This window comes from Rhinolophus sinicus, linkage group LG01 (assembly GCF_036562045.2).
Source record: "Rhinolophus sinicus isolate RSC01 linkage group LG01, ASM3656204v1, whole genome shotgun sequence".
Classification (NCBI taxonomy): Eukaryota; Metazoa; Chordata; class Mammalia; order Chiroptera; family Rhinolophidae; genus Rhinolophus; species Rhinolophus sinicus.
Window position 1 is genome coordinate 80,616,585 of NC_133751.1, and position 60,948 is coordinate 80,677,532.

General features: G+C 38.9%; 2 protein-coding genes across 2 annotated transcripts; one reads left to right on the forward strand and one right to left on the reverse strand.

Annotated features, from left to right (window-relative positions):
* Positions 1–10,203: 10,203 nt before the first annotated feature.
* On the reverse strand, positions 10,204–26,096 carry LOC109460795 (ferritin light chain, oocyte isoform). Its single transcript, XM_074324494.1, has 7 exons — positions 26,012–26,096; positions 24,559–24,782; positions 18,960–19,050; positions 13,500–13,606; positions 12,690–12,833; positions 11,588–11,713; positions 10,204–10,505 (listed from the first exon to the last, which is right to left on the reverse strand). The coding sequence occupies exons 1-7, from the start codon at positions 26,094–26,096 to the stop codon at positions 10,353–10,355; spliced, it is 930 nt and encodes a 309-aa protein (XP_074180595.1). The 3' UTR covers positions 10,204–10,352.
* Positions 26,097–30,567: 4,471 nt separating this feature from the next.
* Positions 30,568–45,040, forward strand: CPOX (coproporphyrinogen oxidase). The gene is made up of 7 exons (XM_019756536.2): positions 30,568–31,254; positions 33,043–33,186; positions 33,451–33,561; positions 34,742–34,883; positions 36,849–37,067; positions 40,573–40,677; positions 42,500–45,040. The coding sequence occupies exons 1-7, from the start codon at positions 30,735–30,737 to the stop codon at positions 42,585–42,587; spliced, it is 1,329 nt and encodes a 442-aa protein (XP_019612095.1). The 5' UTR covers positions 30,568–30,734; the 3' UTR covers positions 42,588–45,040.
* The last annotated feature ends 15,908 nt before the right edge of the window (positions 45,041–60,948 follow it).

Sequence of the window (60,948 nt, forward strand, 5' to 3'; positions counted from 1 at the left end):
TTAAACTGTCATCAGGAAAACGCAAATTAAAACTATACACCCACTAGAATAGCTAAAAGTAAAATGTCCATTTACAGTTTACAACTGTTCCATATCAAAGTATTTCTTTTTTTTTCTTCTTTTTTTTTTTTTTTTTTTTAAGATTTTTTATTGGGGAAGGGAAACAGGACTTTTTGTTGGGGAACAGTGTGTACTTCCAGGACTTTTTTCCAAGTCAAATTTCAATCTTAATTGTGGAGGGTGCCATTCAGCTCCAGGTCCAGTTGCCTTTGCTAGTTGCAGGGGGTGCAGCCCACCATCCCTTGCAGGAGTCAAACCGGCAACCTTGTGGTTGAGAGGACATGCCCCAACCATCTGAGCCATCTGGGAGCTCAGCGGCAGCTCAGCTCAAGGTGCTGTGTTCAATCTTAGTTGCAGGGGGCGCTGCCCACCATCCCTTGTGGGACTTGAGGAATTGAACTGGCAACCTTGTGGTTGAGAGCCCACTGGCCCATGTGGGAATCGAACCGGCAGCCTTCGGAGTTAGGAGCATGGAGCTCTAACCGCCTGAGCCACCGGGCCGGCCCCAAAGTATTTTTTATATGTTAATAAATTGTGCTTTACTCCCCCTCCTTTTTCACCAATAGCAATCTATATAAATGCTATGACAGTTCTTCTCTCCCTCCACCCTCTTTCTTCTTTTGTGTTTCTCATTGTTGTTTGAATAGGGGATTTCTGTGTCATCTATTTGCAAAAGTTTCCTGTAGGTGAGAAGGGGCCAGGATAGCAATCCAGGCTAAGTGATTTTGATTTTTTCTAATGCAATATCTCTCTTTTCTGTAGTCAGGAAATCAACTTGCTTCCTCCAATTTAGTTTGTCTTTATGATTCTTTATGAAGCCTTGTCTTTTTGTATTTATGTACTTAATGGTTCCAGGAGCCCAGTCCTTTTTCTGAACCCTCTTTAGCAGACAAGGGATATAGGTTTTGCACTAAAAAGGTATTGCTCCATTTAGGAAGTAAACATTGTAGTGTAAGTGCTTTATGATATCTATTAGTACTTGGTTCTGTCCTCTCCTCTATTTGTGTACCCCAGATGACAACTGTTTTTGGCATCAGTTTTAGTTCAGGAAGTCACAACAGCGCTGCAGGTGTTTCTGAGGACAGGATGTGCAAACGTTCTAAAAGTGGCAGATACCAGAAGCAAAAAGTAAATATTCACTTGTAAATGATGGAGCCCCTTTAGCAGTGAGACCTGCTGTGATCAAAGAGGGCAGGTGCAAATGGAGAATTGGGAGACAATTTTAGAATATATTTGCATGAGAAGTCACACAGAGGTAGCAGATTCAAGAAAATAGTACTTGTAAGAGAGAGAGGAATTAGAAAGTGGAATTAGGAGCAGGATCTCTTGGTGAAGGTGACTTTTTCACCAGAAGTGGTGAAGATATCATAGAAGTTTGGAATTGATGATAGGAGCCCTTGTGAACCACGTTAAGATCTGAAATTTAGGTGAGGTTTGGTACCAGAAGTGGCATTTATTATAGCAATAGAGGAAGGAACTCTTGAGCTAAGAAACTGGGAAACTTACTCCTTCCTTCACTTTAAAAGATCTTCCTAACTGAGAAAAATCCACCTCATTCAAATATGATTGGCCAAATAATTGTGCAACTACAACAGCTATAAAAAGCTACTCTAGGAAAACAACCGGGCAATAAAAGAACTGAAAATAGATACAAAACTTCCCTGTAGTCTAAGAACACTCACAAGAAAAATATTGCTCCAAAGTAGAGGGAAATTGCAACACAACATTCCAGCATGAATAAAAGGGGATGAAATAATGATGTAATTGCAGCCAGGAAGGAAGACAATAAAAAAATAAACACAAGAGCTCAGGGAAGACATGCCCAACAAAGGGAAGTTGATGATCAGTCAATAGGAGGATGTGAAATGGTGACTAGTAAATAAGGGAAGAAATAGAAGGAACAGTTACTTTGTAATAAAAACTAAATTGTAAATAAATTCATTTTGTGAATAAAGATTAAGTTACAAGAAGCATAAAGGGAAATAGATACTTTGGAAAGCACAGCAGAGCATAGAGAGTATACACAAGAAAAGTGAAGAAAATAAAAGAGGAATAAGCAAAAATTCGAAAAAGAATGTGAAAGATAAAAAATATAGGCAAAAATGATTCAAAATATGAATAATTGGAGTTCTTATAATTGGAGGAAAACTAGAAGAATGGCGTAAAGGAAACATTTAAAAAGTGCTCTGAAATAATACTTGAATTTTATATTAAATGGCATCCAAGATATAAGAAAACTGTCCTAGAGTGATCAATACCAAGACGTAGCCTACTAATACATATCCTACACACACCAAACATATTCTACTAAGACTAGTAGCAAATGTTGAGCAACTGGGCAAAAATATTGTATCATATTTAAGGGAGAGAAAACCAACTTGGCACAGCTACAGTCAATGCTAACAGAAATAACAATACCTATCAGATATTTAAGGAAAGACAGTTTGAGTCAAGTATTTTAAATTTATTCAAGCTGTCCTTCAAATGTGAAAGGTACAGGTAAGAATTTCTGCAAATTCAAGGACTCAGAATACTATCTACATCAGACCTTACTGAAGCATCTCCCAGAGAACAAAATTCACGCAATCGAAAAATGATAAAGGCAACTTCAGTAAAAGAACTGGGGTGAACACTGAATGTATTTAACAACAGAACTAGGACTAAAACAAGGACTAACATAAGAATTACAAAATAAAATGTAAAATGAACATTATATTTATATAAACTTTTGCTATGGAGGCTACTTTAAAAATTATAGTCATTGGATCCAATATGGTGGAGTAAACACTGTTCCATAATAAACACTGTTCTATGAACACCTTAAAATTACAACTAAATTATAGAATAATCAACCTGGAGAACCATCTAAAGTCTAACTGAACAGAAGTTTCGTAACTAAGGACATAAAGAAAAAGTCATATTAAGACTGGAAGAGTGGAAAACTAAGAACAGGCCCCAAACCTCTGTGTGGTGGTTGAGAATCAGGAGGGGTATCTTGGCTGTGGAGGTTCTCCATGGAGGAGCAAGGGATTCCAGCCTCACACAAGGCTCCTCAGCCCAGAGTACTGTTCCTAGGAAGAGGAGCCCCCACAAAATCTGGGTGTGAAAAACAGTGAGGTTCTGACCAACTGGGTGGAACAGAAGGCTGTGGGAAACCCAGACATCCTCTTAAGGGGCCCACTCGCAGGCACTCACCCTGGGCTCCGTTGAAGGGACACTGATGAAGGGGTGGGGGGTGTCAGAGTCATATAGGGAAGTGAGTCATATGTGTGAAGTGAGGGCTGGAGGAAATCACCATTTTCCCTATGAAGGGTCCTTCTCCCTTGCAGCCGGTAGGCAGGCACCATTCTTTCCTGTGTTGAGCCCTCCCCCACAGGGCCAAATCTGAATCTGATTGGTCTGGTGAACTTCTCTTGGACCCTGCCCCACCCAACTCCCTCAATACTACCAGAGGCACTTTCTCCATGAGCAGTCAGCACCACTCACAATGCACTCTTTCTTAGAAAACTATCGAAGTAAGGCAGGTCACAGGCAGATGGTGACTGGCCTTGGTGTGCTTCAAGACTTTTGCTGAGTAGCTCCAGGCTCAGGATTGGTACCAAACCAAAATTTACATTAACCTGGTGACCATAACTCTTCCCACTCTAGTGATTCCCTGAGACCCTACCTCACCCAACTTCCATACTGCACGAGGCTCTAAAAGTGGTTGAATCTTACAGGAGCCGGCAGGTGGCAACAGGCCTCAGGATGTCCTGGATTTTTGTGGAGCTTTCCCAGGCTCAGTACTGGTCGCAGATGTCCTTGGTTCATAGCCTGGCCTCTCCCACGCGCCTCCAGGTTTAGCACAGGCAGTGAACAACTGCGGATTGCTTTGTAGCTCCAACCAGGTAGCCCCCGGCTGGTCACAGGAAGTGGGTGACCGGGCCTGCACCAGAGCCCCTCCCAAGAAGCCCCAGCATCAACATAGTTGGAGGATGGCTTCAGAACACAGCAGAGTACTGCCCAATTAGCCCCACAAGAAACATATACGCAAAGGGTAGTCTCAACAGACATCTGATCCCACTGGGGCAAATCCCACTTAGTGGAGGAGGCCTCACACACAGTAGCCCATAAGCTGTGGACATGGCCAAACCCCACAACCAATCAGCCTAAGGGTCAATCCCACACACTGATGTGCCAATAGCAATCAAGGCTCAACTATAACAGGAGGGTACACACAACCCACACAAAAAACACTCCTGGAGCACCTGACACAGGTGACCAGAGAGACTGTGTCAAACCCCTCCCCCCCCAGGGCACTTACTACATAAGGCCACCCAGCCAAGACTGGGAAACATAAGAAGATCTACCTAATACATAGAAACAAACACAGGAAGCAGGAAAAATGAGGAAACAAAGAAACATGTCCCAAATAAAAGAGCATGAGACAACTCCAGAAGAAGAACTAAATGAAATGGAAGAAAGCAACCTATCAGAGACAGAGTTCAAAACAATGGTCATAAGGATGCTCAAGGAACTTAGTGAGAACTTCAACAAAGAGATAGCAAGCATAAAAAAGGACATAGAAACCACAGAAAGGAACCAGTCAGGAGTCAAGAATACAATAACTAAAATGAAGAATGTACTTGAAGGAATCACCAGCAGACTAGATGAAGCAGAGGATCAAATCAGCAATTTGCAAGACAAGATAGCAGAAAACACCCAGTCAGCACAGCAAAAAGACAAAATAATCCAAAAAAGTGAGGATAGCTTAAGAGACCTCTGGGACAACATCAAATGTAACAACATTTGCATCATAGAAGTACCAGAAGGAGAAGAGAGAAAGCAAGATATTAAGAAGCTCTTTGAAGAAGTAATGACTGAACATTTTCCTAACCTGGCGAAGGAAATAACATTCAAGTCCAGGAAGTACAGAGAGTCCCAAACAAGATGAACCCAAACAGGCCCACACCAAGACACATTATAATTAAAATGACAAAAGTTAAAGAATCTTAAAAACAGCAAAAGAAAGGCAACTAGTAACTTATAAGGGAGCTCCCATAAAACTGTCAGCTGATTTCTCAACAGAAACTTTGCAGGCCAGGAGGGATTGGCACATAATATTCAACATGATGAAAAGCAAGGACCTACAACCAAGACTACTCTACACAGCAAGGGTATCATGTAAAATCAAAGGACAGATAAAGACCTTCCCAGACAAGAAAATGCTTATGGAGTTCATCACCACCAAACCTGTATTACAAGAAATTGTACAGGGACTTCTTTAAGATGAAAAAAAACAAAAATCAAAATTATGAATAATAAAATGGCAATAGCTATATATCTATCAATAATTACTTTCAATGTAAATAGATTAAATGCTCCAATCAAAAGACATAGGAGGGCTGAATGGATAAGAAAACAAAACCTTTACATACGCTGCCTAAAGGAGACTCACTTCAGACTGAAAAGCACACAGATACAGAAAGGGATGGAAAACAATATTTCATGAAAATGGAAACAAAAAACAAAAAGCAAAAAAATCTGCAGTAGCAATACTTATATCAGACAAAATAGACTTTAAAATAAAGGCTAGAACAAGAGGCAAAGAAGGACCCAGTAATCCCATTTCTGGGTATTTATCCAAAGAAACCCAAAACACTACTTAAAGGGGACATGTGCATCATATGTTCATGGCAGCATTGTTTAAAATGGTCAAGTTGTGGAGGCAGCCTGGGTGTCCGTCAATGGAAAAATGGATAAAGAGGAGATGGTACATATATACAAGGAAGGGAATGGGTTCTTGCTATCTACAGTGGCATGAATAGACCTGAAGGGTATCCTGCTGAGTGGAGTAAGTCAGACAGAGAAAGAGAGATGCAAGTGAAATAAAAAATTCACTTATATGTGGAATATAAAGAACAAAATTAACAAACTCATATACAGAAAACATTTTGATGGTTGCCAGATGGGAGGGAGTTTGGGGGTGAGGGTGAAAAGCAGGAAGGGATTAAGAAGTACAAATTGGCTGTTACAAAGTAGTTATCAGGATGTAAGGTATAGCATAAAGAATATAGTCAACAATATTTTAATAACTATGTATGGTGTCAGATGGATACTGATTTGTTGGCGTGATAGATGGGAGGGGGTTGAGGGGCAGGGTGAAAAAGACAAAGGGATTAAGAATTACAAATTGGTAGTTACAAAATAGTCATGAGGATGTAAAACAAAGCATAGAAAATATAGTGAATGATATGCTAATAGCTATATATAGTGCAAGGTGGGTACTAGACTAGTCAGGGGGATCACTTCTTAAATTATATAAATGTCTAATCACTACGCTGTACACTGAAATTAATATAAAATAATATTGAATGTCAACTGCAATTGAAAAATTTAAAAAGGGTGGAAAAGGTGAAGGGGAATAGAGGTCCAAATTTTCAGGTACAAAATGAATTAAGTAACAGGGATATAATGTACAGCATAGGGAATACAGTCAATAATATTGTGATAGCATTGTACAGTGCCAGATGGTTACTGGGCTTATCGTGGTGGTCAGTTCTTTAGGTATATAAATGTTGGAATAACTATGATGTTCTCCTGAAACTGATATTGTATTCTATGTTAACCATATTTTTAATAAAACTCTTTAAAAAAATAAAAATAAATAAAAAATTATGGTCATAACTTCATTCTAGTGACTTCCTATATAATTAGTTTTTTACACAATACCCTGAGGACCCTCTTTCTTCATAGAGTATCTATTGATTCCTAATATGAGTATCAAGTGAACTAGCTTATAAATTCTTCCTTCTCTTTTCTCCACCCAATTTTAGTCAACAATTGTTTACAGGCTGAATTGTGTCCTCCCAAAGTTCTTGAGGTAAGTATATGCTTAGTTTTACAAGAAAACGTCATACATTTTTCCAAAGTTATACCACCTTACATTCTCACCCATGAGTGAGAGTTTCAGTTGTTTTACAACCTTGCCAGCATATGACGTTGACAGTTATTTTAATTTTTGGCCATTCTGATGAATGTGTAGTAAAGTGTCTCATTGTGGTTTGGGTTTGTATTTCCCAATGACTAATGGTGTTATGTAAGTTTTATGTATGTTCCCACATTTTACCCAATGATTAAAACTCATTCTTTAGTACTAAATTGTCCAAGCACCCAAGATCCTGTTGGGATTATATCCAAAATTGCTTTAGTCCTATACATTGATTTGGGAGGTGTCACAATTTTTATATTTAGTTGTTCCCTCTTTTTTCATTATTCAAAGCTTTTATCTTTTTCAGGAAGCATTTTAATTTTATTTCATATAGGTTGCAAGCTAATTTTGTTAGAATTATTCCTAAATATTTTATATATTTATGGATATTATAAACAAGATATCTTTTTAAAATGTCTTCATTTAATTTGTGTTCATAGGGAAGGTTCATTTGTTGCTATCTATCCTATATTCAGCAACATTATTGAACTTTCTTTAAGTTTTTCAGTTATAATAGTCATAATCATATCATATTAAATAAACCTTTTCCAAACAAATATATCTTCTTTTCCTTTAGCTTTTCTATTGCATTGTCTAGAATGGTGGTTCTCAAGCAGGATGATTTTGCCTCTCAAGAGACATTTGGCAATATCTGGAAATAGTTTTGATTGCCACAATTGGAGGAGGTACTACGTAGTAGGAAGGGGCGAGGGATGCTGCTAGATATCTTACAACGCATAGGACAACTCCCCCCAACAAAGAGTCATCTGGCCCAAAAATATCAATAGTGCTGAGTTTGAGAAACCCTGTTTGAGAATTAAAAAAACAACTTTAAGTAGTGTTGATAAAGCAATCTTGTCGTACTCCTGATTTTAGTGTGAATGTTTATCATATTCATTAATAAGTATAAAATTAAACTAGTAATAATTATAAAAGTGGAAATTTTTTCAAGAACAGAAAATTTCACTACAGGCTGAAACTGCCTTAGGCCTAGAGAAACTGCCTAGAACGTGCTTAACAGAAACCATCTTATCTTAGAAGCCATCTTGTCCTGCTCCCTGCTTGTTTGTGATGATTTGAAAAGGAACAGCCTGTTTACTTCCCCCTATAAAACTCCATACCCCTCTTACTCAGAGAAGTTATGGTCTTTTCTAACCTGACCTCCCGCAGCTCAAACATGCCAAATAAATTCTAACAGACCAATTTTGGTCTCCCGCGACTCATTCCTCCAGCTGTACTTAATACTGCCACCAGTACTGGGCCTGGGATAGCTCCACAAAAAGCCAGGACACCCCAAAGCCTGCTGCCACCTGCTGGCTCCCTTAAGATTCAGCCACTGATAAAGTCTCATATGGTACGGAAGTTGGGTGAGGCAGGGTCTCAGGGATTCACTAAAGTGGAAAGAGTTGTGGTCACCAGGTTAATGTTGAATTTGGTTTGGTTCCATTGCTGAGCCTGGAGCTAGTCAGGAAACATCTCAGAGCACATTGCTACCCACCTGGGGCCCACGGACTCTGATAGTTTTCCAAGAAAGAGTGCAATTTGGGTGGGACTGGTTACTCCTAAGAAAGTGCCTCCAACATTGGGGGAGTTGGGTGGGGTGGTGTCCCAGCAGAGCTCACCAGACCAATTCAGATTCAGATTAGGCCATAGGCGTTGAGGGGATGGTTCAACACAGGAAAGATGGCACCCACCTGCCAGCTGCACAGAAGGACCCCACACAGGGAAAATGGTGACTGTCCTCCAACTCTTGCTTCAAAGCCACACACCTCAGTCTGCCCTTCATATGCCCACCCTGAGTCACCATCCCTTTGCTGGATCCCAGTGTGAGTGCCTGTGAGCGAGTGAGTCTTTGTGCAGGCCCTTTAAGAGGATGTCTGGGTTTCCCACAGCTTTTCATGCCACCCAAAAGGTCCAAATCCCCACTTTTTTCACAGCCAGATGTTGTGGGGGCACCTCTTCCCAGCACCAGTACTCTCAGCTAGGTAGGCTGGTGTGTGGCTGGGGTCCCTCACTCTTCCTGGGAGTACCTCCATGGCCAAAATACCCCTTCTGATTCTTAACTGCCACATGGAGGTCTGGGTCCAGCCAGTTTCATGCACCTCCTCCCCGCCCCCCCAGTCTTGATGTGGCTTCTTTTTAATATTCTTAGTTATAAAACTTCTGTTCAGCTATACTTGAGAAGGTTCTCTATGTTGATTGTTCTATAACTTAGTTATAATTTTAATGTGTTCATGGAAGGACGTAGACACAGTGTTTATTTACTTCACCATCTTGGATCCAGTTATCTGTTTTCTTCTTTAAATTATGTTATGTATTGGTGTTCAAGTTTACGAAGTTACATTATATAAACTAATAATACATTATATAAACTAATAATACATAATCTGAGCAGGTGCTGTTCTAGATATTTTACATATTAATTTACTTAAAATTCTTGTTAACTTTATGAACTAAGTACCATTAACCCCACTTTATAGATGATTAAACTGAGTTAACGAGTAAGATAAAAAACTTATTCAAGTCTGTGGAGCTAGTAAGTTTTAGAGACAGGACACAATCCTATAGCGCCCCCTTTCTTTCCAGGTGGTACTAGCCACCTAAGCTTGCATGTTCATTGCTTTCTCCTGAAAGCAGTTACCCCAGTAACTGCTCCTAGTTTGCACACAGTAGAGCGGGTAGGGGCATCCGCTGGTCTGCAGTGTCTTAATTGCCTGTGTACCTTCTCTTCCCTATGCCTATGTGAGGCTATGAAAGGGCGCTTGGGTTAGCCTGCCTGCTCATTTTACATCTTTCAGGTGAGAGTCACCATTTTTAGACCAATAGCTCTTGTTTTCAAGTTTAGTTTTACATTAATTAGAAGAAATGCCTACTGTCTTGTAAACTTAAAATATATAGTATACAAGTTGTGGGGGAGGAAAGCATTAGTAAGACCTAAGGCTTTACTCCTTAGTTTCTACTATATCCACTTGGACTGCTTGAAATTCCCAAATCCTGACTCTGCATCTGGGTGTTGGGACCATGCGGGAAGGTTTATTTAAAAAAAAAAAAAAAAAAAGATTCCCCCAAGTCTAATGCACCCACTGTCCTTCAGGAAGCTTCCATCAAACTCACATTGACAGAATTAACCCTTTTTTGTGCTCCAACAGCAATATATATAGACATAATTATAATGCAAACAAAGATTTATTTGTATGAACAATGAGAATTAGGACACTAGAAAAGAAGCAAAGCAATCTTCTGTCAAATGGAGATCAAATTTTTAAGTAACTGACTTTGGGACATACAACAATGGGAAGACTTGCTGTGTTGCCTTCAGATGTTAAGTCTGTTTACCTGACACTTCAGCAGGCTTTTTAAAAGTGTCTTCCTCCTGCTCCTGCTTTTCTACTTTCCTATGATATAAAAGCTGGTGTTCCAGATAGCCTATGTTCCTCTTCTGTTTATCTAGGTACTTTCCCATGAAACGTAAGAGCTACAGAAACAAAACAGGGAAGGATTCATTAAGAACTTTGCAACAGGAGGCAAATTATAGCCCATGTACCAGCAGTCCTGGGAGCTTATCAGAAATGAAGAATCTCAAGCCCCACTCCAGAGTTACTAAATCAGAATCCGCATTTTAAAAAAGGACTAGGCAGTTCATATGCATATTGAAGTTCAAAGAGCACTGATCTAAGACATTCAAGACCTCCAGGTGACTACAAATATCCACCTTCAATGAGTATAAGTGTTAGGGCATCTCATCAAAACTACAGATTAATTTAAATAAGCAACTACTGCAGTGGTTTTCCACCCTGTTTTCTGAATCACATGGACATTTCAAGTAATCAGTCACCCAGACCCCATTCCCAAAGATTTAAATTTAATTGGTCTGGCATAAGGCTTAGGCATTTGTACCTCTTCAGAGCTCCTAAGTGAGTCAAATATGCAACTAGGGTTAGTAATTTGTACAAGGGCATTTTCCTCACTTTGTTTTCCTGAGATGCTAGCGGATTGTTGAGAAAGAAGTTCCCACTGCAAGGTAGAGTGTTAATCATTAACCAGGAAGACTTCAGAGAAGTCTATAAGATAATAGGTCACCATTAACATTCACTTTTGGGGGGACAGTCTAGGACAGTGGTTCTCAAGGTGTGGCCCCTGTCTAGGAGCATAACCTGAAAACTTATTAGATGCAAATTCTCAGATACCACATAAAACCATATGAATCAAACTCTTGGGGGTGGGGCCCAGTAAATTGTTTTACTAAGACCTCCAGGTGATTCTGGTACCCATTAAAATTTAGGTACTTCAGGCCTATGAGATTTACAGGCCAGCGAGAAGTTATTTTGTTTAATTATCCAGAGTGCATTATTCCTGGGAAGTCTTCCTCATCTTGGGTTGAGTTGCATTCCTCCTTACCAGGACACCTACTCCTACCTTGAACCTACCCCCAGAAATAAGCTCATATGCTTCCTTGGGGGAAAATAAGCACATGTTGGATGATCCACTGCCTTGGACCCATTCCCCAGGCTCAAGTCATAATCCAGGTTCTGCTGTCAGAACCAGTTAAATACTTACATCAGTTTCACTGTTCGCAGAAGCCAAGGTCTTCAGGTCTTGCAGGAGCTTGGTTAACTTGTTCTCCAACTCCAGAGCAGACTCTAGAGCTTGTATGCCAGTTCCCCAGTTATCTAGATCCGGCCTCTATTGGAGAGAACAGGAGAGTCACTTTCCTACCTCAGGCACAGCTTTGTTACATCCTACTTCCTGGGTAGGATTATGACTAGTTTTGTGTAGCCCAATAGTTTCCAAACTTGGTGGCATAATGGAGTCAGCTGAGCATCTTAAATATTGATGTCTGGATTTTAACTGTAGACATTCTGACTTTATTGGTATGGAGTGCAACCTCCGCATCAGGATTTTCAAAAGTTGCCCACATAATTTTCTCGTGCTACAAAGCATGAGTGCCACCGGCAAAGTTTCATGCACTATTCCATTAGCTTTGGAATGCCGTGAGGGTGGTTTAATTCTGTTACTACCAGACGTTTACTAGTTCTCTTTATAAAGCTGGAATTAAAAGAACCCTCAGATAAGCAGGGATATTTCTAGATGTAATGCTCCCAACTAAGGTTTAGATTATTTCTTTCAAGTGGCTGTCCCAGTGAAAAAAAAGTTTGTTTCACTACATTGAAGAGAGTCATTTTAAATAGCTTAATGTGCATCTGAATTAGACTAAAGATATGCTACAGGATGCTAACTGCTTTAGGAAGAGGCCATTAGAGTAGTACTTCTCAAATTGTAGAGCAGTAATTAGAGTCATCTGGAGAGCTTCTTAAAATACAGCTCCTTGGACCCCAGCCCTAGAGAATCTGATTCAGTTTGTCTGGGTGTGGGGTCCATGAAATTTGCATTTCTAAGTTCCCAGGTGAGGTTGATGCTGCTGGTCCAGCGACCACACTGAGTGGCTCATTGAGAAAAGCTAAATCCGCACTTAGTGGCTATAATGTATTCAAAATGATACGAAGAGGCCACAAAAAAGACGTACGTTTGCTCTCAAAGTCAGTCTCTATAATCCCATATAGGAACATAAGGAACCAAAATTAGGTAGCAACTAATAATTTAGTTCTCTAGACACAGCAGAGGCCCCATGGAGGTCATCATGACAAAGTCACATAGTCACCTGAATGACTGGAAGGCAGATTTTACCCTCATGTCTTCTTAGGAATCTTAAGAACTGCTTTGCGTGTTCCCTCTTCACCTCGGCTTGGTCTTCGAAGAATGCAGCAAAAAGAGGTGCGCCCGTGTCTACATTGTAATAACAGGCCTGGGAGAAGGGAGAGAAACTGGAGGTGAGAGAAGCTGATTTTTAAGAGTGGAATTCTCACACAAACTCATTTTATCTCTGTGATTGTCTGAAAGAGGCCTTCTTTGTTCAATCTGGGGCCCTCGGTTTGCCCTTTAACTTCCAGAAGGCCCCAGCTGTTTCCCCGAACCCAGCTACCTCAGAGAAGCCACTCAGACTATAATATCTGGTGCCTAATCATTGGTTATCATGGCCTCTTTAGGGTCAGATTTGTGAACCCTACGTACTAGTAATTTGTAGATACCTGGCAGAGAAGTCCAGCATAAATTAAGTGACATTTTAAAGTCAATCTATTGCATCAATCCTAACACATCTATATAAACTCTAAAATAGAATATGGGTAAAAAACTGTTTATTCAGTCTACCACCAGTGTCTGATGCCCAGATAATTTTGGGAACCCACTGGGAAAAACTGTGACTGTCTCTACCACAGTCCATAGTTTGCAATCACAGCTCTAAACCATTGGTCCACAGAACAAGCAAAATCCTAGCCACTAAGTTGTTGTTTCATCTAGTATCAAACCACAAACATGGCCATTACCACCATTACTCAGGACACAGAAAATGCAGCATCACCCAGATCAAAGCTGAAACCTCCCTCATAGTGGCTCAAGAACCCATACTAACCATAGATAAGTAAGCATCACTGACGTGAAGCTGAAAAGATGCCACTTGATTAATAGCAACCCTACAGTCTTCAGAGATGACACTCTGGAGCTGGGCTGCCATCTCAGCTTTCCAGAAAACCAGGCATAAGAAGTGCTACCCATCAATCTAAGGGGCTTCTTAAATACTAACAGGCAGAGAGCCAGCCCACTTCCATTCAGCTGAAAACTAGATGAAATTCCATCCAGCTGAGATTAACAGCTACTAAACTACTAATGAGGACATTGTTTCTGCATGAAAGAACCAATCTGACCAGAGGAAAAGGTGAAAAACAAAAGTAAATCCTCCTAATTATCCCAACCAGTGTTGAGTACTCTTCCTCATGTGCCCACTACGATTTGAGAAGGCTGATCTACTTCCTGAGTAGGGAAGTAGTAACAGAGTAGATGCATTAACTTCATTCCTTCAAAAACTATTTATGGTACATCACGCTAAGTCCTATGGGGAATCTAAGAAGACTGACTAAAATACATTCTTTGCCTATAAGGAACATATCCTGCACTTCCTAAGGCTGCAACACACATAATTGATATGATGGGAGTTCTTAAGTGTCAAAGCATATTTAGCTGAGGAGATTAGGGCAGATTTCATCAATAATTTGGCATTTGAAATTGGCCTTGAAAGGTAGTTAAGAATGTAGAGAAATGGAAATGGAAGAAGGGCGTGCCACCTGGAGAAGAGGCAAACACAGGCTGTAGGGATACGACATAATAGTGCTTTTGCCAAACTGCAGCAAGATTGCTCCATTTGGAAACCTTTTGGCTCCTTCCTCAAATGGTCTCTCAAAAGTCCTTACCTGTCTCAATGTATACCTTTTTTATTTGCTTCCTTTGAGGGTAGAGGTTGATTTACTTATCTCGGTAGTCTCACAGCTCATGATGGGGTGTTTTGTAGATAATAGGTATGGAATCAACATTTACTAAACAAAAATATAGTTTATATGTGCAGCAGTGTGATTTCCCATAGTCTGGTGGATTCTTAGCTTAAGCCTATGCCATGTCTAGCTGAACTGAAATAGAAGTGGTCACCAAAGGTCTGTGCCTAGGTGGCAGTAGGAGGGAATTTCCTGAGGGATAGTTCATCCTAAAAGAAGGAGCCATGCATTCCAAGTTTGGCCCAGTCACAAAGATAATATGGTCACCAAACGGAAGGAATCATTATAAAAAGTCCTATTATTTATTATTTTTGTTTCCTGACCTAACCCTGTCCTTGTCCCTAATTGAATTCACGCCTTAGTCACAGGAAGGTGCTTGAAGCAGGAGCTTCTCAAACTGTAATTTCTACATAAATCATCTGGGGCTCTTGTTAAAATGCAGATTCTGATTCACTGGCCTGAAATCCTCCAACAATTTTGCCAAATGTTGCTTGTCTGGGGACCAAATTTTTAGTAAGCGTTTAAGTACAGTCTAAAAACCTATTTCAATAAAAAATGCGTAAGACGTGGGACACAAGTGGCATTTCTGGGGGAACCCTCTAATAGGAGAGGAGAAGGGGGCCTTTTATGCTGCTTCTGCACACACCACTGCACTGCTTTGGCACGTCAGAGCTTCCAGGACCTCCACGGCAGCATCCTGGGGGAGGCATCAGTGCCAGGGCGCCCGGCAATATCTAGCCAAGAAGGTTAGAGCAGGGGAAGAGAAAAGAAAATGGTAACTGGCTAGATAGTTATTAATAACTGGTTTTGCTCATAGTTTTGCTCCTAAAAGAATTTGGGGGAACTTTTAAGGAGATTAGTGTCCTATGTGAGCAGGTGGGAACAAGTACTAATAAAATCTGGATTATTACTGTTAATATAACTCCATCGACAAGATAGTAAATGTGGAAGCTAAAGGTTTTACTTACTGGGACATACAAGAGTTTGGAGATTTCTGGATAAATAGTCTCATGATCTTAAGAAAAGATAAGATCTTTTCATGTAAACATTTCATGATTCTGCTGTTCCATCTGGGCCCAAACACAGAACTGGATAGATATGAAGAATATGTTCTTGTGGGTTAAATATTATTAAAGAATATTGCTGTTTCATCACTTAAAAACAACCTCACCAATGTATAGAAAAAAAGAGAGGAAAGAAACATATCAGCAACCTCAGTAACAGTTGTGTTAGTATGGTAACCTTACAGGTGAATTTTTTTCCATTTTTCAAACTTTTATAACTATATATATATATATTTTTTTCCATATTTTTCAAACTTATAATTATATATGTGTATATATATATATAAAATTATGTGTATATATGTATATATATATATACATATGTATATACATATATATATTTCTCATTTTGAAAAAGGAGACTAACAGATACCTTTCTAGAGAATTAGCAAAATGGAAGCTCTACACACATATTCGTGAACATATTTTTTCTAATTATCAATGTAATGCCTGATCATTATAAAGTATTCCAAAATTACAGAATTATATAATGTAGAAAGTGAGCACCCATAGGTAGCACTGTAGTTCCAATATATATTTTTAAATCTAATTTGATTCATAATATCACTATTAAATTTTGGTAACCTGATGAATTGACTTGAATTATGGGATATGCTCAGATTGGTCCATGTACCCTCTGCCCTGGAATGTGCTGGAAATAAAAGGGTATCGAGATAATTTAAATCGGGTTTCGGGTCCAGGTCTCGGGGAACGTTATTTTTTGCTGGAAATAATGACTTCTAGTAGTGACTTAAGCAGCAGTATTGGTAACATTGTAAAAATATTGGAGAGAAATGCCAAACTACAGCTAAAGACTTTTATATTTTGGTGGAGGGATGCAGAAATTTGTACTAGGTTATAATATAGTTATGCCAATTGGCATCTGAAAATAAAAGGTGGACATTTATTGGATTGGAAACAACTTAGCACAAAGGCTCTGGTAACATGTACAAGGCATTATACTTCACCATATCTTATTTTCCTTTTATCTTTTTTAAGTCAATATTTTGGATGAATAGAATTGCATACTTTAATTACATTCACAAATGTCACAAATCTGGAAGGAATAATTAGCATACAAAATGACAGAGCAAGGGCCAACAGAACTCAACAGGTTAAATCAAATTGTCTGAAGCTAATATGATGAAATGTAATTAAAATGAATATAAAATCCTGTATTTTAGTTCAGTAAATCAATAACCCATAAACAGAAAGAGGAGATTGTTTTGAACAGTAGTTCATGTAAAAAGACTTAGATTTGTAATTGGTTAAGTGTTCAACATGACCAAAGAGTTGACAGAAAAACAAAAGTAATTCACTTTTTCCTTCCCCGGGCAGATAAACGTTTGCTTTATTGAATGATGGATCTATACACTTACCGAGGTCACTATGTACAGACAAGAGAGGGGAAACGTTAGTTCTTGGTCTCAGTCTCCATGATCTCTTCCCAGCCTGAGGCTGCTCCTCACAGCTCTTAGGTGCTTCCTTGATGTTTGACTTGTGGATCTCAGGCTGAAGCTTTTTGCTGGCCTTCAGCTTGTGGGTGTGTTCCATGAGAATTTGCTTGTTTGTAAACACATTCCCCTTCACCTTCAGTTACAGGCTGTGATACATATGGTGATCAATCCTCTTCGATTCACGGTATCTTCTGAGCAGGATTCACGTTATCCAGCACAGGATTCTCATCCAGGCTCCCTTCTCAGGCATTTGAGCATTAACAGTATTCTTTTGCATATCTATGGCCATATGCCTGTCCTTATGGCAGGCCTAGGTGTTCTCCAGCTTGGAGCCTGGGAATGAACAGTCACAGGCTTCCAGGTGTTCAGCCCATCTTTGGTCAGCTTCTGGATCCACTGATGGGAGTTGGCATTGGCGATTTCATTGGGGTCCAAGCAGACCTTCCTTTTGCCTCAGTGATACTGAAAGTGAGCTTCCTCTGAAGCTTCATAGCTGCAACTCAGTTTTCAATAATCAAATTTATTTTTTTAATTAATTTTTTTTTATTAGGGAAGGGGTACAGGACTTTATTGGGGAACAGTGTAGGACTTTTTTCCAAGTTAAGTTGTTGTCCTTTCAGTCTTAGTTGCAGGGGGCGCAGCCCACCATCCCTTGCAGGACTTGAGGAATTGAACTGGCAACCTTGTGGTTGAGAGCCCACTGGCCCACGTGGGAATTGAACCGGCAGCCTTCGGAGTTAGGAGCACAGACCTCTAACCGCCTGAGCCACTGGGCCAGCCCTCAATAACCAAATTTAATGACCAGATCACAGGACATACCTAGTCCTGTTGTAACTATGCAGTAACTCATGTTCTCAGGGTCCACCCGTCCAACACACACTCACCTAGCACCTCCGATAAGTGGCTTATCAGGACTACATGGTAATAAAGGTAATCAAGGACTTGAGGAGCTTTGTGTCTAATATTTTGTCATATTTTTATTTAATTTTGGTGCGACATTTTTGAGATATTGATGAACTGCAGCATAACTGGATGGAGAAATTTATTTCAACATTTGTGTTATAAAGTAATAGGACTTAGAAATGTTTAAATGTTGATGAAATTGATGGATAAAAATCCTCACAACAACCCTGAAAGACAGGTGTTATTCCTTCTTATGAAGGTGAAAAACAAAATCTGAGAAGTCAAGTACCCGCTTACAGTCACACAGCTGTTAATGGCAGAGGCTGAATTTGAACACATCTCCGTTTGACTCTGAAAATCCAGGCTTTTTCTAATGTGCTATTCACCCCATTGTATGCAAATAAATGCTTTATTTTTCTGATTTATTATGTAAAAATATAAAAAGACCTACAAACCCAGAGCCCAGGAGTAAACTGACACAAATATAGCCAATTAATTTATGACAAAGGAGTGAAGAATGTAGAATGGGGAAAGGATAGTCTCTTCAATAAATGGTGTTGGAAAACTGGACAGCCACATGCGAAAGTATGAAACTGGAAACTAGCTTACACCGCACATAAAAATTAACTCAAACTGAATGAAAGGCTGAATGAAAGACCTGAAACCATAAAACTTCTAGAAGAAAACATAGGTGGTAAGCTCCTTGACACAGGCCTTAGCGATGATTTTTTGAATCTGACACCAAAGTAAAAGCAACAAAAGCAAGCAAGCAAACAAACGAACAAAACTAGCACTGGTTTCAAAAGTATTTAGATAGAATTCTACACATTTTAATTAAATCAAATATCAAATTCTCTGCTATGTGAAGAATTGAAGTGATGACAAAAGAACCTGTATTTCAGAGAATTATTTTCTTTAATAATTTATTAACATATACTGTTACATATTTTGCATGATATATTTATTGTACTTTTATCAGATCTGATTAGCACCGAAGGACAGTGACATAGAAATTGACCACAAAATGCTGGACACCCAAGACAACTGAGTCATGTGCTCCTAACAGGGCTGAAGAAGATCAGATGATGAAATTCACCCAGTTCGTGACCATAAAGAAACTCACTTGCAGCAGGAGGGTCTGGGTGGCCCTGTTCTCTGGGGAGGTTCTTGGGGAGAGGCTGCTGGTGGGAAGGTGCTGAGACTGCCTCTGATGCCTGCACAAGAGAATTACCATGTATGCACTTGAAAGAAACATAATTCCTGAAAAGGAGGCATTTCTAGATAGTGGCAGTGAAAACATAGGCTCCAGAAGATGTAGTTTATGGAGGGAAGTGAGAAGTATTTCCTGATACTTAGCAGAGTGGTCTTGGTTACACCAGAAGCCGCAGTGTAGAAGATAAGGTTACAACTGAAGGACAAACTGAGGACTCATAAGAAGAAGGAACTGAAGATGTTTAAATCTGGCCAACCAGGAGGTGCTGGATGGGGCTGGTGATGATGGCCTGGGGCCCACTCAGGAGGCAGGTGTTACAGGTGGAAAGGACCCTCATCACCTTGTTCATGGAGAAAAGCACCCTTCATTTGAAGGCATTCCGAAGATTCAGTGACTCAAATTGGTCTGGAGACACCAAGAACCGCATGGTGAGAGGCGCCCCCCCGTGGACAAGGTCCAAGTGACAGGTGGTTGGGATCAGTGGCCTTAGGCCTGAGATCCAGGAGTGGAAGAGAAGTAGGAAAGTGTTGGCTGAGAGTCCAATGCCAGCTTGGAACAAAATGCATTTTTTAATGGTAACATAAGTAGAAAGTGACCATCTTAATGGAAAAGAAGAAACATTTTATAGCTCAGAAAAAAAACACAGACCTCCCACCATCAATATTATTTATTCCAAAATCAAAATTAACACTGCCATCATTTTAATTTTACCATTCATTTTTGATTAACAATTTCATATAAAGTTTTAATAATAAAGACTTGGCATGAGTTTGGACACCAAATAATTCATATATACTGTGTTTCCCCGAAAATAGGAACCAGCTCTAATCAGCCTAATGCATCTTTTGGAGCAAAAATTAACATAAGACCCAGTATTATATTGTATTGTATTGTATTATATTACATTATATTAGACCCGGTATTTGTATTATATTATTTATATTATATATCATATTATATTAGACCCGGTCTTATAGTAAAATAAGACCGAGGCTTATATTAATTTTTGCTCCAAAAGACACATTAGAGCTGATTGTCCGGCTAGATCTTATTTTCGGGGAAACATGGTATCAAACAGCAACACATCCACAATCATACCTATATAGGGTGCACATTATCTATACTCCTGCAGTACCTGAGCTTACACTTTAGGAAGCATTTCTTTGCTTTCTGCATTCCTCCATTTCATATTCACAACCCAGTATAGGGTTGTGTATATAAAAATAAATCATGAGTATTTATACAACTAAACTAAGTAAATTTTATGTTAATAGGGAAAGAATCAACAAAGAGATTTTGGGAAAAAATAATGTTCTGTTGAATCTATCCCATATCATGTCAGTTTGACACATTTTCTTTTTTATCCATCCTTCACATTTAAGTACCCTTGTGATTACTTGGGGTCCATCCTAATAATGCAGAATAATCTCCCCATCATAGAGTCAGCAGATTATTAACTTTGATTCTATCTTTACCATAATTTTCTTTTTTCATGTTACCTAATATGTTAAGGGTTTGGGGTTTAGGACGTGGACATCTTTTTACTAATTGTATCTCCTCCTAAAAAATGACCCTGGCTCTCTTCTAGTTTAGTTTTCATACAAGAAACCCCTTATGTAAACTTTATTCATTTCAGGAGGAGATTGCTAAAGCCCTCAATTTTCAAGAGGACAGAAAAACAACCTCCCCTCCCCCCCACACACATTTAGCTACACTTATGGACTCTTTTATGTTGAAAAAATGAAAATATAGTCAACAAAATATAAAATTTGAAAGATAGAAAATCCTGTGTATAATATACGATATTTGAAATTTGTTCTTTAGTCCTCCAGATATGCCTCCTTTTTTTCTAAGTTGTTCCCTACAGGCTGGAACTTTATTACATATAATTTTAGTAAGAGTATGTAAAATTATACCTTTCAAAATGAGTACAGTTTTTGTGTATGAATAAAAGCTCAGTGTATATAAACATAATGTATCCTAAGGAAAATATAAATCATCTACTTTCAATAGGCTTGAGGAAATAACAATAATCAGGCATTGTGATTTGATATAATGGATATATACATAAACATACTTAATAGAAAATAAAATGCACAAGGAATAGAAATACATTAGTATTTTATATTGCACTGTTTTTCTGGAGACATAATCACAAGTACCAAGTCTCTAACAGTCACGACTATAACTTCAGTTGACAAATGTTGATTTGTGGTGCTTAATTTAAATGCATGTTTCAATGAAAAAAATACGAGTAATACTCTTTAATATTCTCTTCGCCAACCAGAAAACAACCTGGTCATCTTCTAACAGAAGGGAAAGTGTGATGGTCTCTCAGAAGAGACTTCAATCTTTATTATATGAAATGATACTGTAAGCATTTTTCTTAAAATGAGAGCAAACCATCGCATGAACTTTTCCTCATTGGTTTCAAACACCCCCCCCCCCCAGCCCCCACATCAACATCCCACCACTACCACCAACAGCCACAAAAATCGTCTAAATAATGATCTGTAGTCAGGACAATACATTCCTTGGTTAGCATCCCTGAGCTGCTAGAGCTCCTGGACTGCTGTTTTTAGTGTGAAGGCCCCAGCTGTCCGTTTCTCAGAGGAACATGTGTTTGGTTTTGCAGCTTAATATGACTCAATGGCTAGAAACATGACTGCTGAACTAATGGCCAACACCAACACGTCTCTCAGCCAGCGGCAGAGGGTCAGGCATGGGTGGTGGGAGAAGGGTTATGCAGGTGGGTTTCCGTAATCTCTGGAGTTCACTGGCAAGGGTTAAAATGTTGACTGTAAACGACAGGAATGCAATCTTAAACAAACCTAGTGAGGAAGAGAAGTATTTTTAAACATTCTTCAGGCCTTTGGTTTCTCCCATCCCCCTTTACGCTAAGAAATCTAGATTAATGAATGAAATATTTTAATTATTTTTTTTATTTTCCTATATTTTTATTATCTTCATTCTTATAGCCTGGACCTGAGTAGAAGATTTGAAGTTAATGAGTGACATTATGAGCTATAATATGATTAATATAATACAATATGAAGAAGCAGCAGCAGTAGCTATCTTGGTTAAGAACGCAGTCTTTACCAGAGACAGTGCAGGTTTAAATCCTGTCTGTCACTTTATTCGATTAAGAGGCACTTTTCTAGGCCTTGGAAATGTACCGCCGTAAACAAAAGACAGAAATCCCTGACTTCATGAACAATGCTTAGCACTAGGGCATTAACTTCTCTGTAACTCAGCTTCTTCCTCACATGGGGAGACTGTGATATTTTAAGGACGAATAATGTAATCACTAGAATACTACTTCAAAAGGCAAAGAGGTACAGCTAAAAATACAGTCGAGAAATTAGAATACTAAAAACTTTTGATTAATTGAAAAGAAGGAAACAAACTTTCCAGTTCTAGAATTTCCACTTGGATAACTTGGGCTAGTATCAGCTGGTATGGATTGACCATGTATATGTGCGTCTGTAGAGGTACTCACCCTTAGCCAATGCTATAAAATTTATCACCTAGAGATAAAAATTGTTCTTTAACCATCTAGAGGTGAAAGAGGCATGAGAAATGAACACCTCTTCTGAGAATGTCTAAAGGAAAGCAATTCTAAAAATTTTGTAACTAAAGGCAAACTATGATACTGAATACGGTTATCTGATTTATTTTTCATTTTTATTCTTAATTTTATCAGTTTACTTTTACACTAATGAAAGCTGACCAGAGTTATTCCAAAATAAAAAGAAAGGGAGAAGGGAAATGAAGAAATAAAATATAACAGGGACCAGAAATTATAAAAGAAAAGATGAAAAGATACCTAAAGAGAAATTTAACCTCTTTCAAATTCTTATGAATTTGAGCTTGGTCTATCAGAGATCTAAGCCAGAGAAGAAACTAATAGTTTTAAAAGAATTGCTATGTATCAGGCACTATGCTAGACAGCTGACATATCTTATTTTCTTTTAGTCATATAAAAACAGTTGAGATATCTTTCTTATTATGGGTACTTTATAGGTGAGGAGCAGAGGTTTAGCAAGGTCAATTACAAATAGAAGTTACTAAACTGAGTAATGAACTGAATCAGGTGGGTAGACATTTCCTGGACCAGGTGAGTTTTGAGTGTGATTTTGAAGACAGAAAGGAAAGTAAAAAAGGTTGGAACTAGGTAATGTTTGTCCCATGAATCATCAGGAAACTGCAATGTTGTTGTCTGTCTAAACTATTGATCTGCACAAATGGTGTCCAATGGGAAAAGCCCTCTGTGTTTAACTAGTAAAGACCTTTAATGGATGTTTGATTATGCCAAGGACGATGACTAATGGCCGGTGGGACTGAATGTGTCCACCTCCATGCGGACTATAATTAAAAGCTAGCTTTGATTCTCTCTAGACAGATAAGTAGCTTGCTACATTGAACAGATTCCAGGCCAGAGACTTCAAAGTTCTAAAGTTTGCCTCCGTTTTTACTGGAATCCTTCTGTGGATCTAAGTTAAACCATCTTCTCACACCTCACACATTGCAATTTTCTTGTTCTTCTTGACTCATTGATCTAACTCCAAAGAAACCACTAAGAAAATCCTTTCCAAACTCTATTCTCTATTATGAATTTGAATAGTAACCTTCGATTTTATTTCTGTGCATCCCCCTGTTGCTTTTACACTCTACTTAAATAATTATGAACTCTCTGGGATTCTCATTGTTGTCCTCTGTAAAACAGAAGAATTGGTTTAATCATGACTTTTACACTTTACTCTTCTAGGTCCTAGGGGTCCATACAATTAATTCCTGTGACAGGGTGTTGGACTCATGACAAACAGGAGAGGCATTGCTCAGTCAGAAACCTTAGACGGAGGCAGCTCTGCTTTATTCTCACATGCTAATTGGACTTCTTTATAGGATTTCATTTGAAGGGATCTGATACTAAAACAAATTTGAAAACCATTGCATTAGGTGCTTTCTACCTCTGTCTAAGACAGTAATAGCCTATGATCCTGCATCTTAACAACTCTAAACAGAGGGAAGACCTGTTTTATTTACTTACATTTTTCATGTGTTCAGAGACTTAGAAACAGGTATGCTTCTAAGAGACTTAGAGACTAGATAGTGGGTAATATATAAAGGTTGGCTGAATGCACAAGTAGGAACTGATTCTGGCATAGGGGCCTCCAAAGATAAATTCCTTTCTCATGTAATCATTCATAGTTACTCCTCAGGTACTAGAGAAAAACCTCATGTAGCTATTTTCCCTGACATTGTTGACCCTGCTAATTTGATGGTAGCAGAACATTCATGTTGATGAATTCTAGGCAGAGCCCAGGAGAATAAAACCTTAGCTCTCCCCTCCTCCCCTCCTCTGCCCTCTCCCGCTCCCGTGGCAGCTCCTCCCGTTCTGGCAGAGGACGCGATAGGGCAGAACTGAAGTTTATTTCAGTATCTCTTAGGTCAGACACTCCAAGCTGCCATGGTTCCTGGAAATCTACCCTAATACCTACAGGATTACCAGCTGAGACTCAGAATGCGCCCCCTTCTCAGCTTCTGGTGCTGTGGAGAGCAGTCCAGCTTTAGCCTGACGACTGACTGCCTCGCTCACCAGGGTCCTCCTTGCAGGACCTGGTGCCTCAAAACCTGGGCAGCATGCCTGCTGGGTTCCATATACTGTGTATAACTCAGGGTGGAGGAGGGGGACAGAGTGTTTTATTACAAACTTGACTCTATTTTGAGTTCCTAAGAAGAAAGGATTTAAAAGGTTCAAATTGTTATTATTAGATTCACTAATGTGAATAATTTTAACACTTTCTGGAGACCGTTCTTTAGGATGGAAAAGGAGCGGCATTGTATCTACCTGAGCTCCCCCATCCATCTGCTTCTAGCCTCATAGTCCATCCCCCACCCTGCTTACAGAGGGATCTATCTCAAGTGTAAATCTGAGCATGCCATCTTCTGTCTCAGTGCTTTGATGGAGATCCACGGACTTCTGAATAAAGTACGCGCTCTTTGGCGGAACACACAACGATCAGCCTCATCTTGCTCCGTCCTCCACCCTGCACCGTTGGGGCCTGCCATTCCATCGCTACTCTAGCTGAGGTTCAGAACCTGAAATCTTAGCCTGGCTGGGTAGAGTACCATGCGAGGACCTTCTTTTTTCTTTTAAAAATAGTCCTGTGTTTCTCAAGTCTCTCTGCCACAAAATAAATGAGTGTCTTTATTAGAAATAATACTTGTAATAACAGAGTGAATATTTATTGCCAGATAGTAGTGTGTTCTAAGTTAACTTGTTTAATCATTACAACAACCCTAAGAGGCAGGAGCTATTTGTAACGTAATCTGTTGGATGAGGAAACCAAGGTACAGAAAGTTTAAATAATAGTCCAAAGTTCATGAATGGCAAAGCCAGGTTTCAAACCCTGGCAGTCAGGCTCCACAAACCATCCTCTTAATCACGCTCCCATATACCCGTAGCCTCTCATTAAAAATGCAGATTCACAGGCCCCAAGAGCCCAACTGTGTGTGTGTGTGTGTGTGTGTATATATATATAAAACAAGATCCCAGTGCAATTCTACACGCGGGTTTGAAAACCAGTACTGCAAATTGTGTTGAAATAGAAAATAGAAGGTGAGTGCCCTCTAGTGTCCACACGAGTGTCACACATTTGTTGGTGTCGATGAATCAGATCTTTTATTTATATATCTGTTCCTTAAAAAAGAGTCCAATTTCATGCTGTGCAAATTTTAAGGGCTGTATCAGGATAAATATTTCCATGCCAATGACTTCACTGATTAATGCTACCTTAAATTTATTCTTGTCACAAGAAGCACTATATAAATATTGCCAGATAACTCTCTCTCTCTTTACACCTCAGCAGCTCCTGAAAATTCCATTTGAATATTGGAAGTCTCCACCCTACCAAGTCTGGTTGTGAGGCATGGAGGCTCATATCCTTAGTGTACAATACCTGCTAAATGAGAAACACCAGATCCACTCGGTGCCGAGACAGACTTTACTCGTCCTGTCTGTGGTGGCGTCAGTACGTCATTCATTGTCTTCAGTAGGTCCTACTCAATTTATTATCTCAGAAGGGCATTAGGCTTTGGCCTTCTGTTTTTCTCTTGTCCTCTTTAAATTCAAGTTGCAGTGGAGGAGAATCTATTAACTATTTAGTGTGAGGTGTATAAATCCCCTGTAGTACTACGTTAGGCTATTGTTTAGTCCCAAACAGAAACCATCCATATATTTCTTAGGTTAGAGTTAAGTGCCTGTAACAATAAGACCACAAAATGTAGTAGATAAAACAAGATTACACTGTATTTTCTCTGATGCAACTGCCCAAAGATAATAGTCTGTACAGTGAAGCTCTAACATCTACACACACTGAATACACAGATGCTATTTGTGCTCAAAGTGGCTGCTCCACTTCCTTCTCTCACATTTGTGTCCCACCCAGTGGAGAAAAGGCCAGAAAAGAGCACATCCATTACTTTGAAGGACAAACCCAGAAGTGGCATTCCACTGGCCAGAATTTGGTTATAAGGTTCAAGGGAGGATGGAATGTACTCTTCAGTGAGGCAACAATATGCCAACTAAAACTTGGAGTACGATAATAAAAGAAAAAGGGGGAAAATGGATTTTTAATGGACAACCAGCTCTCTCTGCCACAAACCACTTCACATATTTGGACATTTTTAATGTTGTTTTCTAAGCAGCCATTTATTCACAGAAAATAAACAAGAAAATAAGTACCAGCTATTTCAAGAATGCTAGTTAATGAAATGATAGAATTTTTACAGAACGATCATATATTTTTTTTCACATTGATTATGCAGATTGATTTGTCAGATTTCAGTTTGCATGGTCATTTTTATGGTCCCTAAGTATCACACAAAGTGGGGACTGCCTGTATAATATTTCATTTGAAGAGATTGTCCGGTGGCTCAAATGGAATCTCTATTTCTAGGAGGGTGGGAGAAGGGTGGCAACTCCTTTAAGTACGCTGAAGTTCCTAGTAAGGTATAGGTGTTTAGAAAATATTGGTTTCATTGTTTTAGTAGACAATGACCCTGGGTCAGGTGAAAACAGTGAACTAATGTTAAGAAAATATTAGAAAGAAGGCCTATCTTTGGTCTACACCTAAACCTAGTGTAAGCTTCAGTTTCCAGACCCATCACATGAGAGTAATAATACTGGTTCCATCTATGATGGGGTTGTTTTGAATATAGCATATAGAAAATGCTAAATAAATGTCTATAGAAAGAAAGAAGGATACAGGACTCAGTTTGACCAAGAATAGTTACCCACAAAGTTTTCATAACCCTTCAGTTATAGTCGAGGCTAAGACATTAAGGCTGCCTGGTCGCTGGTTAGGATGAGGGTAAGGATGGGAGCAAGTATTTGGAGCAAGAAAGCCAGGGCCTTTGAAGTACATACATATATTAGGACCAAAGGTATCTAATCCTTTGCTCCAATCCTCAACCCATGTCCCTTGACCTACGTGCTCTCTAAATGGAGGCTGAATGGTTCAATTTGGGAAGAAGAGTAAAGAAACAAATCTTGGGTCTGGCCATGGGGTCTGCTACTGGTGCATATTCTTGCCTTTTTATTTTCTCTGTGTCTCACTCCTTTCAGCAAAAAACAAACAAATAAAAACATGCTCAAGTCTTCCACCTCAAACAAAAGATCAATCTTATAGCTGCCCACCGAGTTACTGTCGTTCTATATATTCTTTCAATTTAGCTGCCACCTCATCTAGTTTTCTGAAGCTCTTGTCTCAAAGGCAGCCAGTGACTTCCTAATAGTGCCCAGTAGTCAGCATGTAGGTCTCTGATGGGAGAGTGCAGCTTTCTGTCCACTGATCACACTGTTCTCCTTGGTGCCCTCTCCCCCCCATGCTTCTGTGACATAGCACCAAAGTCCTAAGATTTCTCGTTTCCCTTATCCCTGAATGTCTCTGGTGCGCTGTTTTATGACTTTGAGTCTTTTATCCCTTTGTTCTAAACGTTCTTTGTTGAACTTTTCATCATTCCAATTTTGGGTATCTCACACATCTACCCTTTCAGCCCTCACCCCACTCTGGACCCACATTTCAATTTATACAGCCCACCAGCATCCCAAGTTCAATGTGTGCGGTAAGAGAGAGAGTATCTCAAATGTGCTTTTCCCTCCCTCTGTATTCATTCAATATCATCACTTCCAGAAGCAGGTCTTGGTCCTTAGACACAGGAGAAAAGTTCACTCTAGATAGATACAGGGAACAAAGGGCACCGATTCTTGACTCCCAAGTTTAAAAAGATGTTGGTATGGGTTTAAGTTAAAAGGTTTTAAATGTGTATTTTCCAAAAAAGTATTCTAGTTGACCAGATGAAATGAATTCTCCATGACATGAGTGGAAGCAGCTTTGCATCTCTTCTGCAAAAACCACTAGCTGCAAGCACCATGAAATCATGGAGACAGTACCCAGGAGCAATGGGCAATATCTTTCTTCTTGCTGTCTGATGAGGACTCCTCAACACTAGCCCCATGCTCATTGTCCCTTGATTGTCTAACAGGAGCGACACCTGCATGTACCCCAACATCGTATTCCCAACATTTTCCCAAATGACCCCTCTCTCCTTTTTTCAAGTTGACCCATGACATTCTTAGGCCTCCTAGAATGGATGTTGAGATCACTGTATAATGAAGGGGTACGTGGCCAGGAAGCTCCTGTATCTAGGCAAATGGACAACTGGAGAACATAAAGCAGTGCAGGAAACTGGGTTCCAAAAAGGATGAGAACCCCTACCTTACACCTTATGGTTTATAACTTATTGTAAACTTATTATTTGTCCCAGCTAGCTTTCTGATGCTTGAAGTTGCTTGAATAGAGGATGCCTTTTACTTCACACTGACAAATCAGGTTTAAATACAAGTATCTTCTTGAAGACAATGTGAAAGCCCAGAAAGTGTGATTTAAACTCATACTAACCAGGCTGTTAAGGCTTTTTTTGAGCATAGCATTATAAGATGAAGGTAGGGAGGTTACTGGAAGTCAGAGGAGGAAATGAGAGAGTCCCTTTGCATAGAGAGGCTAAGGATGGAGAGGGAAGGAAACCCGGAAACCAGTACACAATTGGTTCAAGACCAGCCTATTTGACTGGGTAAATGTTCAAAATGGCCTATGCCTGCTATTTTTTACTGACTTTATGGGTATTCTAAGAATCAGAACAACTATGAAGGGGGTTCTTAAAGAAAAATGGGCCAGAGAGGTTTCTTTTCATGAATGATGTTCATTTGTCACCCCCCAGGCCGTAAAACCCTACCACAGGCATCTAGAAGAAGCAAACAACCCTTCTAGAGTGATAGTTCTTATCTTTCCTTTCCTCCCCCAATTCAGCCTCCCAGCAAGCTACAGCTAAAAGCTTCCTCCAAAAGTAGTTTATCCACTTCTTAATCCAAGCCTTTACCTTTCATTGAACTTGTTAAGGAGTCAAGCATGCCCACCCAGTCAACATCACATCCCTGTATGAAAGCTGCCAGATGCAGTTGTGGATGGATAAACTACACTGCCTTGAACAACCCGTCTGCCCATAGCCATGGAAATTGCACCACTGCACCTAGACACTAAGGAAAAACTTGTAGAAACCACCACCAGTGGATTACATGATCTACTACTAGAAACTAAAATCATCCTGGAGACTTAAGGGACAGAATAGGCTCTGACAATCATTCTTACACTTTTATGTCCAGACAACATGAAACTGTGGTATGGTTATAGGAACAAACAAAAATCTGTCCATAAAATCTATGTTAGCTTCTTTCCTCATTTTTTTAAAAGTGTGTGTGTTTGTGGGTGGGGGTAGGAGTGTGAATGTTTGTCCTGCCTAGTTTGCAGGAGTTATTGGAAGTACTAAACCTGAGAAACAGTTGGCAGTACTCTACAACTGTAGGATAAGTATTTTTAAATCTTTTATTCCTTGATCACTCAAACACAAGTCATGAGTTTTATGCTGGTTTAGTTAAACAGTCACTTTGCTTTTCCTATACTTAAAATAATCAAGTGGGAACTGTAGGCGCAAGGCCTGGGAAGATTTTAATGATAGAACTGTAATATGAAGTTGATCCGACAAAGTCTTTTCCCCTTAGGATTTCTTAAGAGCCCTTTAGGAAAGGAATTTCCCAGGCTCCGTCCCCACCACAAGCTCTAGGGGAATAGAAGCAGGGACTAACGGGCCTTCTATAGATAACAGAGCCAGGATTTGCAACCTTGTTTGCAAATGTTAGTCGGGCAGGGGTCTCTGGCCATATTTCTGCCCCTGTCAGCCCTCAGCATCGAGCCCTACTTTGTCTTCTCCTTGTGGTTGATTGAACAGCAGACCTGAGGTTGCGTGTGGCAAGAAAGCCTCTTATCTCTACCTTCGCTTCCACTGCGCTCTCGCACCCTCCGCACCCCAGCTCTCTCGCCATCGTACTCACCCTTCTGTGGTCAACAGATTCTTTATCTCCCGCGCGCACTTTTGCAGGCGGAGATAGGAGCCGGGACTACAGCTCCCAGAATCCCCTGCCTCTGGCCCGCCTCCCCGGAGCCGGTAGTAGCTCTTCTTCGCCAAAAGTTCCCTTTTCTGCACGGCACGCGGGCTCGGGACTCCTAGGGGGCTCAAGGGCCGGTCTCCGGGACCTGGGCACTGCCCAGGTGACAGCACGGGAACATGGCATTGCACCTGGGCAGGCTGAGCGCGAGCCCCTGCTGGCGCGCGGCATGGAGCGGCCGCGGAGAGCTGCGCTTCTGGTCCCGTCGCTGCCTGGCTGGACGCATCTGCCGGCCCCCTGGCACGACTGGCACGGAGCAGAGCCGCGGGCTGGGGCACAGCACGACGGCGGGAGGCGGGCCCCGGCTGGGGACGGGGCTGGCCGCGGCGCTGGCGGGGCTGGCGGGGCTGGCCGCCGCCGCCTTCGGGCACGTAGAGCGGGCGGAGATGGTGCCCAAGAGCTCGGGGGCGCGGAGCCCCTCGCCGGGGAGGCCGGAGGAGGAGGACGAGCTGGCCCGCCGCTGCAGCTGCTTCATGGCCTCGCCTGTGACCGACCTGCAAGAGCTGCGGAGGAGGCCGGGCGACATGAGGACTAAGATGGAGCTACTGATCCTGGAGACCCAGACCCAGGTGTGCCAGGCGCTGGCGCAGGTTGATGGAGGTGCCCGCTTCTCTGTGGACCGGTGGGAAAGAAAGGAAGGTGAGGAGGTCGGCCCGTAGCTGGGAGGTGAAGATAGGGAAAAGAGGTCGGGCTTTAGGTTGCAGGCGGAAAATGACTCAGAATTGGGATGGGATTAAGACAGGGAGGGGTACCTGCTAGATTAAAAGGGACACGGTTAAAACGATTGACACTGAAAGGGTCTTCAGCCCTCTTCTTGTAAGTGTGGAACCTGATCTGCTGTCACTATAGTACTGGACATTTCAAAATCTTTGCAATTTTATGATGGTATTTTTTTGTAGAACTCTCAGGGTTGTTTTAGCCATTCAAGCGTGGATGTCCAGATTGGTAATTGACCATAGACTTTCCCCCACAGTTCATCTGCTTTTCTAGGTACGTTTATACCTTCTCCTCCTTTGGAGATGGAAAGAGAAGCTCGGCTCCCCTTTCCTAAAGTGTCAGCCATATTCCTCCTGCTGAGGTTGTCATTCTGTCGTTTTTCCAAGTTAAACAAGAAATATTTGATTAGCTTGTCAGTGCTTTGACCAAGTGCACCCATCAGATTTCCTGCCAGGAAAATCTTTTCTTCCAATGGCAAATATGTCAGTATTACAACCCAGTTCTTATAGTCGTATATTCATGACCATGTTATTACCTTTACAGTGAAACCTCACATCTTGGTCATAAACTTGAAGGATTTCTCATTTTTCCTAGCTGGGAATACTACAGCAACTTCTCATCAGTTGGTTTGGGGCTGTGATGCTGCCACATATATACTAAGTGAAGTTAAATCTGATTTTCATGGTGTAATTTCCATCTTGTAATGTTTTTAAGTAAAGACCATTGTACCCGGACACAACCTCAAGTACTAGACTAGCTAACTGAGTGACCTTCAGAAGTTACTTAACTGTTTTTGTTCCTCTGTTTCCTCATGTATGAAATGAGATTAGAAATAATATATGAGAGTATTATAAGGATTAAATGAGAGAAATATATCTGGTGTGTTTAAAATATTGTCTGATGCATAGAAGCACTGAGACAGATTGCTTGGGCCACTTGCCAGCTGTGTGTTCTTGGAGAAGGCGTTTGCCTTTCAGAGCCTCAGTTTTCTCATTTGCAGTATACAGAAGTTGTACTGGATCATCTTATGTCCCATCCAGCTCTAAAAAGTCTCAGAGATAAAACAAGCCAACATGAGCCTTTATGTTGCAGTTGCTGTTTCGGTAACTCTAGTGTCTTAAAAAACAAACAGACCAGCTACTAATAACGTAGTGAAGCTCATATACCTAAATGTTAATGTGTGTCTCACTCAGTTTAAGGTTCTGAATCCCTTAAGTGATGGAATATCTACTGTTTTTTAATTGTCTGTAAACAAAATTATAAAGGCAAACTGAGAAAAAAACAATTGAAACAGCAGGGAGCTCTTAAATTCTGTAACAGTGGAACACTTCAAATATACCCTTCCCTGTTTTTAGCCTTAACTTTCTCTCATATATCATAACCAGTGGATGCCATCCTCAGCAGTAGTATTTAAAGGAAAATATTCCAGTGATTTATTTTAGATGACGGCATAAAAATGTAGGAGAGCTACTCAGTTTGGTGACATGGGGAGATACTTGCCTATGATGAGTAGTAAATGTCATAAAGCTAAGCTAGTTGTCTGATTGTATTTTACTTACAAATATAAATATGCTGATATTATGGAAGATTTAGAAAAATAGAGGAGGAAAATAACTCCTAATCCCACCACCACCTTTATGCTAGGGTTGTTTTCAATTTTCACAGTTTCCAATTTTACATTCTCTCCTCATTTTACGTTTCCATCAACAGGAGGTGGTGGCATCAGTTGTGTACTTCAAGATGGGCATGTTTTTGAAAAGGCCGGGGTGAGCGTTTCTGTCATTTATGGAAATCTTTCTGAGGAAGCAGCAAAGCAGATGAGAAGCAGAGGAAAAAATCTGAAGGCCAAAGATGGTAAACCAGTCTCAACAGCCTTTAAGGGTCCCGGCAAACCTCCCCCATCACCCCAAGTTTTTTGTGTGTGAAATAAATATTACTTCTATAAAAAGCCATTTGTGTGCATATGCCAGATAAGCATGTTCATAATTACTTTTAAAATTTATTATTCTAAGAGGCAAATTAAAAAGCGGTTTTTGAAAATTGACCCAGAATCCATGTTGGAGTTAGTTTGTCAGTCAAGCCAGGTGACTGCCGCTCACTATGCGTTTTACTTTCCAGGTAAATTGCCGTTTTCTGCTATGGGCGTGAGCTCCGTCATCCACCCCAAGAATCCTCATGCTCCTACTATGCATTTCAACTACAGATACTTTGAAGTAGAAGAAGCTGATGGTAAGGGTCTCTGAGCTGTGGAAAGTTACTGTGCAAAATGTGTATTGAAAAATAACAAATACAGTCTTACCTAGGTTTTTTTCAAGAGGCATATGCAATTTTATTCCTTGGCAGGTACAATGGGTTATGCACTGGACATAAAAAGTGAAGTGGTATTGGCTGGATTCTGACCTCCCCGTATTTCCTCCAACATAGAGGAAGTATTTAACGAACCCAATCTTAAAGTGCCCACAGGGTTCTTTGCAAATACAAACTCATTACATCCAAAGGAAAACCTCATGTGCGAGGTTAAGTTGAAACTGAGAACTTGCTTTTTGAAAATACCTTCCACCTGCGTAGCTTTGCTGATCACCAAGCCTTATCAGTGGGTTTAAGATGGGGTGCAGTTGATCATGCCTTGTGCACACGTAGTCCAGCCTAGGTCTTCTATTAGCTTGGCCAGCTCTCGGAGCATCTCTGCACTGCCACTCTACTCCTGCTGGTGTCTCTGCAGGGGATAGTATTAAAGTCAATGTATTTAACTTTTTATTTTGGAGCCACTTAGTTTGGCTCAACCTTTTAATGTTTAAAAGTTGGTCACTGGTATGGATAACGCATAGACCTAACTGAGTACATGAAATAGTTACTCTCACGTGGTAAGTTGTCTCCCTCAGCAAGTGTTTTATCCTTTCTGGGAGAAAGGCAAGGGGATGGCAATTGTTCTTAATGCAGGGAGCATCAGGATCTCCTAAGTTTTTGTTTTATTTTGTTTTTAATAAACTATTATATATAGATGCCTGGGCCAGAGATTTGCCTGTTTTTTGGTTTTGTTTTTGTTCTTTAATTATGGCCTAGCAGAGGCATTTTAAGCTCCTCGTGTGATTCTAATATTCAGTCAAAGTTGAAATTCACTGCCTGGTCCACCTGTTTGGTGTTTGATAAGTCACTACCGTGCTTATAATTTCCCTACCTGGTTCTACTCTCTTTAATTTCCTACTTCTGTTTATTTCTGCTTTTGTCTCTTCTTTCCTCCCCAGGCCTTACTGGCTATTCAGAGCTAAATTTAATCGAATGTTTTTTGACTCACCCACTTCAGGCTTAATAAAGTAAGCGGATAAATTAAGTTTGCTAAGACAGGGAGTAGTGTGCTCCATCTGAAAGTCCAGAGTTCACATCAGATTCACATGTCTTGATTTGGTAGGTAATAAGCAGTGGTGGTTTGGTGGTGGATGTGACCTTACTCCAACGTACTTGAACCAAGAGGATGCCGTCCATTTTCACAGAACTCTAAAGGAGGCTTGTGACCGGCATGGTCCAGATTTCTACCCCAAATTCAAAAAATGGTACGTAAAGATACTGAACATATCATGATCCCCTAAAGTATATTCCATTCCTTCTGTAGATCCTTAAGGCAACTACTATGCCATTACATACGTTTTCATCTTATGAAGGTTGAACTGTTTTCTTTGCCCACCAGAAGTGGTTTTAAGTGGTCTTCATAATTTGTTTACTTGTGAATATTTGAATGTAATAAAAATTGGGTAGCAGCATCTTTTTTGACTCCAAATGATTTAGAATACAAACTTTAAGGTGATCTATGCTGAGAACCTGAGACTTTTTTATCCTAGGGTAAGATATTAAATTCTTCTCCCACATAAGAATGATTGTCTCTTTGTTGCCGTGTGTGAGGACTTAGGAAAGGTTGGAGAACTGTAATATCAGGAAGCGATGCAAATGTACCGGAGATTTTGGACAAGGAGAAAGCTGAAATTGGAAACTGAAAGAAACTCCAATGGTAAAGAAAAGAAAAATAAACAAGATCTGTGAAGAGACCTAGGATATTTGGTAGATGTGAAATGAAGTCGACACATAAATTGTTTGGAATAAAGAGTAACGTACTCAAACTCCTTAGAGCTAATTGGCATTCTTGAAAAAGGAAAACAAAAAGGGTTTTGGGTTTTTATTTTTTTGCTTTACTTTTAGAGCTAGTAATTATGGATGCAATATTTTTATGTAAGCATGGAGTACAGCTTTGAAATCTTAGAAAAGATAAGACATTTGAATATTCCCCTTTTGATTTACACTACATTGAAAACTGACAGCCATGGGTGCACAGATGTAAGATAAAGGGTTTTTGTTTTTTTTCTCTCACAAATCAGCATCCTTCCAGGAAGACTAGTAGGGTAGACGTTGCCTTTTTTTCGTTTCCTTCTTTTTGCCGTTACTAAGATGATCTTATCTGGGTAACATTAGTTAATAAAATCTATGATGCAGGCTAGTTAAAATGTCTTTAGTATAAGTATTTAGCGAATTTCTTAATTTCATAATTTTATGAAGAGAGATTTTGAGCTAATATGACTTGGTTAAAGCTGACTTCACAACCTTGCTCAGGGTGTACTTTACGTTAATACAATGTGCATGTAAAGGAAAGCCAACACGTCACATTTGAAGTGAATTATACCAATACCACAGTTCTGGGAATTTGTGTCTGCTACCTTCTTTTGTTTAAGCTATTTTTAAGAAGCTTTAAAAAAGCTTTTAGTTTTTGTTTGTACAGGTTTTTCTATTTAGAGACACTTATTCTATAGAGATCATCAAAAGAACCATTTACACAATGTAGACTATTCTACATTTAGGAAATGACTTCTTAGGACAGGTGTTCTAAGAGGCACTAAAGGAGAAAGACTCAAGAACAGACTGATAGTTTCATGTGCTGGCTCACAAGGGTAACCTTTAATATGTCGGAAGGCTCTTATCCGCTGAACATTTCCTTCCACCAGCCCTTCTCTCAGTCATGCATGCTATAGAGTCATCAAATTTTATTGCTAAAAGAGACCTTAGCGATTATTTACTGTACCTTCTTTTGGTGAATAAAGAACTGATTGAGAGCTCAAGAGTTGGCACCCAGTCATGGGCCTGGTTGGTGTCATGGTTGCTCAAGGATTTCTGTCCTGCCTCTTCAAAAGCAGCAATGCTTCTGAGGGCAGCAGCGTCACTTATTTCAAGAAATACAGTATTAATACTGGGCTCTTCGTTTCTCTTTTCCCTAAAGGTCCATATCCTCTAGATAGATATGTGTTCAATTGCCTACTTGCTTTGCAGATAAGAGTAAGAGCATTTTCTCCATTGGTACTAATTGTAGGCAATCTGTCTAAAGCCCTAGTGTTTTTTTCATAGTTGGACAAAAAGTAAGGACACTGTGTGGCTGGTATAGTCAGGATAGTGCTCTAAGCTAAAACGCTTGCATTACTTTTTATGCCTTCCGCCCCCCCCTTTGACCCCCGACTTGGCCTTGCTCTGTTTTCCAGGTGTGATGATTACTTTTTTATAGCCCATCGTGGGGAGCGGAGGGGCATTGGGGGCATCTTTTTTGACGACCTTGACTCTCCATCCAAGGAGGAGGTGTTCCACTTTGTCCAGAGCTGTGCCCAGGCCATCGTTCCTTCTTATATTCCCCTTGTGAAAAAGCACTGTGATGACTCATTCACCCCCCAGGAGAAGCTGTGGCAGCAGCTCCGGAGAGGACGGTGAGTGAGGACTGGAGAATAAACCGTGTTACTGAGTAACTGGGTGGAAGGTAAAGCAGCTGTAGTAACAGTGGCTGGTGAATTGTCTTGGGCAGATACTTTGTCAGAGTTGTGTTAATACTCACTCTAATTTCTTTTCATACTTAGATGACCATTAAATGAATTTAAAAAACTGTGTAAAATAGTATTTTGGAAAGAGCAAAGTTTATTTCATTTGTCTATACATCAGATTCATAGTAGGCATGTAGTAAGTACTTGGTGAATTTAATTCAGCTGATTTCTTTTAGTCGTCTAGCAATACCCTCCAGTCTCATGCCAAGTGAATGGGCATCATTTAATGTTTTTGCTGCTTTGGAAATTTGGAGTCACACCTTTTTTCATTCATCATTAAGCTTTCATGGAAATTGTTGTAATGGAAATAATCATTTTAGAAATTATTTACACTAATATTTACTAATTATGGAGTCCTTACTATGTGCCAGCTAATTTATTAGGCAGTTTGCATCCAATTTTCTCCAGAAACCTGTGAGATTGGTATAATCCTTACCATTTTATAAATGATAAAACTTATTCTCAGAAAGGTAAGTTCCTTGCCCAGGATTACACAGCTGGTAAATAAAAGGTCCCAGGTGTGGAGCAAGTTATCACGACTCAAAACTTGCAGTCTTTCCCATACATGAAGGAATTGGTTGAAGCAGGTTTGGGTTTTTACCATGACACTCACCTGAGTAAGCCCGCTCTGTGCATTGAGCTTGACGAGCTCAGCTGGGTGAGCCTAAGGTTATCCTCTCCTTACACTGGATAGACTTGTGAATCAGCTCCAAATTATCTACTCTTCTAGCTCACGTGAGTTTCTTAGTGCCATCTTAGTTGCATGTAAACTACCGGTCCATGGCTATAAAATGGATTTTCTCATTTGTGTTAATTCTGTCTCAGGCATATGAAGCTTTGGGTACTTTCGGAGGTAAGGCTAGTGTCCCGAAAAGGTCAATGTCAGTAACATTCCAAGTTTAAAGATAAGTGTTTGTGTATATATATCCTTCCTGATTCTGTTATCTGGTCCCCCCTTACAAACTTGGGAAAATGAGAGTTGATTAATTTTTCTCCTTAGAAATTTCTTAAACAATCATCTGTTTTGGGACTTTTTGTGTCTGTTGTTGTTCCCATGGTTTCTCAAATATACCTTCACTTCTCCTTCTGTCACTTGGCATGTGCCCTGTGTGACTAGGCACTAATCTGGCTACACAGTTGAGGGTAACGTAGACCTATGAAAACAAGCTCATGGTTTAGTGGGGAAGGTATGCTTAAGAGGATAACTTAAAAAAGGAAAAAACAAAAAAGAACTCTATGGAACGTAGGATGTTCTAGTTTTGCATATGATTTCATACGCAAAGCTGGCAGGTTTTGTGAATATTAATGAGGTGAAGCCTTTAAAACTTCTTGGACATGGGAATAATGTATTCTTTTCATTATTTAATGACAAGACATTTTGAAATTCCAGTTGTAAATATCATTGAATGTCAGGTGTGTTTTGGTAGAAGTGTGGGGTGTTAGATTAATTTTCTGTGGTGTGGTGGGTGATTATTCTTCAGGGCGAGCCTCCGTCTCCCACCCTTATCTCTGGGCCTTAAGGTGGCAGGAAACTCTGGGGCTTAAGATAACCCCGCTCTTCATTGTGGTTATCCTCGCTGTCCTCACTTTCTGCCCTGCATCTCTAACCCTGTCTGCCTCCTTCACGGACTAGTCTTCCCCACCTCCTCCTGCCCCAAATACGAGTTTCCCGTGCAGTGGTCAGAATGCTTCCCTTTTGACTTCACAGTTTCTTATTTGCAATCTCATGTACTCTCTTGTTCTCGGTTATCACTATTCTCTCCCCAGGCCTTGAACTCCAGGTCAAGTCTTACAGCCTTTTACTTTTTGTATAGGAGAACAGAAACCAAAGATCTTTAACTTGTTGTTTTGTTGTAATTTGGGCAAGGGAAACAGGATAACATTTAGGCATCAGTTAAATAGAAGGAAACGGTTGAGGTCCATAGTTTACAGGTACCTCACAGAGGATAGAGGCATGGAAAGAATCAGAAAGATCAGATCTAAGCGATACCTGGGAGTCAGAGAGGCTAATGTAGAAAAAGGGGCATCGTTCACTCAAAAATGGAAAGCAGCACAGGAATTCTACAGAAAGCTCGTTTACAGAGATCCTTCCATGGGTCTTTGAAAAATAGTACAAACTAGAGAACCACAGCCATTCATTAAATACTGGGTTTCAGAAATGTAACATCAGGGGTGGAAAGGGGCCTGAGAGACTGAAATTCTTTTCTGTGGTCTTACTGAGGGGGAGTTAAGAAGATTCATTTAAAGTATCTTTTGAGACAGGCATCAGAAGGTGTTAAATAGTTGTTAGTGTATAAAATTCAATCAGTGATAAATAAATGGTAAGGACTAGAAAGGGATTCATGGATATAGTTTACTTAAATTTTCTCAGAGTCTTTGGCAAATGTCCATACAGAGGATGCTTTCTAAAATTTGAAGTACTTTGGAATTCTAGAGATTTTGCTCTATGAGTGATTAAAGACAGTAACCAGTGGATAAACGAGGATATCTGAGGGCAGTTTACACCACGAGAGTAGTTTCTGAATGAGTTGAGAAATGATCCGAAAGGAGGACTATTTATTGAAATTTTCAGATCTATGGATCATTCTGAACTCTTTTGGGTAGTAGAAATTATCTTTGTGTGGTTGGAGAGAAGAGCCCCTTTCACAAAGGAACCTGTGATGTTAAAGGTGATCACAGATTTTTAAGCTAGACTGAGGGTAGAGCTGACTCGGGGCAGTTAATGGAAAGCGAATTCACTAAACCAAGTGTATTCTTGCAAGGATGATGCTCAGAAGATAAAACTGAGCACTGCAACTCAAACACTTCCTTTTATTAGGATTGCCGTTAATCTGCAGGAAGACTGAACTATGTTACCACTTATTGATGCTATTAACTACTTTAAGAAAAGGGAATATCTAGAACGTATTGGAAGCATGAATAAATTGCTGTTGTCTGCATTTGGCTGTTTAATTGCAAGAGTTTTACCCTGTCATAGAACTCATGAGTTGCATGCAGTGAAATGAAGTCTTTGAAACATCTCAGACTATGGGGGAGGCCAGAAGGAGCCGTGCTCTCCTGATGAAGGGTGCCATTTATTTTTCGTAATTGTGCCTTAAAAGTCTTGGCTTTGTGTTCATTCTGTTTATTTATCAGAAAACAACCTTCTTTTATAACTGCCCTGTGTTGGGGCTGAATCTATATCCTTTTGTTTATTGGATAGAATACCCTTTTATTTATGCCCGTCCAGATGGAGAAAACTCAGCCGACTGTAGATTGATGTTCCCTGTGCCAGTTCCAGCTGATAGGGGTTTGTGAGTGGGAAGAAGCTCCCCCTTAAGTGTGTATTACAGGCTAATCTTCAGAGAGATTTTACTCAGCTGGTCCGTAATGTTATGTGATGTCTTTATGTCAGGTATGTAGAATTTAACCTGCTGTATGATCGGGGTACAAAGTTTGGCCTCTTCACTCCGGGATCCAGGATCGAAAGCATCTTGATGTCTTTGCCTCTAACTGCTCGGTAAGAAGAACTCATCATGATAATTATTCCTGCACCCCCAACCCCCTCTCAACATGAGCGTTAGCTCTGCAAATGTTTTACCTAAAGACTTCACGGGTTTTGACTTTGCTGATTTTATAAGAAAGTCACAGTCAAATACTTAAGGAAGATCAAATCGGGTTTTCAAGGGGTGGCAGGATGAATAATACAGCTGTGTGTGTGAGAGCAGGGAAAGGAATGAGGGAGTGAGACGATAGGGTAGATGATGGCGTCGGGGTGGGGGTGGGGGGCGCAGATTGACCGTCCCAGCTTGGTAGTTTTCTAGGAAGAGCTACAGGCAAAGCAAATTTATTTGAACATCTCAGCTTTTTAAACTTAATTTTATTAGAAATTATGGAACTTGGGCGGAAATGTCTCACTCTCCAGTATGAACCATTAAGCTTGTTTGAAAGTATGAGTGATCATTTCAGGTGCTTGGCATTCTCTGCCGTGGGGAGCTTCCATACAGGTTAGTTGAATCTGTGTGGGCAGTTTTAAAGATGGCTATATTTTATAGACGGATATATATTAGTATATTAGGTTAATAAAGATCTACAATTAACTTTGTTGCTTTTAAGAAACTGAGAATGATGCGTATCCAGATTTAAATAGAAAAATTCAGGAAGAAAACAAATTACCATTGCTTGTTTTACAAGAACCAGAATCATCTTTTCTCCAAATAAAATGTCCAAATAAAAATAGACTGCTAGATGGCATGGAGGGTCTGCCTTGCATCATTGTACTGTCCAGATCTAGTCATGTGAGATCAGTACCTTCTATGGTTATCACGGCCTTCAGAATGGCATTGGGTCTCCCCTTAACTGGTGTTTTGGGGATCTCCGGTCCTTGGCTAGAAGCTCATGCATATCACTGTTAGGTGTTCCTGCCACTCTAGAGGCAACATGTGAATAAAAAGGAGAGCTGAGTTCTTAAGGCCCCTGGTAGTCTGCCTGGTTGCTGCTGGCCCCTGATTATAATGCACATTCCAACCTGCAGATGTGGGCACGTTGGAAATCACTGCCTTGCTCAGCTGAGTAGCATTAACGGAATAGGTTTTAGTTTCTTAGAGTCTATACTAGGGGTCTGCAAACTTAAGGCTATAGGACAAATCCAAGTCCACTGGTGGTGTGCCTTTGTACGGCCCTTGAGCTAAGAATGAATTTTACATTTTTAAAGGATTTATTAAAGACAAAAAAGAATATGCAAGAGACCATATGAGTATATAGCCACATAAAGCCTAAGGTATTTATTAGTGGCCCCTTATAGGAAAAGTTCACCCACCCCTGGTCTAAACTAGTGCTTCCCAAACTTCACACTGCAGCTTAACCGTTTTGACCATATTTGTATATTATCGAGGTATTGTTTGCTTTAATTTTATACTCTCACTTTTTCTGAGAAAAAATTTGTTTAAAAAGGCAATCCAATATTATTGCCATTAATAGATAGTAGCACATTAAATGTGTAAGTATTAAGCTAAAAAAAGTTTGCCTAAAGATCATCTCAGATTCTATACTTTACAAAACCCTGGTTTATAGTAAAAATGTATTTTGGCTCTGGGATATTAGTATTAGTCAAAGTATGCTCAGGAATTATTAAGAAACGTTATTTTTTTTAGCAGCAAATATTTTTTAAAAAGCCGACTGGGTAAAAGGCGTATTAGGCACAGTGGAGACCAAGAAGTATAAGACATTTTTTTACTCTTTTAGAATTTTATTTTTTATTTATCTTAAGTAAAGAGGTAAGTGTGTCATTTATTTTACTTTTTTATTATTATATTTTTTGCTTCTGTTTTGGACCTGCATAGATGGGAGTACATGCATTCACCCTCAGAGAACTCCAAAGAAGCTGAAATTCTGGACGTTCTACGCCATCCAAGGGACTGGGTGCATTGATGCAGGCAGAGCAGCCTTCGGGGTTGGGACACAATGTGTGCCCCCTGCCACTGGCGGGCTCCGTTGCCATTGTGTGGCAGTTAGCTACCTGTGTCTTAGGGCCCCAGTCTTCTCCACTTGGGAGTTGGCTTCCTTGGCAGGTGGTGAAATGTGTTTTCAGCACCATAGGTTTCCATTGGATGTTATCGGTGACAGGTGGTGAGATTGAGGCTTGTCAGAGTCAACCGGTTGATTTAAAACTGGTTTATATTTTTAGAATCATTTTATATGACTAGTTTATAAAATATGACATTGAATTTCCAAGTATAGAGTTAAGGGAATCTACATATTATAATTTGTATCAGGAAACGTCTCATGTTATTTTCATATCATTTTTTAAAAAGTTTTATTAGTTTCTTCCAGAAAACTAATTTTATTTTCATTAGTTCAATGAGGTTGAGCTTATTAGTAATTTTAGAAAAAAGCAACTGAATGTAAAAGCAAATGAAAGTAAAAGTTTTACTTTGTCATTACTGAAGTTTCTTTGATCATAATCTTTATGTGTCTTTCTCTAGAGATCATAATATTGTAAAATATTCATTTTTTTATGATAGACATTTAGGAACATTTGAAAATTTCTTAATCTCTGCATGTGTTACAATGCAGTGATTACCTGTATTTGTTAACTCTAAAGTGACATGATTGTTATTTACCTAAGGTACATCTAAGTTGTAATTTTGATTTTTGTAGAAGTGTAATTTGTTAATGTTGCGATTCTCTGCTCTTTTGAATGTGAAACTTTATAACCTTAGATCCTGATATTGAAAATTTTCTATTCCAGACATTTCTATATGGAAATTTAGACTAAAAACAATCCTGGGGATGTTATGAATTAAGGAAATGTTTCTCATTTGGGAAGTGATGAATATTTTCCTTCTTTAATTAAAGCAAACATAACTGAAATGTTATGAATGTGAGAAGCATGTAGGCATTTTACAAATATGTTTTTCTTGTATGATGGACTAATTGAAATTGTCCTCTTTTTAAATAGAATCTGTAACTCTTATGTTTGCTTTTAAGAGAAAATCGCAACAGAATTCTTAATATGGCTTCTTTGTTCACATAATAATATGAATGTATTTTATTCACAATTACATTGAAGTTTTTAAGGAATAGTATCTTCCTACATATTATTATGCGTTATCTTGGAATATGTTGAATGTATGTGACTGTGTTTGGCTCTTTAGGGCTGGAAAATGTATGAATTCTTCAACTGTCTTACAGCAGTCCTACTGATAAATTTTATTAGGAAATATGACTAAGAAATGTTTGTATTTTTCTTTTTTTTTTTTCAGGATAATCAATATAGGGAAGACAAATATTTCTTAGTACTAAGACTGTGGTTCCTTATTTCTAGGTATTTTACCCAAGAAAAACAATTTGCAGTCAAATTTTCATAGAAGCTTTATTCACAATAGCCCAAAATTAGAAATAACACAAATGCCCATCAGCAGGTGAATGGATAAAAAAAATTATGTTATATCCATATGTTAAACTACTACTTAGGACCAACTATTGATAAATGCAATAATATGGATGAATATCAAAAAAGCATTATGCCAAATGAAAGAAGCCAGATTCACAGGAATACTCACTGTATGACGGCATTATATGCAAACCTAGAAAAGTCAAAACTCTAACAACAGAAAGCAGATCAGTGGTTGAAAGGCCCTGGGGCTGGGAAATTATAAAAGGGAACAAAAGAATATTTTGAGGTGATGGAAATGTTCCATGTATTGATTGTGGCAGTGGTTACCAAATTGTATACGTTTATCAGAACTCATTGAAATTGATACTTAAAATCATGCAGTGTATCATGGGTGTGATTTATACCTCAACAATGTTTGAGTAAATAAAAAGACCATACTATAGGCGTATAGGAATGAATGTTCAAATAAACCTCAGTTTACCTTTTACAATAAGAAGTTCTTTATCATATAGATCTGTTGGCATATTTAGTTGTGTTTAGGGTTATTGGGATCCGGGCACTGGACTAAGATAAAATTTCAAAAATTTTCTATGCATATCAGTTTTTCATACCCTTCAATAACCATGTATTTCTCTTACAGATGAGACTGTTTGGGGGGGGGGGGAATAACAGAAAATAGACCATTCTGCTGTAATTCAAAGTAAATTTATCTTTCAAATTGGTATTGGTGTGTATTCTGAGTCCACTAGAGGCCCAGGGTACACCTCCAAATGGCCTGAATACCTAATTGCTGCATTTTAATGGTCATAAGGGGTAAAAATGTGGAGGGAGGGATGTAAATGCTTTGGAGCAAATTTCTGACCACTACTCTATGTCTATCACTATACCTATTCACCTATACAGCTGAGTATTTGATGAAATAAAAAACTTCGGCATGCTAAAGAACACCAGACTAGAATGCCAAATAAAGTTTCTTTATGACTTATCCTTCTGTGTGTCTTTTGCTGTTACAATTCATCAAGGCTGGAATCATCTGCAGATTGTTTTACTCTCACGTCGGTGCCTAGGCGGGGTTGACGCGAAGGCTAGGCTTAGCGTGGACTGGAGACCACAATGTCTACAGGTGGCTCAGAAGTCATATCCTCCCATACAAGACAGAGGTAGCTTGGTTGCCTTCTGCTCTAGCCCAGAGGTTATGTAGTGTCACTTCTTCCACATTCCGTTGGTTAAGTGAGTCCCTAAGGGCAGCTGCAGAATCAAGCCCAAGGGAATTAGACCTTAACTAGCATCAGGGAGTATGTGGTCATCTTGAAAACCATCACATAGCCTTTCATACCCCAAACCACAAAATTGACCTGAGTCTAAGCATCCTCCCTTCTCCTGCAGAAAAGATTCTGAACTCAACCTGACCTTCAAAGCAATCCACCATTTGACCGGACCTCTTCTCAGCCTTATCTTCTACATTCTTCCCCTGCACTTCCACCTCAGACTACACGCTCACCACTGATCGTAGTTCTGAACATTCCCTGATTCCTTTCCATCTGGCCTTTGCTCAGGCTGCTGCTGTCTCTTTGTAATTTCTTATGCTCCTATCCATCCTTCCATGGCAAAGAAGCTTTCCTTGGAACCAATCTCTTCTCCCCCTTCAGCACATTTTTACCTTCAGTATTGTTCTCATCCGTCTGTATCAATGCAGTCATTCAGTGTACGCTACACTTACTACAAAATATTTAAGGTAGGTCTTTCCTTATTTATAATGCCTGCTACCTAGTGAATGACCTGTTAATAACCTGTTAACTTTTGTCTGCCAACAATGTTTTGCAATATATTGTGGTACCAAGTTTAGTATTGTTTGCCTTTCTATATGATTGTCTTATTCCTAGTCTGGGAAGACAAAAGTTCCCAGCATACATCTCTCTCTCTCTCTTTTTTTAATTTATTGGGGACACATTGGTTAGTAAAATTATATAGGTTTCAAGTGTACATTTCTATAATACATCATCTATATATTGCATTGTGTGTTCACCACCCAGAGCCAGCTTACATCTCTTAAAAGCCCATCTAGAAGTTGTTTTCAAGGACGTATTGTATTATCCCTGCTACAAGTATTGTGTATTTGAAACCCCACATTAAAAAATTTGATCCTTAAAAATATGTATATTTTTAATTTGATCCTTCTTCCCAAAGAAACACACATATAAAATTCCAATTTCACAATAAACCTGTTACCACATTTAAGTTAGTGAACCTTAGACATTTACAAATGGCTTGACTAAATCCTGAATTTGGTATTGTTACCTGAAACAAAGTCATAGGTTGTACAATATAAAACCTAACAGACCTGTTTCTACAAGCAGTTTAATACTAGATACACCACAGCATATACCAGCAAAGCAAGCTGCATTCCATCTTCTAATCAATGTACTTGGGTTTGGTTCTAGAAGTTAAACCCATTCATCAGTATCTTAAAGAATCCTTCACCTATTCCTATTTGTACTTCAACACATACTTGAACGTAAAACTTGGCATAATCCAATCCATCGTGGTTTCAATGAGTTTAATGAGTTTCAGCGAGTTTCAATGAGTTGACACAAATACAGTCACTTGACTTTGTAGTTATTTAAAGCTGCAACATCAATTCTGTCGTGGATTCATTTACTTAGGGAATAGTTAGGGAGTTATCAAACTAAAGTTCACAGATAAAGTTGTACCAGTTGAATGCCTCCATTATTTAACAGCAAGTATAATGCATTTATAAATGAGTCTTCATAGCCATCTGCTCAGGTCTGGTCAAAATTGTTCCCATTTTCTGATTTGGTGAGGCAACCCGAGGCTTTTAGAATGTTCCATATCTGCTGCTTGATAGCCTTCTAACCATAGGTAGAAAATGCAGAATTTCAACCCAACTGATCAATTTCTTATAGTTCAAGTTGTAGTTTATTAAAAATAATTCTGTAGATATTCCCAAATAACATTTTAAATAACTACATCAATACAAATAAACTTAACTTCTGTTGAAAGTAGTTTTAATTCTTTAACGTGTATTTGATCTTATATACTATTCAACATGAGAGTAGTACTTAAAAATAATGTGAATATTTCTAGAGCACAGCAAGGACCTATTTGCATCTTAACCTCCATCTCCCCCACCATTTTAGTAATGTGAGGGAGATAAGGTCGTCTCCCTTGTAACAGCAAAAGTGCATCTTCTCAGCTGACACTATTGAGTGGAGCAGAGAGACAAGGCGTCCTGCTCTGCCTGATCAGAATGTCTGACTCACAGAATCTGTGAGCATAACAAAATGGTTGCTGTTTTTATGTCACTAACTTGGGGTGGCTTGTTTAACAGCAATTGATAACTAGAACAGGTTAGTTGCCCTTAAGAAAAAGACAGAGTAGTTGTGATGAACTTGATATGCCTGCAAGCTGTCCGTGCCAATATGTAGAGGTGTGAGTCTAAAGTTCATGAGAGAAGTTCCGTCCAGAAACATATGTACCAATTATCTGTGTAAAGGTGATAATTGAAAAAGTAGAAGGTGAGCCATCCAAGGAAGTGCATGTAGTGTAGTAAGAAAAGAGAGTCAAAGACTGGACTGGGGGCAGAGAAATGAGCTCAGGAAGAGGTGTCCTGTAAGGAGGCCAAGAAGCAGCTCACTGAATAACTGGAATGGGAAGGAAGGACATGGAAAGGCACAAGTTGAGTGTGATTGTAGTAAGGGTGAAAACATTACAATAGCTATGTTTCTACATATAGAAGATATTAAAGTAATATATGCTCTATCTAATATGTTTGATAAATCAGGTATTAAGTTCAGATTTTTAGAAATAATCCTAGTCCCTAAATTACTGAGGTCTTCTTAGGTACTAAAATTTAGGTAATAAAATAAAATCACCATTAACATCACACAATGTCTCCAGTTTTTCTCAAATTATGTTTAAATATGAAATTCTTTAAAGAGCCAGTAGGTGGAGCACATTTGCTCTAGAAAATCTAATCCTGGGTTGTTGGTTCGATTTTTATTTGAGGGGTGGGTGCGGGGGGGAAGGGTGGGTGCAGGGGAGGGGTGGGTGCAGGGGAGGGGTGGGTGCAGGGAGGGGTGGGTGCAGGGAAGGGTGGGTGCAGCGGAAGGGTGGGTGCAGGGGAGGGGTGGGTGCAGGGGGGTGGGTGGGAAGGTGGGTGGCGGAAGGGTGGGTGCAGGGGAGGGGTGGGTGCAGGGGAAGGGTGGGTGCAGCGGAAGGGTGGGTGCAGGGGAGGGGTGGGTGCAGGGGAGGGGTGGGTGCAGGGGAAGGGTGGGTGGGATGGAAGAAGAGGAAATGAAGAGAAAGAAGTGAACAAAAAGGAGGCAGAGAGAAGAGGAGAGGGAGAAGGGCTGGGGGGCGGTGAGAGAGAAGTGGAGAAAAGGCTAGGAAAAAAGGAGAAGGAGGCAGGGAAGGAGAAGAGATGAGAGAACTGTCTGAGGTCTCGCGTTTGTAGAATTATGGTATTGTTGGAGAGAGTATCTAAAAGAGTTACACTTATTTAATCAAGAACAGTAAATGTGACTATGATGTTTTATCTTGTTAAATGTCAAATGGCTTATGTTTCATTTCTCTATTACAGAGAGATTCTGAAGTTGACAATATTTATAATCCCAATTATGTTGAACGTCTAAAGCAGGGGTCTCCATCTATTCCCAGGAAGTTCCTGAACTGTGAGTTGCCTGAAATCATGAGAAAATGTGTTCGTTTTTCTTAGAGTCAGTAATGCTAATTTGACTCCCAAAAGGATGCATGATTCTGAAAAGATTGAGAACCACTCATCGAAATTGGGAGGGTGTCTATATCCCAGGGGGTGCAGGTGATAATTCAGTGAGGAAAGGTAAGGAAACATTTTTATCCTTTCAAAAGTTCTGTTTTTGTGTGTAATTTAATTATTTGTCCTTAGTAAATTAGTATATTAATTCATATAGTCACAAATAAGCAAGGATATTTTTGGGGTGTGAAATTAGCAGCATACTCAAAAAATTTCAAAACTTGCTTGTCCACATATATAGTGTACATTTTTACACAAAATTTCAAAACTTGCTTGTCCACATATATAGTGTACATTTTTACACTTTTAAGGACTAAAAATGGAAGCAGAGACATTAGAAAACAGAATTTCTTGATAAATCAAAGAAAGAAAACAAAATAACAATAAAACTGGACTTCTTACCTCTGGCTGGAGTTACAGAACAGGAAATGGAGATATGCTAATTTCTCACTTGTTATAGAGGGAACTAATGGATACTGTCTAAAGAAATGAAGAACTAGATGTTAAATAAAGATGTAATAATAAAGATATTATAATAGTTATTTGCTAGAATAGAAATATAAACCAGAGTTATCCACAAAACTCAGAAACATCATATGGAGTGAAAAAAGCAATCTGTAAAATAATACATATGTAGTATGATTCCATTTGTATAAAGTTCAAAAGACGCAAAACTAAGTCCTAGACTGTTTGTAAATGATAAAACTCTAATGAAAAACCAATGACAACGAGTGGGGGGAAGAATTGGGGTTGGGCCTACGAAGGGCTTTAAATTTCTTAGCGGTGTTTTATTTCTTGAGCTGGATTCTGATACACAAGTGGCCTTCTCAAACATTTCAGTCTATCCATAGGATACTTCTTAATATACTACCCATTTTCTAAATATTAATATATTAAATATTTAATCATAAACCTTTTAAGCTAAAAGCAGAAAAACTGTTTTATTCTGTCATCTATATGCACCTCCGTGTGTTTTTTTGTTTCACACCCTGATGTGTGTTTCTGTAGGGAAGATGAAGAAAATTTGCCTTCGTTGGTTGATGTGAGCTTTTGTTTATTAGCTTTTGTCTGTTCCTGTATGTGAGGTGATGGTTGGCTTAGGGTTCAAAGAATTCTGTGCTGTGATTAGGGGTTGAGTAAATTCCCCCTTTGGTCTCATTCTCCCGAGTAGGGGAGCTATGAGATGATGTTGCTTTCTGTCTGTTTCACCCGCATGAGCAGATGAAGTGAAGAAGTAGCTAAGTTATATCAGGATGACGTGACAGGCACGCTGCCAGGCTTTGGGAGACCTTGGGCCGATGGCCCCAACCAGGAACAGTAGATGTTGCTTGTCTGAATGCACTAGCCATTCAGCCGGATAAACAATATTTTTTATCATTGACTTCTGAACTCTTCCAGAACTGACCATTCCCAGAGAGGGAGGCAGGAGCAAGAAACTTGGCTCTAGGCTGGCCTGGTGGCTCGGGCGGTTGGTGTTCTGTGCTCCTAACTCTGAAGGCTGCCGGTTCAATTCCCACATGGGCCAGTGGGCTCTCAACCACAAGGTTGCCAGTTCAACTCCTCGTGTCCCGCAAGGGATGGTGGGCTCTGCCCCCTGCAACTAAGATTGAACACAGCACCTTGAGCTGAACTGCCTCCCAGATGGCTCAGTTGGTTGGAGTGCAGGCTCTCAACCACAAGGTTGCCAGTTCGATTCCTCAAGTCCCGCAAGGGATGGTGGGCAGTGCCCCCTGCAACGAAAGATTGAACACGGCATCTTGAACTGAGTTGCCACTGAGCTCCCAAATGGCTCAGTTGGTTGGAGTGCATCCTCTCAACCACAAGGTTGCTGGTTTGACTCCTGCAAGGGATGGTGGGCTGCGCCCCCTGCAACTAGCAACGGCAACTGGACCTGGAGCTGAGCTGCGCCCTCCACAAATAATACTGAAAGGACAACAATTTGACTTGGAAAACAGTCCTGGAAGTACACACTATTCCCCAATAAAATCCTGTTCTCCTTCCCCAATAGAGCTTGGCTCTAAGGACACACCTGAGAAAATATATAAGACAGACCTCAGTTGGCAGTGCAATTTTGTCATGTGGTCATTTGTCATTGGTGATTCTTCATCCTAACATTTTGAAGACTTCCAGCAACATGCAGCTTACAACACCGGGAGACGTCCTAACTTCCAGCCATGAACCTGGTGAGGTCTGGCTGGTTGCTGACCTCCCCCGTGTTGTTCCCCATGGTTAGCCTTGAGAACTTGTTAGCATCTAGAAAACATGTATGCAGCTTGCAGCTTATAGCATCAGAAGATGCCTTGATGTCTAACAACAACAATGGTAACAGCAGCAACATTCTTGGGAACTAGCAAGCACGGTGTGGGAGACACCTGAGTTTCTCTCAGCTGCAGACCTGGCAAGGTTTTGATTTATGACTTTTCCAGTGTTGTTCTCCTCCAGTTTGGTGAGCTTTTGACGTCTGCTGTAATAGTTACTATCCTATAGAACTTATTACTGCTTTTGGATACTCCTTACTGATGTTATTTGTGTATTTAGTCAAGTGATTTTGATCAATAGTAAACATGTTAGGATCTCTTAAGCTTACATGTATGTATGCATGTTCTTTGACGTAACATTGCTATCAATGTATATAGTTTAGTCCTAACCACCTTTATTTTTTGTCATTAGCACATTCTTTTAAGTGCCTTTGTCTTTTGCTATTGCATATTGCTAACTAAATTGATTAGATATTGTTAAATAAATAAATCAGTTAGCCCCACTCTAGCATGTGCTCCTCACCTTTCTTTTCCCCCACTCGGCATTACAGTTTCTTTAAAACCCAAGTGTTTTTTTTTCCCCTAATACTTAATGCCTATACTTTGTGGAAATTTTGGAAAATAAGTAAAAGTATCAAGAAGGAAATAGTCATCACATTTTATACCACCGCTCAGAAATAACCATAGCCACTCAATATTTTGGTAGATTTCTTTGTAGCTCTTTCATTTGAATATAGTTAAATCATATTGTATATATAATTTTGTATGCTGATTTTCGCTCCTTTAACTTTATATCGTAAGCATTTCCCCTTGTTATTTAAACATGGCAGAGGACAGGCTGGGACTGAATATAGGGCATTTCTTGAAAATGAGCTACTTACTGGAGCCTCTACACCATGGCCCACCCTCTTCCTCCACAGGAATTTGGCCTCTAGATGGCCAGGAGATTCAAGGGCTCTTTTCTACAAAACTATTTCCTAGAATAGTTCTAGGAAAAAAAACCAAACAAAAAAAAAAAACCACAACAACTTCACAACTGGGAGCTTTGGTGTTTTCACCACAAAATGGATAAGCTCGTTCCTTTGCTCCCCTCTCATCCTCTTCCACCTTAAGAAATTCCAATCCAATTTTTAGTGCCTCTTTAAAAGAATGGATCATCAAATATTTGAGGAAAATCTCCAAATGAGAGAGAGAGAGAGAGAGAGAGAGAGAGAGAGAGAGAGAGAGAGAGAGAGAGGCAAAGATTCAACAGACAGACCTCCAGTTAATATACTCAGACAGATAAGAGATTAAACTTATTTAGAAATATAAAAGTAAACAAGAAAGACCTAATAGATTTAAAAGTGGTTTTTGGAGAGTAGGACTAGTTGTGGATAGAAATGTAACAGAGCATTGCTGTTTTTAACTATAAGCCTTTACTACTGTTTGATTATTTTGAAAGTGTAAGCATTTATTAGATTAATAAAAATATTAAAAGTAAGGCCATGTTTAAGGTCTCAAAACATCATTTTCATTATGCATATTTTTCCATTATCTAGGTTTTTTTTTTAATCAGAAGGCACTTTCCGTTGTTACATTAATTTTTTATCGTGAGTTGCCATTACTTTATCACTGTTTTTAAAAACCTCTTCCTGTTTTCAACCTCTTTGTTACGATTAATTAAATTCAGGGTATCTTCTAACTAGTTCTCATTTTGAGAGATCAGATATGCTGAGAGAAAATTATTTAACAGGTTCCAATAATTCTTCAAGATTCATAGAACTTTATGTGTGGCACTCAAGTATCTTTTCTATCTATGGTAATAAGCAAAATTATTGTTCATAAAATTCTAACTGTATAGTCACTGATTTTACACACATCAAGGTACATGGGCAAGTATTTCAGAGGTTGGGTGTTAAACAAAACCCCAGAGGTGTGGTCTCTCCAAATTTCTTGGGAGTTTAGAAGTTACATTGCAGTCAGTGACCATCTAACAACTTGACCATTGCTACTAGGGTTATGTCTTCTAAACATAGCAGCCCTCTGGCTCAACCACAAAGCCATCTCACGAGTTCTAGAGAAACTTGAGCTTATTTGTGTTTGTGAAGAAAGAAATCTAAAGCAAAACAAAACAAAACAAACCACATTCCAGTTTTATAGTTCTACTTTATGATTTCTTCAAATGTTATCTTAGTGATAATGTGAAGGGCTTGTTACCAATGTCTAAAAAAAAAACCTCAGCGTGGCTTGGAAATCACCAGAATAGGGAAATGAAAGGAAAGTTACCCAATTAACGAAAATCCCACAACCCCTCGCTGTTTCCTCTTGATTCCCACCAAATTAGAGGAAGTTCAGTGGAAGGATGAGCAAACCTGAGGCTTGGTCTCCTCCCTGGAGGAGGCCACACAATCTATGTGCTACCACTGCAGCGTCATTACTTCACAGTCAGATAAGTCTGAAATACAAGCCAGGTGAGCAAAGAGATAAGATTGAAAGACACTTTCTGTTTAGGAAAAATGAGTTACAAAATGAGCGTTGCTTCGTCTTGAAATCTTTGAGCCTTCTCTCCATGTTGTTACGTGGTTTGGTTTTCAACCTGGCCAGGTTCTTGTTTGGGCAGGTAGGGTGGAGCCCTCTTAAGGTCTTACCCTACTTTTGTGGTGTGACTTTCTGAGTTCACTGTTGTTTGTTCCTCATAATGTTTTAGTGCTTTGCAGTACTCTTAGGTAAAGTCAGAAATGGATAAACTTCTCTTACTGACATAACATGAAATTGTATCTGGATTTTTATTAATTAAAAAAAATTAGAGTTAGAAGTATACATAAATCATATGTACAAAGACAACATAGCATCATGTTTTCCTTACTTACATATCTTATCCTTGAACCCTTTAATTTTCTCCCACTAGAAAACAGTTTTAATTTATATAATTCTCATAAAAATTTAGGTGGGCATACTAACTCAAAACTCATTCCTTTTTTTTTTTTTTGTAATTTTTTTTTGTTTTTTTTTTTTGAGTTTTTTGTTCTTTGGTTCTTGCTTACATCTCTGTAGTTTGATGTTTTATCCTTTGGGTTAATTTCAATACTTTCTGTTCTGTTACCAAAATACTTTCCCTTGCACACACACTTGGACTTCTATTGCACGTCTTTTTAAATTCCATGTCATTTATAATCTATATCCCCTCATCATTTTCTTCTTAGCTTTGGGTAATTCATATGTCACTTCCTTACATAGTTGCTTCAAATGATGAAAAGGTATTTATTTATGTATACTTTTAACTTATCCTAAAAAGGAATTCAGGTGATTTATAATATCACATAAAATATAATGGGATAAATTCAATGAAAAGGAAGAAAAGTTAGCAGAGGGAAACTAAGCTTGGGGAATTAAGAAGAAATCAAGAGTGAGGTTAGTATCCAATGCTTGCCAAATAAAACCACAGTTTGGTTTGGCGCTATACCCTGATTTTGTTCACCAGCTTCAGGTCCCTTCCTGTAACCTGAAGACTAAAACTCACTTGTATTAGTCAGGGTTCTCCAGAGAAACTGAACAAATAGGGTGTTTATGTGTTTTTTTGTTTATGTTATGGAATTAGCTCATGCAATTATGGAAGCTGGCAAGTCCAAAATCTGCAGTTCAAGTCCTAAGGCCAATAGGCTGGTTGACCGAGGAAAGAGCTGATGCTGCAGTTCCGTAATCCACGAAGCTTGTCTTAATCCTTTTTTCTCACACCTTATCCTGAAGAAACTCAGAATTCCAAAGGGGCTGGCCATCAGGACACAAATTTGTACTTCAGGATTGGGTGAAGCTCCTCCCTTTTTTGGTGGCTAACTGCTCATGAATAGGCTCATGGGTTATCTTGGGTTTCCTGCTAACCTCTCATCCAGTGACCTTGCTCCCTGCTCTAGCCCTTTGTGGAATTTTTTTTTTTTAATTAAATGTATTGGGGTGACAATGGTTAGTAAAATTACATAGATTTCAAGTGTACAATTCTGTAATATGTCATCTATGTATCACATTGAGTGGTCACCACCCAGAGTCAGTTCTCCTTCCATCACCATGTATTTGACCCGTTTACCCTCTTCTACCATCCCCCCGCCCCCCTTACCCTCTGGTAACCACTAAACTATTGTCTGTGTCTATGAGTTTTTGTTTATTTATTTGTTTTGTTCCTTTGTTGTTTTCAGCTTTATATCCCACATATCAGTGAAGTCATATGGTACTCAACTTTTTCTACTTAGCATAATAATCTCAAGATCCATCCATGATGTTGCAAATGGTACTATTTCATCTTTTCTTATGGCAGAATAGTATTCCACTGTGTATGTATATACCACATCTTCTTTATCCGATCATCTATCGAAGGACATTTTGGTTGTTTCCATATCTTGTACACCATAACTAAAGCTGCAATGAATATCGGAGCACATATATCTTTACAGATCAATGTTTTCAGATTTTGGGGGTAGATACCCAGCAGAGGGATTGCTGGGTCATATAGTAATTCTAGTCTTAATTTTTGAGGAACCTCCACACTGCCTTCCATAACAGTTGTACCAGTCTGCATTCCCACCAACAGTGTATGAGGGTTCCTTTTTCTCCACAGCCTCCAACACTTGTTATTGTTTGTCTTGTTGATGATAGCCATTCCAACTGGTGTGAGGTGATATCTCTGTGTGGTTTTGACTTGTATTTCTCTAATAACTAGTGAAGTTGAGCATTTTTTCATTTATCTGTTTTGCTGTTTGTATGTCTTCTTGGGAGAAGTTTCTGTTCATGTCTTTTGCCCATTTTTTATTTTATTTTATTTTTTTAATATTTTATTATTTTAACATTTTTAAAAATTAGTTTCAGGTGCACAAAACAGTGTAATAGTTAGACATTTACCATTTTTAATTGGATTATTTTTCTTTTTGTTGTTGAGTTGTACGAAGTCTTTGTATATTTTCGATATTAGCCCCTTATCGGAGGCATCGTTTGCAAAAATCTCCCATTCAGTTGGTTGCCTCTTTATTTTGTCGATGTTTTCTTTTGCTGTGCAGAAGCTTTTTACTTTGATATAGACCCATTCATTTAATTTAGCTTTTACTTCCCTTGCCTTTGAGATCAAATTCATAAAATCCTCTTTGAACCCAAGGTCCATAAATTAGTACATACCCTTTCTTCTATGCAGTTTATTGTTTCAGGTCTTATGTTTAGGTCTTTGATGCATTTTGAGTTAATTTTGGTATATGGTGACAAATAGCAGTCCAGTTTCATTCTTTTGCAGTTTTCCCAGCACCGTTTATTGAAGAGGCTGTCTTTCCTCCATTGTATGTTTTTAGCTCCTTTGTCGAAAATTATCCGTCCATATTTATGTGGGTTTATTTCTGGGTTTTCAATTCTATTTCATTGGTCTGTATGTCTGTTTTTCTGCCAATAACATGCTGTTTTAATTATTATTGTTTTTTAGTGCAAGCTGAAGTCAGGGAGAGTGACACCTCCAGCCTTATTCTTTTTTCTTAGGATTGCTTTGGCTATTCACGGTCAGTTGTGATTCTATACAAATCTCATGATTTTTTGTTCTATTTCTTTAAAAAAATGCCATTGGGATTTTGGTGGGGATTGCATTAAATCTGTATATTGCATTGGGTAACATGGCCATATTAATTATGTTGATTCTTTCAATCCATAAATATGGAATATTTTTCCATTTCTTTGTGTCTTCTTCAATTTCTTTTAAAAATGTCTTATATTTTTCAGTGTATAGGTCCTTCACATTCTTTATTAAGTTTATTGCTAGGTATTTCATTCTTTTTTATTGCAATTGCAAGAGAAATTTTTTTTTCATTTCTTTTTCTGAAATTTCATTGTTAGTATGTAGAAATACAATGGATTTTTGTACGTTGATTTTGTGGCCAGCAATTTTACTGTATTTGTTTATTGTTTCTAATAGCTTTTTGGTGAATCTTTAGGGTTTTCTAAATAAAGAATCATGTCATCTGCAAAAAGTGACAACTTAACTTTTTCATTCTTATTTCTTTCTCTTGCCTGATTTCTTTGGCTAGAACTTCCAATACTATATTGAATAGCAGTGGTGATAGGGGGCCCCTATCTTGTTTCTGAATGTAGAACAAAAGCCTTCAGTTTTTCACAGTTAATTATGGTATTAGCTGAGGGTTTGTCATATATGGCCTTTATTATGTTAAGGTATTTTCCTTCTATAGTTATTAAGTGTTTTAATAATGAATGGATGTTGTATCTTGTCAAATGCTTTTTCTACATCTGTTGATATAACCATATGATTTTTGTCCTTTATTTTGATTATGTGGTGTATCACATTGATTGATTTGCATATGTTGAACCATCCTTGTACCCCTGGGATGAATCCCACTTGGTCGTGATGAATAATCTTTTTAATGCATTGTTGTATTCTATTTGCTAGAATTTTGTTTAGGATTTTTGCATCTATATTCATCAGAGATATTGGTCTATAATTTTCTTTTTTTTGTGTTGTCCTTACCAGGTTTTGGTATCAGGGTAATGTTGACATCATAAAATGAATTAGGAAGTATTGCCTCTTCCTTCAATTTTTTGGAAGAGTTTGAGGAGGACAGGCATTAGGTCCTCTTTGAATGTTTGGTAGAATTCACTAGTGAAGCCATCGGGTCCTGGACTTTTGCTTTTGGGAAGGTTTCAGATGACTGATTCAATTTCCTTACTGTTGATCAGTCTATTTAGATTTTCCAGTTCTTCGTGATTCAGCCTAAGAAGGCTATATGTTTCCAAGAACTTGTCCATTTCTTCTAGGTTATTGAATTTGGTGGCATATAGTCCTTCATAGTATTCTTGGATGATCCTTTGTATTTCTGTGGCATCTGTGCTAACTTCTCTTCTTTCATTTCTAATTTTGTTTATTTGTGTCTTTTTTGTTTTTATCTTAGTGAGTCTAACCAAGGGTTTGTCAATTTTATTAATCTTTTCAAAGAACCAGCTCTTTGCTGCATTAATTTTTTCCATTGTCTTTTGGTTTTCTCTTTCACTTAGTTCTACTCTGATTTTTATTATTTCCTTCTGTCTGCTGACTTTGGGTTTCATTTTCTAGTTCTTTAAGGTGTAATGTGAGGTTGTTTATCTGGGATTTTTCTTCTTTCTTTAGATAGGCCTATAATGATATAAATTTCCCTCTTATTACTGCTTTTGCTGCATCCCAATAATTTTGATAGGATGTATTTTCATTTGTTTCTCATTTGTTTCTATGTATCTTTTGCTCTCTCTTCTATTTCTTCTTTGACTCAGTCTTTCTTTAAAAGTATGTTGTTTAATTTCCACATTTTGTGGTTTTTTCCTGCTTTCTTTTTGCAGTTGCTATCCAATTTCAAAGAATATGCTTGGTATGATTTCAGTCTTAAATTTGCTGAGGCTAGTTTTGTGTCCCAACATATGGTCTATCCTTGAGAATGTTCCATGTACACTAGAAAAGAATGTATAGCTTATGTTCTAGGATGAAGAGGTCTGTAAATGTCAATTATGTCCATTTCATCTAATATTCCATTTCATCTCATATCAGTCATTTAAGGCTGATATCTCCTTGTTAATTTTCTGTTTGGATGATCTATCCATAGCTGTCAATGATGTATTTAGGTCCTCTACTATAATTGTGTTTTGGTCAATTTCGCCCTTTAGGTCAGTTAGTAGTTGCTTGGTATATTTTGATGCTCCCTGAACAGGGGCATAAATATTGATGAATGTTATGTCTTCTTGTTGTATAGTCCCCTTTATCATTGTGAAATGTCCTTCTTTGTCTCTTATTACCTTTTTGATCCTGAAGTCTGTTTCATCTGATATCACTATGGATACTCCTGCTTTTCGCTAAATACCATTTGCTTGGAGTGTCAGTTTCCACCCTTCTACTTTGAGTCTGTATCTGTCTTTGTTGCTGACATGCATCTCTTGGAGGCAGCATATGGTTGGGTTTTGTTTTTTGATCCAATCTGCTACTCTGTGCATTTTTATTGGTGAGTTCAGTCTATTTACATTTAGAATGATTATTGATATATGAGGATTTCCTATTTCCATTTTGTCTTTTGTTTTCTGGTATCTCGGTGTCTCTATTGTTTCTTTGCCTTTTTGTTGCTGCCTATTATTTTAGTGTGGTGGTATTCTATGATTTTTCTCTCTGTGTCTTATTTTTTTTATGTTGTATATCTCAGTTCTGGATTTTTTTCGAGTGGTTTTCATTAAGTTTATGTGAAAGAAAGTTTTGTGTCTACAGTAGTCCTCTTTCTTCAGCATGCTTCTTATTTGGATTCAGACATTTACTCTCTCCTCTTTTATGTTTTTGTTGTCACAAGTTGTCCTTACTTGTGCTGTGAATTGATTTTTGAGTTGCAGTAGCAAGTTGTCTTTTTCTTCTCTTTTTCCTTTTTTAAAAATGTTTTTTATCTTCTCTACCGTTTATGTTATGTTTAAGTGTATAGTGCTCTATTTTGTGTAGGGGTTGCCATTTCCTGCTTCTGTCTGTCTATTTGTAATGTTGCTCATGGTTTTGTATTCTTTCGGTTTTTTGTGTCAGGTCAAATAACTTCCTTCAGGATTTTCTGTAATGCAGGTAGTGTGTTAGAAAATTCCCTCAGCTTCTGTGTGTCTGGAAAGGTCTTTATTCTTCCTTCATATCTAAAGGATAGGTGCTTTACCACTGCACTGTACACCCGAAGCTGAAGCTGAATGATATTGAGTGTCAACTGTAATTTAATATATATATATATAGTCACAGGATATGGAGTATAGCATAGGGAATAGAGTCAATGGAATTGTAACAGCTATATATGGTGTCAGAGGGGTAGTAGATTGGAGGAGAGGAGTTATCACTTTGTGAGGAGTGTAAATGTCTAACTATTACATTGTTTTGTACACCTGAAACTAATAAAAAAATAATAAAGGATATTTTTGCTGGATATATTATTCTTAGCTCATAATTTCTCTCTTTCAATAGTTTTAATATTTGATTCCACTTCCTCCTGGCTTGTAGGGTTTCTGCTGAAAAGTCTGATGATAATCTAATGGCCTTCCTCTTATAGGTTACTGTTTTTTCCCCTGGCTGCCTTGAGAATTCTTTCTTTGTCATTAATTTTTAACAGCTTCAATACAATGTGCCTAGGAGAAGACCTGTTGGGATTGAGGTAATTAGGTGTTCTGTTTGCTTCTTGGATTCGAGGATCCAGTTCTTTCCACAAGTTTGGGAAGTTCTCACCGACTATTTATTTCAATATACTCAGTGTTCCATTCTCCTTCTCTTTTCCTTCCAGTATGCCCATTATTCTAATGGAGTCAGAAAGTTTTTGTAGAGTTATTTCATTTATTTTAATTCTCAAGTCTCTCTCTTCTTCCATCTATGTCATTTCCAGATTTCTGTCTTCGATATTACTAATTCTTTCTTCCATCTGATCAACTCTCTTACCTAAGCTGGCTATTTCATTCTACATGTCTTTTATTGAGTTCTTCATCTCTAGAATTTCTATTTGGTTTTTTTTTTAAAGTTTCAATATCTTTGGTAAAATACTCATTTTGTTCTTTGATTGTGTTTCTTTAAACTGCCTATCTGTTTTTTCTTGCATCTTGTTGAGTTTTTTTCAGAATTGCAATCTTGAATTCTCTATCATTTAAGTCATATATTTCCATGTCTTTCAGTTTATTTTCTGGAGAGCTTTCATTTTCTTTCTGAGATGCCTTGTTACCTTGGTTATTCATGGCAATAATGAATTATTATTTCTCTTCCTGGGCATCTATAGGTGTGGCTTCTGCAACTGGTTGATGGGAAGAGGTCTTTCTTTTGCTTTCTTGTAGGTGTTGCTGGAATGTTTTATTTTCTCTCCCATTGCA

What these genes read in the sequence shown, in the direction of transcription:
- LOC109460795 (XM_074324494.1), bottom strand. Translation starts at nt 26,096, where the DNA reads ATGAATGACGTACTGACGCCACCACAGACAGGACGAGTAAAGTCTGTC. An exon ending in TGGTGTTTCTCATTTAGCAG is followed by an intron (nt 24,783 to 26,011) that starts GTATTGTACACT and finishes CTTTCTTCTTAG; the next exon opens with GAACTCAAAATAGAGTCAAG. An exon ending in GTGATGCTTACTTATCTATG is followed by an intron (nt 12,834 to 13,499) that starts GTTAGTATGGGT and finishes CCCTTCTCCCAG; the next exon opens with GCCTGTTATTACAATGTAGA.
- CPOX (XM_019756536.2), top strand. Translation starts at nt 30,735, where the DNA reads ATGGCATTGCACCTGGGCAGGCTGAGCGCGAGCCCCTGCTGGCGCGCG. An exon ending in CCGGTGGGAAAGAAAGGAAG is followed by an intron (nt 31,255 to 33,042) that starts GTGAGGAGGTCG and finishes TTCCATCAACAG; the next exon opens with GAGGTGGTGGCATCAGTTGT. An exon ending in TGAAGTAGAAGAAGCTGATG is followed by an intron (nt 33,562 to 34,741) that starts GTAAGGGTCTCT and finishes TTGATTTGGTAG; the next exon opens with GTAATAAGCAGTGGTGGTTT.